Source organism: Primulina huaijiensis, chromosome 14 (genome assembly GCF_012295235.1).
Source record: "Primulina huaijiensis isolate GDHJ02 chromosome 14, ASM1229523v2, whole genome shotgun sequence".
NCBI lineage: Eukaryota > Viridiplantae > Streptophyta > Magnoliopsida > Lamiales > Gesneriaceae > Primulina > Primulina huaijiensis.
Genome location: NC_133319.1, coordinates 17,825,060 through 17,897,148, shown reverse-complemented (window position 1 = coordinate 17,897,148; position 72,089 = coordinate 17,825,060). Strand labels below are relative to the sequence as shown.

The 72,089-nt window shown below is 35.4% G+C and overlaps 4 protein-coding genes, 2 long non-coding RNA genes and 1 pseudogene across 10 annotated transcripts; 2 read left to right on the top strand and 5 right to left on the bottom strand.

The window, feature by feature from the left end:
* Positions 1–1,490: 1,490 nt before the first annotated feature.
* LOC140957683 (zinc-finger homeodomain protein 4) lies at positions 1,491–2,566 on the bottom strand. The gene has a single exon (XM_073415023.1). The coding sequence runs from the start codon at positions 2,561–2,563 to the stop codon at positions 1,700–1,702; it is 864 nt and encodes a 287-aa protein (XP_073271124.1). The 5' UTR covers positions 2,564–2,566; the 3' UTR covers positions 1,491–1,699.
* A 477-nt stretch (positions 2,567–3,043) lies between these two features.
* LOC140957684 (uncharacterized) lies at positions 3,044–3,484 on the top strand. Its single transcript, XR_012171671.1, has 2 exons — positions 3,044–3,163; positions 3,403–3,484. It is a non-coding gene; the product is annotated as an uncharacterized lncRNA (long non-coding RNA).
* A 19,106-nt stretch (positions 3,485–22,590) lies between these two features.
* On the bottom strand, positions 22,591–26,681 carry LOC140957846 (uncharacterized). 2 transcript variants are annotated; one of them, XR_012171703.1, is made up of 4 exons: positions 26,376–26,681; positions 25,589–26,233; positions 23,256–23,489; positions 22,591–23,085 (listed from the first exon to the last, which is right to left on the bottom strand). It is a non-coding gene; the product is annotated as an uncharacterized lncRNA (long non-coding RNA). The 2 variants fall into 2 exon arrangements; XR_012171702.1 differs by lacking the exon at positions 22,591–23,085 and having other exon boundaries at positions 23,096–23,489.
* A 3,977-nt stretch (positions 26,682–30,658) lies between these two features.
* Positions 30,659–33,228, bottom strand: LOC140958050 (glutamate receptor 3.2-like; annotated as a pseudogene).
* A 4,693-nt stretch (positions 33,229–37,921) lies between these two features.
* LOC140957421 (glutamate receptor 3.2-like) lies at positions 37,922–42,089 on the top strand. 2 transcript variants are annotated; one of them, XM_073414655.1, is made up of 7 exons: positions 37,922–38,047; positions 38,382–38,641; positions 38,740–40,076; positions 40,161–40,438; positions 40,710–40,741; positions 40,823–41,217; positions 41,505–42,089. In XM_073414655.1, the coding sequence occupies exons 1-7, from the start codon at positions 37,944–37,946 to the stop codon at positions 41,970–41,972; spliced, it is 2,874 nt and encodes a 957-aa protein (XP_073270756.1). In that variant the 5' UTR covers positions 37,922–37,943; the 3' UTR covers positions 41,973–42,089. The 2 variants fall into 2 exon arrangements, with proteins under 2 accessions (XP_073270756.1, XP_073270757.1); XM_073414656.1 differs by lacking the exon at positions 37,922–38,047 and adding an exon at positions 38,070–38,114.
* Positions 42,090–43,819: 1,730 nt separating this feature from the next.
* LOC140956707 (glutamate receptor 3.2-like) lies at positions 43,820–48,368 on the bottom strand. 2 transcript variants are annotated; one of them, XM_073413558.1, is made up of 6 exons: positions 47,344–48,360; positions 45,871–47,207; positions 45,513–45,790; positions 45,186–45,217; positions 44,710–45,104; positions 43,820–44,410 (listed from the first exon to the last, which is right to left on the bottom strand). In XM_073413558.1, exons 1-6 carry the CDS (start codon positions 47,600–47,602, stop codon positions 43,931–43,933), a joined length of 2,781 nt encoding a protein of 926 aa, XP_073269659.1. In that variant the 5' UTR covers positions 47,603–48,360; the 3' UTR covers positions 43,820–43,930. The 2 variants fall into 2 exon arrangements, with proteins under 2 accessions (XP_073269659.1, XP_073269660.1); XM_073413559.1 differs by having other exon boundaries at positions 44,125–44,410; positions 44,760–45,104; positions 47,344–48,368.
* Positions 48,369–58,651: 10,283 nt separating this feature from the next.
* Positions 58,652–67,707, bottom strand: LOC140957463 (26S proteasome regulatory subunit 6A homolog). Of its 2 annotated transcripts, XM_073414745.1 has the most exons (10): positions 67,436–67,707; positions 67,207–67,323; positions 62,130–62,237; positions 61,506–61,697; positions 61,005–61,196; positions 59,672–59,790; positions 59,454–59,541; positions 59,159–59,278; positions 58,884–59,024; positions 58,652–58,774 (listed from the first exon to the last, which is right to left on the bottom strand). In XM_073414745.1, the coding sequence occupies exons 1-10, from the start codon at positions 67,547–67,549 to the stop codon at positions 58,697–58,699; spliced, it is 1,269 nt and encodes a 422-aa protein (XP_073270846.1). In that variant the 5' UTR covers positions 67,550–67,707; the 3' UTR covers positions 58,652–58,696. The 2 variants fall into 2 exon arrangements, with proteins under 2 accessions (XP_073270846.1, XP_073270847.1); XM_073414746.1 differs by lacking the exons at positions 67,207–67,323; positions 67,436–67,707 and adding an exon at positions 62,352–62,485.
* Positions 67,708–72,089: the final 4,382 nt, after the last annotated feature.

Here is a 72,089-nt window from a genome sequence, read left to right as displayed (position 1 = left end):
ATGACACATCATCATCTCTCTCCCACTCTACCATTAAAGCTGAGACAAAACATCACGCCTTCACACAATAAATCAATTCTTCTATAATTACAGTTGGATATATATGGTAGTAGTAGTAATAATAATAAAATATATAAATAAACATATTTCACCTTCAAAAATATTTTCCCTTTCACTTTTTTTGGGTTTGTTATAAAAATTATTATAGCTTTTAAGTAAACTGAAGTAAATTATATTAACCATATTTTTCCACCCCCAGCTTATTTGTCAGTAAAGTTCATTGTAATAATTTTCTTGTATTCTTATTTATTCATGGTCCTTGGTAGTTGTCCAACATTGGTTAAATAAAATTCCTGAGAGTTGAATGTATGGATTTGAATAATCTTTCAATCTTGAGTTAGCTTTCGGAGTTGAGTTAGGCTCAAGTTCAAATCTTAACATGGTATCAGAGCTCAGGTTCCACTGTTATGTATTGGACCACCCGTTCTGCTCATAGTTGGGTCATTTGTAAACTTTACGCTCCAGATGTTCATTCTTGGGCGTGAGGGGGTGTGTTAGTTGTCCTACATCATTTTGATAAAATACCTGGGAGTTGTATATATGGGCTTGGACAATTCTCCCCTCTTGAGCTAGCTAGCTTTTGGGGTTGAGTTAAGTTCAAGTTCCAATTTTAACATGATATCAGAGTTCAAGGTTTTACCGTTATGTGTTGGATTGACCATAGTTAGGACACCTTTTCTGTTCATTTTAGGTCATTTGTAAACTTTACGCTTCAAATTTTCATTCCTGGGCGTGATGGAGGTGTGTTAGTTGTTCCACATCGGTTAAATAAAATCCACGAGAATTACATATATGTACTTGGACAATCCTCCTCTCTTGAACTAGCTTTTAGAGTTGAGTTAGAGGCAAGTTCTAATCTTAAAAGTCCTAATCAATTTTGACATATATCTTGTAATAATAAGTGAGTTCATGCACGTTTTATTGAAAGTTAATATATTCATTTAGATTATTCTTGGATCGATATATTTGAAATGAAAATTTTTAATTTTTTTGTTTTGGTTAGATATGAATAAAATTCATGTGAATTTCAAATCAACTCAATATCAACTTAGTGAATTTCAATAATAATTATGTCATAATTTTTTATTGTATTTTCTTGTCTGTTAGTAATCTTGTTTCAGCTTTTGTATTTCAGTTATCGGGAAGCATTGACCTTCCCTTACCTACATTTTCTATAGGTAAAAAAGAAGAAGATGCTTTAACAAAAACTATCCAAATTATTAGAACTGTGTAAATATCATCCAAGATTCATCTCATCCACATATTTTTAATAACAATCAATCAAATCAAACTCAAGTTTTTTTTTCCAAAATAAAAAAAATAAAACTCATATTTAATCCACAGAGTGCCAGAAAGTATTAAATACAATCTGCAAACAAATAATATTATACATATCCAATNTATAAACTGAAAAGAGTCAGATCTGGTAATGATCAAACCATAAGTAGCCCATTAATCAACTCTAAAACATCACAGAAAAGCTAGTTTTAATTGTAGATCCCAAGATAAACGTAACAGCTAAAGAACAAAATCTCAAAAAGAGAGAACAAGAAAATGAAATAAAGCCAAAAGAAGAAGCTGCTTTCCCGGCCCCAAGATCAAAACATAAAAAGGAAAAAAATATATATTAAATTTTCAATCAATTATCAGTCTCTAAAACTTGGTTCTGAGCATTGGATTGATGATTCTTCTTCGCGAGATTATGCTTATTGTTATGCATCCAAACTTTGAGCACTCTTCTCTTCACTCCAATTTCTTGACAAAATTGCTGCACCAGAGATTCTTCTTGCTTCTGTATTTTCCACCCCACTTTCTCAGCAAAACTGTGCATTTTATCCTTCTGTTCTTGTGAGAATTTTGTCCTGAATCTCTTCTTCACCATTTGATGCACCGGTCTCGCCGCCACCGCCCCTCCGCCGCCGCCCTCCTGTTCGTCAGACTCAGAAGGGGCAGCAGCCCCCATGTTGTATGGCATGATCATGGGATGAGGCGGCCCCACGTTTCTTGAAGAGATGAGAGTCCCCGAATGGTACCCCAAAGCATGATTATGTCCCAACAGAAGCTTCCTCCCCATTCTTGAATTCAGATAGTAGTTGTTCTCACAATTAGAGAAATTATGCTGAGTGCTGTTGTTATTGTGGCCATTATCTCCCTCGGTTTCTTTTCTATGGAAGTTCCTGTGGCAGCTGCAGGCCGAGCAAATAAGGGCTTCCAAAGTCCCTTCTTCCCCGCTGGGCATGAATTCTCCACACCCGTCCGTTGCATTTCCTCCCATTGAAGCTGCATGGTTCTTTAGACATTCTTTGTACCTCACAATTTTCTTGAACGGCACTGCTGCTGCTGCAGCATGGTCATCTGGCATGATAGGCCCATTCGAAGGTGGGATTTGTTGCATGTGGGATATGGTGGGAAGATGATCATGATGATGAATTATGTGGCCATGGCCATAGGTACTGTTGAGTGGGATAGGCATTTCATGGTCTTCTTGATTTGGAAGTTCCATTTTGGTTAAACCCTTCTTTTGTTGCTTTTGAATGAAAATGTTTGTTGTTTGGAGACCAAAAGAAAAGACACCAGACAGGAGCAGATATATATATATATATATATATATGTAGAGATAATTATTAATGATTAAAGAGGGATTATGGTTATAAACAAAGTAAAATGATTAAATTTTTTGCACGAAATTGGTGGCTAACTCAAGAAAATAAAAAATATTGCCCTAGCAGCTGGGGATCTGTGTTTCTTGATTAATTATATATATGTAATTATGTGCTGCTGTCCACTCTTTATGAAGCAAAACACACTAAAAAACAACTAATTAATGAACCACACTCATGAAGTAATTTGGAAACTAACTAAGAAACTAAAAATTGGTCATTTCAAATTCCAGGTTTTTTCTGATGGACTCCAAGAAAATCAAAGAAGTGATCGATATATGGATCCAAAAACAACAAAATGCTTGCTTACAGAGAGAAGATCCAAGTCCATAATAGAGCTAATCACAACCAAGAAGAAAATCTCTCTTCCAACACATCTTCCATATTTTATCCTTGATTTTTGGAGATGTCGATGACCTCAAATTAAACTCCAACTCCCCACCGTTTTACCCACCTGAGAAAATATATAAAAAAAAAAGATCGATGTTCAAAGATCAGTAGGATAATATCGAGCACTGAAGTGCTGAAATGGGAATCATAATCACTGCAAGAAGCAGCTGGAAATCAAAGAAACACTGAATCTCAAGTAAACGGCACTCGCTAGCTAGCTTCAAAACATGGGGAAAAAAAACATTATCAGCACATAACATACATCACTTGGCCTCAGAAAAACAAAGTTAAGAAAGTAAAACAAACCCTCGTTTCATAAGGGGCTGATACACTTTCTTAGGCTAAAAAATCCAGCAATTTGGAGTAAAAAAGAAGGGAAGAGCTAGGCGTGATGAAGAGGAAAGAGGGGAGAGGGTTTTTTGAGGAGTGAATGAAGCACTAAACATGGAGCTTATACAAGTAGTTGAGGGCCTAAAAAAGGTGGAGAGGAGAAGAGAGAGAAGAAAAGATTAGGGACAAAGAAGAGGAATTTAGTTTTGGAGAGAATAAGAAAAAGGGTGGGGTAATGTATTTGCTTTGCTTGCACTACTACTGCTGAAAGCCATCGAGTTTACGCCATATGGAGACCAGTGTCAGAGAGTGGAGAAGACAATGCAAGATGGGTGAGTTTATGTGTACAGAGATCTACTCCCATTTTTATTTTATATAAAATAATCAAAGAAAACAAAAAATGGCTGTGTAATCTTTGCTAATTACTTTTTATTTTTTAGTTATATAATTTTAATTTACTTATATAATTATTGTGTTATTATAAAATAATCGAATTTTAGATAATTATCTATATATATATATATATATGATATATATATATACACTTTATAATTAAGAGAATTTCAGAATAAATTTTATTTCACGTAAATTGGTAAAGTGTAGTTAATATCTAATTACACCCTTCTCTTGAAATTTAATAATCAAAATTTAAATTTTACTATTCTAAAGCATTTATATATGTAGAGCTTATAATAATAAATGCTTTAGAGAATAGTAAAATTTAAATTCTAATTATAAAATTTCAAGAGAAGGGTGTAATTTGATATTAACAACACTTTACAAATTTACGTGAAATAAAATTTATTCTGAAATTCTCTTAAATATAAAAGATTTTTTTATCCAACTTATTTCTAAATTATTTAAAGCTCAAACTATTAACAGTAAATTTATCATATTATATCATAATAAAATCATATATATATTTTTTACATCAAAATTATCAAAGAAAAAAAAATTAAAAATGGCATGTATCATGTGACAAGTAATATTAACATAATATAATTTTTTTAAGAGCATACGTGGATAATTTATACTCCCACGTAGAAGTTGAATGATTATATATAATAATAATAATAATCATAATCATAATAATTGTATCTAAGATACGTACGAACGTCGATATTTTTTGAATTTTGATTTATTCAGTCCACACGTACAAGTTGCGAATGAAGGCAAAAATTTGTGTGAGACGGTTTCACGGATCGTATTTTATGAGACGAATATCTTATTTGGGTCATTCATGAAAAAGTATTACTTTTTATGATAAGAGTATTACTTTTTATTGTGAATATCGGTAGGGTTGACCCGTCTCACAAGAGACCTACCCGCGAATATAATGAATTGTAATTCTTATTATATGATAAATTTTTTTTCCCATAAATTTCTGTTTTTCACCCAAAAAAAATAAAATATAGGAAATTTTGCTATAAATTATAATTATAATGAATAAAATGTACCCTCGCATTCAATCGCTGGGCATTCCATCGCTGGGCATGTATATCTTCACGAGTCTCATTAAATTATGCGACTCATTATATATTTGCAATTTTAATTAATGCATAACTACCTCTATAAATACTAACATTTAAAAACTTATATTCCCATGCACCTCTTGTGATCATTATTATATTTGATAAATTAAATTAAATCTTTAATAAATATAAATATATACACTATATTCTCAAGAGACTCAAAATTTTATTGAAAATTCCAAAAGTAATAAGTATTTGGTCATCTAATAAATTAAATTTATTCTTAGTATAATATATTATTTATTTGCATATTTATTTCGATTTTTTCGAGAGAATTGATACGATATTGAACATTGCTAACATGACTTTGAATCTTGTTGACATGTCCGACATTGTGTTTGCGCTTCAAAGAAGTTCGGATTAAATGTAAAGTAATTAATTTATTACAGTAAAAGAGAATATATATTTAAGACTAATTTTAATGTTTTTTTTTTTTGAAATTTTGGATATAAATTATCATTACAATCTTAAAATTTCAAAAACGGATGGAATCTGATCAATTTTAATTTTTTGGGGTAAGAGGGAAAATGTTGAGGATTGGAAAATTTTGAAATAAAACTGTTCATAACCATATTAGTTTTGTACCAGCATGACAAATTATCGATACATGGAAAAATAAGTTATAATTTTTCCACAAGTCTTTTGGCATGGTGACACACAATTTTCCAACATGAGACAAAATCTCGAGTTCGAGAGCTTCGAATCTCCAAAAATATAAAATTTATAATTTTTTAGAAAATTTCATAACCGACCCAAATAACAAATTTTAACTCTATGATTTTGTATTCACCTCTCATGTACTTAATAAACTTGACACTTATCTATCTTACATGTTAAAACTTTTGTACTTGATAAGAAAGATAAGTGTAAAATACACTAAATACATGGGAGATGAAACCTAATTTTTAGGAAAAATTACAATTTTATTCATGTAAGTTGATTTGTTTTGAGTTTTAGTTATGTAACTTGTCAATGTTTTGTCACTTTGAATTTTTTTTGTTTTAGTCATTTTTTCCCGGAAAACCACTCAATTGACCGAATTGTTTATTTGACATCGATGCTCTCTTACATGGCTCATGCAACAAGAATAAAAACTTATATTACATCATTAAAATATAAATAAACAAAAATAAAAGAAACAACAAAATTTTTTACTCTCATTTTGAAGTACTGATGTCGTTTTGCTATATTTTTTTTCCTTTCTTGTTGATCAAATGCATTTTTATTGCGAGTATTATGAGCTTTATTCTCACCACATATGCCACGAAGAAAATAATAAATGCTAATAAAACCATATTCGATGAATTTAGTTGTTTCAGAGAAAAAAGAGCAAAATAATATATATCCAAGTTACTGTATAAAACTAAACTTTTACAAGTTATATAACTAAAACTTAAAATATGCCGATATATATGACTAAATTTTCCCCAATTTTTATGTTATTTGTTTGATTATGCTAGGACAGATTAATAACACAGCTTCTGAAAATATTTTAAAAATGAAATTAAATCAATTATTAATTCTCGCAGTTATTTATTATAATTAAAATAGTATTTATGTATTTTGACGTACACTGCTGAATTTATTTAGGTATTTATTATTTTATGCACACAAATAGTAGCTTTTAAATTGGAGTTGGTCAATTTTCCTGGTCTTACTCTTACTACTAAGGTGCTAGGAAATACCTCATAGGTAATAATGTGAAAATACAGGTGCAGTTGGTTATACTTCAGCTAATTTAAGGAGGGATTCAACAAGGTTGGACTGAAACATTCATGAGTAGGTCTCTTGTGAGACGATCTCACGAATATTTATCTGTAAGAAATCCTAACGATATTCACAATGAAAAGTAAAACTCTTAGTTTAAAAAGTAATATTTTTTCATGGATGACCCAAATAAGAGATCCGTATAATAAAATACGACCCGTGAGACCTTCTCACACAATTTTTTGCCAACATTTATTCGTTTTCTCCAAAATAAAATAAATAATAATTAAAGAAATTTATCCTGAAGNTATAATAAATAATTGTTTAAGACTAGCACCTTTTTTTAAATAAAAAATAAATTATTTTAATAAATAATAATTTAAACTTTATTTTAAATAATTTTGTTAAAAGGAAAAAAAGAGGAATGCATATAGGTGATTTATGTCTTATATATAATAATTTAGGAACATTTAAATATTTTAAAATTTACAACATTTCAAAATTGGATCCTTTTTCTAGTAGTAGCAATTATGTCAAGCCAACAAACAGTAATTAAGACATTTAATAAATTTATGTTTATTAAGCATATTTATACATTCAGAAGCAGTTTGAAAATCGAAATTGAGCAAATTCTGAAAACCACTTTGCTAGGATCAATGGCTTGTTAATAGGCTAAGAGCTATAGTTGTTAGTCAAGACGTAACTTTATTTTCTTATACTCGTGGCAGCGTATATCGTATCTACTAATGGGTGGGGTTTTTAAGCTCATGAGTTTGGGGAGGTGCATGTCTGTCAACTGGTGCAATCTCATATATTTTAGAAGTCAGTTTTATCATTCCCAACCACTTACTCTATCCACAGGAGAGATAATATTATCCGTTAAGATCTAGCTTCACACTTTTACGGCTCATTTAACCAACCAGATAAATGGCGCAACGTCAGCAGTTCGACGCACGATAATTTTCCAAGAGATCACTCGTCACAATACTACTCTCACTTATAAACTCTTAACCCAACACACTTTATATATTAATTTTTTGTTACACAATTAATTTTTTTTGGATCCGAGGATCGTATATACCGGAGAGGAAAAATCTACTTCTTTTTTAAATTCGATAAGAAAAATATTACATTAAAATACTCATAGTTAATTATATTTTTATGAACCCGACCCCATCCCAAATTTGATGAATCTGCTTAAATTCGTCTCACCAATATCTCTGATTACAATGATAATTAAAATCAAATAATTGGTTGTACCTACTAATTCACATTATTTTTTCCACCAAAATTAAGTTTAAGTAGTCAAAGCATTTAAGAACAAATATTTGATTTACGTTGTACCGTACAATATTTATTATTTATCAGAGTTTTTAATATGTAATAATTTTTTTAAACAACTTTCAACCTCCAAATACTTTTGTTGTATTTTAACATTTATTGTCGTTCGTGGTATTTTTCAATTATCGACCATTATTTTCTTTTACTTTATTAAAATCCAACTGTTAATCTTAAATTGATATCATTTTTAAGGTTTGAAATAATGTTTTAACCATATAATTGATCCACAGAATAAATATAATAATTAATAACTCAAAAAATGTGCTTAGTAGAATATCCACACACTTTTTTTTAAGGGATTATTTATTGTATGATCAAATATTTGTCATGAATTTTATAAAAAAATTATGTATGATGTAACCGTATAACTCAAATTTTTTTAAAAAAATTTGTACAACAATCCAAACATCACGTCTGACATATCTTAGAATTGACAATTATTATTCGTCAACATTTATATTATTTGTAATTACTAGATAAATAGTTGATCATTTTCATGTATTCACCCCATTTGACTCTTGATATTTTAGTTAATTCGATTGATCGATGGTCATCTATTAGAAAAAGGCAAAGTTATTTCTTTCCAGTTTTAGTATATTACGTTATCGAAATTGGGTCTTAGTTTTCAACATTCCCACCGAAAATGAACTGAAATTCTAAAAAAAATAAATATAATTAATTAAGACTAAAGTTTTTACAATATAGAATACCTAAAGCTGCAAAGAAACAAACATTAAATACCAAAATTATAATTTTCCGTTAAAAATTTTAAAACAGAAAATATTGTGAGAAAACAAGTATTAATTAAGGGTCCCTAAAAAGTAGTATCGATATTAATGAAGGGAGAGAATTTGTTAGAATCAAAGATGGCAGATAAATACAAATTTAAGATACCTAAAGTATTTTTTTATATAGGAAAAGAAAATTAAATTCCATCATATCCAAATGCTTTGTATATTCTTATTGCTTTGCATAAAGCAATCTTAGAATTATTTTGGATTTTAGTTTTTATCCAAATTACTTTATTCTTCATCCTCGATCCCCTACCTTTATTCCATAGTAAATAAATATTCCACCATCTTTTACTCTTTTTCCCATCTTTTTATTTGTATTTTTTTAATTTTTTGTCCTCACATCGATTGTACTGTATATTCCATGGCACCATCAGAGCATAATTTTGAAATTATGTATGATTTTGCATTTCTAAGAAAAGTTTTTTTCTTTTAAAAAATAAGTTTCATTATAATATATATATATATATATATATACACACATAATATTAGTATTTTTTATGTGTTCCACCTACGATGCTCACCAATGATATGTCACTCATCTATTGGATGTAATGAAAGATATCTAAATTATACATCTAATAGATGAGTGACACCTCATTGATAGACATGAAGGTAGACACGGTGGATGTACATCATAACAAAACTAATTGACATGATGCAAGCTATTGTTGAAATGATATCGTACATTTCTTACATGTCCGAAGCCAAGTGAAAGACATTTATCTATGATGCTCATGGGAGATTTAGGATCCAATTTCAGCAAATGTCACTAGTCCAGACGCAGGTTTCGAAATTATCCTGAGCCTGAAATCACGAATAAGACCGTTAGAAGGGGGACCAGGAGGGTGTCCCGGCGTAGCCCTTCCGACGCTCAATTCAAAGACTGAGAATATAAGGGGGAGCAGCTAAGATGCTGCTGAAAAATAATATAGTGAATATGAATGAGTTGAACACTTAAACCTGGTTTTTATAAGAGGATACATGGGCATGTCACGAGCCTTCTATCTTGGCTAGGGATGGGCCGAGGCCCATGATCCGGTGTGAACTGGATTTGGATGAGCTCATCCCTGAGATATCAATCCACAAGAAATATTTAATATATAAGATAATCTCCGTAATTATTTTTTGATGCATAAATTATGTTTGTTTTTTGAAATAGAGATCAACGTGTTATCTGATATGATGATGATGATGATTATTATTATTATTATTATTATCTCTATCTCTGTGAAAACCTCAAAATTAGTCAAATCAATACAAGTGAGACCAAATCAATAAAACAACCAACTCAATTAATACATGCATTTAATTCCCTCGAGGTTTATGAGTCTGAATTCTAGGTACGATTTTTTAAATAATCATAATATTTGCTAAGTTAAATACAAGGAGAATGGATGGAAAATTAAAGAAAATATAAATGAAAACTAATTCTAAGGCTTTTAAATTATATTATATATTCTAGTTTTTAAGATAATATTTGCTAAAATAAATAGTGAGGAAGACAAGTACAAAGTCAAGCGGTAGAGAGAACTGAACAGCGCTAAGAGGACGTTCTATAATAATAAGTAACAAAATTAACATTCGACAATTAGTTGTTAGGTCTACTAATATAGGACCTCAATTCGATATAGATTTATTCTAAAAAGAAAACGGGGAGATGGGTTTTCACACTCGAGTCTCGAATCCAAATATTCGTCTTAAACGAGAGAACTTGAAGTCAGATGAACTATATAAATAATAAACAATTCGATATAATACATATTCCACATTAATGAAAGTGTAAGCTTCAAATAAGCAAGCCCTGCCAGGAATTTTTGATGGTTAATAAGAACGATTGCATAATCACAACTATCAAATAATCTTTTGAAAATCCAGAAAGAAACAGCGATGAGAGTTTCGTACACCACATAGTCGAGATTAACAAACGTTTGGGCTGTACTTCGAGTATTATCGCACTTTTATCTCTTTTTCGTTCATAAAAAAACATTGAGGTGATTGTATTATATTAATGAAGCATGTGATTAAAGGTCATCCTATTGCAAGTATCCTACATCAGTTCATACGTCATGTATCGACTACTCTCTAAGCATACACAATTATTACACCCTATTTCTGGTATATGTATATAGAGATCGATTCTTGCATCACATTTAATTTGCTTTCTTGATTTGTTGTATCCCAATTGTTTCTCACACATGCAAAGCCCTGTCGAGGACCATTGGAATTGAGGGAAGAAGCCGAATGCAAATATAAATGCAACGTCCTGAAAATTTGATGGTCTACGTGAACCACATACATGTAAGTTATTAAATTTCTTTTGTATTTTATTAAATTATTTTAATGCATTAAATGCATGTTTATTTCATGAATTTGTGTTTTAATTCATGGTTTATTAAAGTTTCATGCATTATGATTTTAAGTTGTATTTCGCGCTCGAACGAGGAACGGAGACCGGGGATATTCAGGAAAAATATTTTTATTTAATAATTATTTTTAATTAATTATTATGAGGTGTTTTTTAAGTATGATTTTTGAAAATGAGTATTGGTTGGGTATTTTTATCCGTCGGGTTATATTTTTAGTCGGTACGCAAATTTTATCGATTCGGAGGACTTTTTGAGGGCTCGGACAAGATTTTCAAAAACGTACCTAAACGAAATATTTTTTTGGAACTGTTTTTTGGCTTAATGAGATTAATTTATCCATAATGGACCTAAAATTCTACTTAATCTCATTAATTTTAATTAAGGGCCAATTATACTAATTATATTATACATAAACCTACTTTCAAAACCCTAAACACCCCACCCTTCAACATGGCCGTCCCTCCCCAACCTTCAGCAGCACACTTTCAAAAAAATACAGCAGCTTTTCTCTCAAGTTCCTCAAGCTTCTTTCAAGAAAATCTTCCCCGCATTTCCGGTGCACGTTCTACGCGAGTATCTTCAAGTTTTCGAGCGTAAATACGCAAAGACACACATGTATCTTCTTTTTCTCGTCATTCATGCCAATATTATGCTGAAGTTTATGTATGAGCACGAAAATCTTGTGATCTACCTTGAGTTCGCATTTTTATACAAGTTTTTGACATGAATATGCATCCTTGTGTTGTATTCTCACGCTTTCATGAATTTGTGCAAGGAGCTGCCAAGTTTTTGATGCTAAGGGGCTGTACACGATGGTAAGGTGGTGTCATGAGGCTGGAGGCGAGGGTTAGTCATGTAAGTTGAGGGCCGAGGGGTGTATGGTCGAAGGCGTGGCTCGTTTCAGGTGTAGATCGGGTGATGGGCTGAGCCGGCGGTGCAAGGGCTGAACCAAGCCATGGACCAGACTCTGGTGGGTCTGAGACATGGCCTAGGAGGGCTCGACCACGGTTGGAACCAGCCCTGAAGCCAGTCAATCGTGAGGAGGGGAGATCGGTCGCAAGTTGTGCGCTTGAGTTGAACTTCGGGTGTGCGTGTGTTGGGGCGTGCATGGGGCTGAGTCCTTGAGATGGTTCTGTAACGCCCCGAAAATTTAAAGGTCAACGCGAACCACATGCATTTGAATTATTAAATTCTCTTGTATTTTAATTAAATATTTTAATTGCATGAATTAATTATGTTGTGCATAATTACATGTTTAAAATATATTTTCTACATGGTTACATTAAAATATATTTTTAAAAAGGTTATTCGAGTTGCGATCGAGGAACGGAGACCGAGGGCTGAAAAATTGAAAATGTTTTTATTAAATAATTATTTTTAATTATTTAAAATATGAGTGTTGCTTTTTATTATTTTTGAAAATATGGGGTTTTGAGGTGATTTTATACGCCGGGACGTAAATTTTATCGGTGTTGGTTTTTCAAATAAAATATGAACTTTTTAGCAATCCGGCTAATAAATTCACAAATTTATTTTTACCAAAACTTTGTTAATATTTTATTAAATCCTAATTAAATCTAATGGGCTTAATTTAAAGGCTTAATAGGCCTAAGACCTAGTTAGTAATTTAATTAGTGTATTTAATACATAAAACACCTAAAACCTACCCCATGCAACACACAACTCACGGCCACAATAAAATTCAGAAAAGAAAACTCTCCCAACCACACACACAAACCTCACGGCACACACACTCACTTTTTGGTAGAGAAATTCGAAGGTGCCAAGGAGAATCAAGCCAAGGTTTCGTCCCGTTCTTCGTCGCCAACGTTATTTCGTGCGTATTAAACGCAAAGGCACGCCATACATCTCTTTTTCTCATCCATCATATCATATTATGGTTTGAATTATTGGATGCATGAAGAACATGATTTATTTTTCAGAATTTTCGTAATATTGCATGTATGCATGAAGAAACATGGCTTTTGATTCAAATAAATTGCATATTGTTTGGTTAAGGGGCTGCCATGACCTAAGGTAAGATCAAGAGAGGCTTTTCAATGCATTAGAGTCACACACACATGCCTAAATCACCACTAAAGCCGAAGGAGTGAAGCCATGCACAATTCGTTTCTTAACTTGTTGTCATGTGTTTTAAGGCGATCGGGTTCAGGGTTTAGGGGGTTGGTTCGGCCTTGGCTTGGGCTAGGGCTCGGCCAGGGGCTGTCATGGGTCAGAGTGAGAGTCCTAGCCAAGCTAGGACTTGATTTATGGGCTGGGGAAGGAGTCCTAGCCATGCTAGGACTCCCACCCGTGAATCGTGTTGCATGTGCGCGCGAGAGGGCAGACGTCCAGGGGCTTAGGGGCTCGGCTCGTGGGTCGCGGGCTGGCTAGGGTGTCTCACTAGGGTCCTTAGAGGGTGTACAGTAGGTGGGTTCAGCGGTTGGGTGCGTGGGGAAGAGTCCTAGAAGCAAAACAAGAGTCCTAGTCTAGGTGCAACTCTCGGCCAGCTTAGGGGTAAGGAGAAGAGGGCTCGTTTTTGTTGTTTGGGTTGGTTCCTTAGTGGTTTAAGGGTCCAGTAGGTTAATTTAGGATGTTGGTCAAGTTTTGGTTCAAAATGGTTCGGGGGTAACTCGTGAAAATCGAAAGTTGGCTCGGGGTCGAAGTTTAGGGGTCAATTAGGGTTTTTAAATAAAAAAAATTGGAAAACGGCTCACGGGGGTCGAGTCATAGTCCATAAGGGCTAAAATAATATAAAAATACTAAATTTAGAATTTAGGAATTTTATATTAAAGTTTGGGATTTTTCGGGATTAAAACACCGTCAAAACAATTAATTGATGATAAATGACAAAGTCTAATATTTAGGCTAAATAAAATTATGAAAAAATTAATTTAGGCTTAAATAATTATTTGAGACATGTTAGAGTCAATGAATTCAAGAAAAAAGTCAAATTCGAGGAATTTTATGTCTAGGGGTAAAACGATCTTTTTACACCTAGAAATTAGTAAAGGTCATGGCAGTGTCCCAAATGCTATTTTTATGATATTATGATTATTTTTAAATATTTATGAGATGTTCATGATTAAATTATGATTTTTAAATGTCTAAGAGATTTTTATGATTTAAAGAAGAAATTTAAAAGACATGTTGCATGCTTGGTTTCAAAAACAAAATGTTATGTTATGCATGATTTTTTTATAAAGTGATGAGAATATAAATTTTGAAGGAAGTGAAGTAATTGTGACTAATTCGATAATGTTGGAGACGTCATGAGAGTTATGGTCCCAGTGGGAGCCCGACGATCGTATTTTCATCATTTCGAATATGTGGTAACAATTTTGTGGTAACGGTAAGAATGGGAATATCGTGAGGAGAAAAGGCCCCAGAGGGAACCCATTTATGGGAAAAGGCCCCCGAGGGAACCCCGACGATCATATTTCTATTCGATCATGATAGGCTAAGGGCCCAGTTGACCGGTGAGAGTGTTGCTGGTGTCCCCCGCCGCCCAGTACTGTGGTTATATGTAGATGGATCCATCGATCATGTCATGTGAGGAAAGTCACAATTAACGATCTGAATTCAACAAAAAGGGAAAGGAAAAGGAAAAAGGATAATGTTTATGATCATGTTAAAGGTTTTATGTCATGTTGAGAAAAAATGAAAAATTAAAGTTTATATTTGCATGTCATGAAATGTTATTTTTACGTAAAAGTATTTTCGTTGTTGCATGTGGTTTTATATATATTATTTGCTATAAAGATTATGGTGTGTTGAGTCTTTAGACTCACTAGGTGCGATGGATGCAGCTGAGGTTGAGGGAGGTCTTGACGGATGATTTGACTGGACTGAAGGCGCACACAACCCGAGGACCAGCGCTTCTACTTTTCCGCATTTACGATTTATGAATCATGATTTACGTTAAAGATTTTAAGACTATTTACTTATGTTTTTGAGAGATTTTTGAGAGGTCTAGTATGAGCTACACTTTTCAAACTTATTGCTTTTTAGGTTGGTAAAACATGAGACGATTTCATTTTGTGACTATTTCACTTGATTTTTAAAATGCTAGTTGATTGATGTTTTATTTTAAAGGGTAAAATGTTTTATTAAAATATTTTCATGGAGTTTAAGTGAGTGGTCGAAAAAAAAAATTTCTAGTACTTTTAAAGCAATAAAAAGGGCAGACGTTTAGTTCGGTCCATGAGGGTCCTAGGGTAGTCTAGGAGGGGCTGGTTCGTGTCTGGTCCGAGCTGGTTAGGTGTAGGTTTGATGTTTTGGTTCGAATTTCGCGGCTAGGTTGAGCAGAAATTTCCAGCAGCCGTTGGGCTTGTTTTCGTGGGTCATAAGTGGCCTGGAAAGGGTGGTTTAGAGGCTGGTGGTGTAGGATAAGGTTATGGTTTAAGTTGGGAAAAATTTGGTTAAGGTTTGGGTTGATTCGGGTTAAAACCGGGACCCCGGTCCAAGTTTTAAAATGAGTCGATTAAGTTTTGATACCGGCTCGATTTTACGTCTAAAAAATATTCTTATATATGTTTTGAGGTGTTTTGAGGAGTTTGGTAAGCTTCGGGTCGAAATTTTGAGGTCCAGAGGTAAAATGGTCATTTTGGGTTTCCATGAGAAAAATGGTCATTTTGCACCCAGGTCGAGTTTTTAGTATTTGCAGCGCCTTGATCACAAATTTATCATGTTTCTAAATGTTATGTATCACGTGCATGACTTTTTGTGAAATTATGAAAAATACGTTGAATGCTTAATTTTAAGGAAATTACGAATATGCATGATTTTGATAAGTGATGAAAATGACGATGTTTTTTAAGGATGAGAGTTGGTTGCGACTGACGATATATGTATATGATGAGTTGAGGCCAAGGCTCAGTGGACGGGTAATGCTGTCGCTGATGTCCTCACTGTCGGGTACCACGATTATATTAGATGGATCCATCGAATAAAGCTGATACGAAAGTCACAACTAATGAACTGAATTCAATAAAATAAATGTATATGTATATGATGAGACATGTTTTGACACGTTATGCTATTATACGACATGTTTACGTTTATACTTTTAAGTTCATGAAATATATTTTATTACGGTATTTTTCATTGCTGTGTGTTATGTATATGTACTCGTTATAATGTTACATGTGTGTTGAGTCTTTAGACTCACTAGGTGTGAATGATGCAGGTGAGCATGTTGATCAGGAGACTGGAGGTGATGATGACTGAATGGGCGGAGCTGGTGGCGTACGTTAACCCGAGGACCTTGTATTCTTCGGCAAGAATATGATTTTATGGGAAAACATTTAATCAGCTTTTTAAATGGTTGATGATTTTATTTTGTTGAGGGTTTTGACAGATTTTAATATGCTTGACGTTTTATATTTTTAAACGGTAATTGTTTAGGTTGGTTGTTTTTTTTCATAATTTTAACTGTAGTTATTTTATTCAGCAGTGAGTTGATTTTACAAAATGCATGTTTCGAATTTTATGTATTTATGTAGGCATGGTTTCGGCCATTGCATTTTAAAAAAAATGTTCAGTAGAATTTTAAAATGAGCAGACGTTTCAATAAAACTACTAATACAAATTAAGTCAATTAGCAAAAATTCAATCAAGGAAAAATAAACAGATTTTATCATTTTAACCAGATTATATATATTACTACAAGAATACTAAATAGTATTTATTTGAAGACCAAGATTGATATTAGTTATTAATGTTATGTAAGTGGGGTCCACGTTGAATAAAAAATTCAGGAAATTGGAATCCCACATCGGGAATTCTTTCAATGTCGGCTTAGAAATTTGTTATAAATTAAGCCTTCCTTGTTTGTTTTTAGTATCCCAAAATTAAAAGCTTTTCAGCTTTGATAAAAAGATAGTGCATAGAAAAAAAGAGTGTATTTTTTTCTTGAGTGCGGGAATTCTCTTTGTGTGAGTTAGAGAAATTATTTTCTCGATATACTCGGGTTGGGAGTGAGAAATATTGAGTGTATTGATGTATACACTTATTGTAATGTTTCTTCCAGTTATAAAAGTTGCAGTGCTCCGTGGACGTAGCCTATCTTGGGTGAACCACGTAAATCTTTGTGTTCTTGTTGAGTATTTTATTCCGCATTTTTGGGTACTATTATCATCGTGATTGGCATCGATTCGGTGTAATTCTCCAACAACTGATATCAGAGCCTTGTTATGAAAATTCTTAAGAATTTTGAGTATGCTCTGTGGTTACAGCTTTGTCTGATCTTCCACATCAGAAAATATTTTTTAGATTTTTTGCTAAGGCTAGAGAAGTGATGGCCGGAGATGATGGATCGGGACCTGGTATCAACAAGTTCGACGGTACAGATTTTACGTTCTGGCGACTACAAATTATTGATTATTTGTATAGCAAGAAGTTGCATCATCCTCTATCTGGAAAGAAGCTGGAAAAGATGGAGGATGATGACTGGAAGCTTCTCGACCGACAAGTGTTAGGTGTAATACAATTGACCATAACGAAGAACATGGCACATAACGTGGCGGAGGCAAAAACAACGGAGGAGATGATGTCCATTTTGTCGGACATGTACGAAAAGCCATCGACAAATAATAAAGTACATTTCATGAACAAGTTATTTAACCTGAAGATGAGAGAAGATGCATCTGTGGCTAAACACATCAATGAATTCAACACGATTGTTTCACAGCTGACATCGGTTGAAATTAAATTTGATAATGAGATTCGGACACTTATTCTTTTGGCGTCTTTACCAGACAATTGGGAACCGATGCGGGCAGCGGTTAGCAACTTTGTTGGAAAAAAAAAGTTACAATTCAATGATGTCAGAGATCAAATTCTTGCTGAAGAAGTTCGCAGGATGGATAAAGGTGAAGAAACATCATCGAGATCTGCTCTAAATATCGAGAACAGAGGAAGGGGCAGGAGTGGAGAAAAAAGTTCTAACCGATGGCGCGGTAGGTCCAAGTCAAGAAATGAAAAAGACCAACACATTTGAAAAGAATGTGAAGTGCTGGAGCTGTGGTGAGACTGGTCACTTGAAAAAGAATTGTAAAACAACAAAGAACAACGCTAATGTTGTTACCGAGGAGGTACATGATGCTCTATTATTATCCATGGAAAGCCCGGTTGATTCTTGGGTTATGGACTCGGGAGCTTCATTTCATACCACTGGTAATCGTGATGTATTCGATAATTACATTGCGGGAGATTACGGAAAAGTTTTCCTGGCTGATGGAAAACCTTTGGAAATAATTGGTATGGGTGATATCTGGATGAAGATGACAAATGGATCTGTCTGGAAATCAACAAAGTAAGGCATGTACCAAAGTTGACACACAATCTGATTTCAGTGGGACAGCTTGACGACGAAGGTCATAGGGTGACCTTTGGTGATGGTTCTTGGAAAGTGAAAAAGGGAGCCATGATTATTGCTCGAGGAAAGAAAACTGGAACACTTTATATGAATTCCAGTTTGAGAAATAAATTAGCAGATGTGGATGCTGGAGCTAATTCAAGTATATGGCATAGTAGGCTTGGGGATACGAGTGAGAAGGGAATGAAAATGCTTGTTTCAAACGAAAAGCTACCGGAATTAAATATCGTTGAACACAAGCTGTGTGAAGCTGTCTTTTTTGAAAAGCAGAAAAATGTGAGCTTTTCAAAAGAGGTTAGAGAACCGAAATCGGCGGATTTGGAGCTGTTACATACTGATGTATGTGGACTATCTCCTGTGACATCCCTTGGAGATCACTCCAGATATTATGGCACTACTGTTGACGATTCGAGCAGGAAATTTTGGGTTTATTTTGTGAAAAATAAATTGGATGTTTATGAGACATTTAAACAGTGGGAGTTAGCCATGGAAGATGTGATGGATTCACTGTCATCCAATCACATGTGGGAGTTGTCAAAACTTCCTGAAGGTAAAAAAATTTTACATAGCAAGTGAGAGTACCGGTTAGAACATGACGGTAGCAAGCGATACAAATACTTGTTGTAAAAGGTGAAAAGGAAGTCATTGGTTACACTGATATTTTCTCTCTGGTGGTAAAATTAACTACTATCAGGACTGTACTTGGATTGATGGTAAAAGAAGATTTACATCTGGAACAGTTAGATGTAAAGACGACGTTTTTTCATGGTAAGCTAGATGAAGAAATGAATCAATCACAGGGATTTGAAGTACGAAGGAAAGAGAAAATGGTGTGCAAACTTCAAAAGAGCTTCTATGGTCTCAAACATGCTCCAAGACAGTGGTACAAGAAGTTTGATGGTGTAATGAATAATGATGAATTTCTGAGGTATCAGGCTGATCACTGTTGATATGTGAAGCTTGAAGGTTATTATATCATACAATTGATATATGTAGATGATATGTTGATAGCAGGAGCTTGTGTGGAGGAGATTGATAAACTTGAGAAAGAGTTATCAAAGGATTTGTTTTGAAGGATTTGGGTGCTGCAAAACAAATCCTTGGAATGGGGATCCTTAGAGATCGGGTGAATGGAGTCTTGAAACTTGAGAAGATTCCTGGAAGCAAGAATCCAGCTGATATGCTCACGAAGGCTGTTATCATTGAAAAACTGAAGATGTGTTTGACTTCAGTTGGTCTTCTGGACTAACAAAGGAGGTATGAGCTGCTGCACTGACGGTGTGAAGACATGATTGAAATCAAGTCTTCAAGTGGGAGAATTGTTAGGCAAGTGGGGCCCACACTGAATAAAGAATTCAGGAAATTAGAATCCCACATCGGGAATTCTTTCAATGCCGACTTAGAAATTTGTTATAAATTAAGCCTTCCTTGTTTGTTTTTAGTATCCCAAAATCAAAAGCTTTTCAGCTTTGATAAAAAGAGAGTGCATAAAAAAAAAGAGTGTATTTTTTTCTTGAGTGCGGGAATTCTCTTTGTGTGAGTTAGAGAAATTATTTTATCGGTATACTCGGGTTGGGAGTGAGAAATATTGAGTGTATTGTTGTATACACTTGTTGTAATATTTCTTCCAGTTATAAAAGTTGCAGTGCTCCGTGGACGTAGCCTATCTTGGGTGAACCACGTAAATCTTTTTGTTCTTGTTGATGATTTTATTCCACATTTTTGGTACTATTATCATCGTGACATCGCTTCGGTGTAATTTTCCAACAATTGAAGTGGTTTTTCTTTAGCTATTTTAGAGATTCTGAATTTAGAGGGACCATGCAATAGTATCCAATATGATGAAAAATAAAGTCGTTAACCTCAGAAAAGAAGGATTCAAACAGAACATGATTCCCCATGCTATTTATTTATAATTTTTTAAACAAATTATTTTGTTGTCTCATTCATTATTATTTTAATTTTTTTTATTGAAAATTGAACGTGAAAAATAATCAATATGCAAAAAAAAAAAAAAAAAAGAGAAAATATCAACTTAGATATTTAATTACATAATTCTTGAGTCAACCTAAATAGTTTATCCACTTCATTTAAATTGATTAGTCGATCCTAAAATTGATATCAAAGACGAAACTACATTTTGATTATAACATATTGCGAGAAGTGAAATAATCGAGAAGGATATTATTGGGAAGAAATAATTGTCCCCGCGAGAAAATCGATTGATGCACGCCTCTTAGGTTTCTATGTTGGTTAAAAGATTTAAGTTGTATCGTCACTAAAATTTATAAATTTTGATAAAACTATAATCGTTTGATCTTATGTACACGTTATCACAAATATTATATCGGAATAAACATTGTATGTATAAAATAGTGTGTGCAGTATGAATTCATATACATTAATCCATATCTTAATTTTAAAAAAAGAAACTATATTTTTTTTAAAAATCAAGCCGTACATATTAGAAAGAAACAAAATAAAGTTCCAAATGTCAGATTATTATAAATAATTAATCTTTACTCCTTGAAAATAGGATTGAAAATTAAAAACAATGGAGATATCGTATATAATATGCATGATGACAATGAGACGAGGTGGAGGTGGGTACGAGTTTATCATCCCCATCTCTGCCTCTATACCCGCTCCGATTCTTGTCCGCGGGGGAACAAATCCCCATTCCAGCCCTAATCTCGTTTCAAAAATATTATGAGTCAGAACGGGGGCGAGTTCGTGGATTCTTCGAACCAAAACTTATTATTATCTAATAATAATAATAATAATAATATTTTCAGGGCGGGTTCGGGGATGGAGATAATATCATCATACCCGTTTCGAACTATTTTGGAGATTTAAATAAATCATCGAACCCGAAAAAATTGGGGATCACCTGTCCCCGTTTCAAGTTTCTCCCGCAGGGCCCCGAACCCGTGAGAATTGTCATCCATAATGATATGTAATACTTGTGAGGTCTAGTTATTTTAATTATTAATAATTATCATGCAAAATGAAATTAATTTATATAACAGTGGAAAAGGATTTAAAAATAATTTAAAATGGAGAGGGCCCTATAAAATTTCGACATGAACTCTCTGTAAATAAGACATACCAGAAATTTAAAATACCTGTAAAATAAAAATGAGTCAAGGACGACACTGCTGAATTTATAAACAGTCACATGTTAGTGTCGGCCAAACACAATCCAACAATCCACAAAATGTAGTTCAAATAAGCCGACAAAGCTTTAAAACAACATAAATTATCTCCAAACAAGAAATAACAATTCAAATAAGCATACAGATGGATGAGACATCTCTCTGGAAATAACGTCTAGTATTATTTTTAATCTTTTTCAATCTATGTTAGTATCTAGACTAACTGGAAGAATACTGCTTGAGCAGAACTACTCGGGATGCCTACTCGGGTGCCCAATAGCAGCCACAGAAGCCCCCAGTAAACAATTTAGGTTAAGATTCTGGTATGAAACAGTTAAACAACAACAATAATCATAAATTATGCATAAACATATATAAAGATGAGATATGAAATTCATGAACATGACTCAATAATCACGAGGTAAATGGAGCCAATAAACTATTAAATATCAACAAGAACACTGCTCGAGCACCAACACATGAGAGTTACATCATCATCCAGATAAATCGCCTTTCTAAGTATGCACGGTATACCATGCTGTACTGAAATCGTATATACAATTTCAGTTGTATCAATACAACTAGATATCGTAATCCCAACGTTCACCCCGAGGGCTCCACTTACAAACAAGATTGTTCAATCGTATATACAGTTTCAGTTGTATCAATATTGGCCTATCAGTCACACCATAATACCGAGATATAAAACAAGTGCCGAATAATAGTGAACAATAACTGATAACAAAAAATAATATGGCTCAATATGTATGTCATAATATTATGTCCTATACTAAATGACATAAACATGTCAAATAAATAAACATATAAATCATCGAGGCATTTAACAACTCATATAACCCGCAGAATTATATTAACAATAATAACAACACATAAATATATTTAAAACATAATTTATTCAATACCGTCATGCGTTATCGAACTGTAACATACCTGTACCAACGAACAACGATCGACAAACAATCTTTAATCTCTTCGCCCTAAAAATAATTATAATAAGCCGAATAATTCTACATTTCACCAATAACCGCTAAATAATCCCACTAATTCCGAAAATCACAAAATTTGAATTTATTTTGCTAAAAATCTAACCTAAAAATTTAAATTACTAAACTTCGTCTCAATATTCTAAAAAATTCACCAGTTCGTATTTTATTTCTAATAATTTTCTTAAACATGTTTATTTTTCCAACTTTCCGAACCGAACGATTTATTTAATTAATTATCGCTCCAAATCATCCCAAAACTCCAATAATCAACATATTAACCATAATTCCCCAAATAACGAACATTTAGTCTGATACAAAAAGCTCGGGTCAAAGATTTATATCTCACATGCGTCCAACGCTTGGACCTACAACATAACCCGATATATGCGTCAATATAACATTATTTAATCGACAAAAACGAACTAAATATAACACAATTTAATTGACGAAAATGAATTATATTAGAGCAGGTAATTTCTCAATTTTCGGCAACTTTGTTATCGAACGAAGGGCTGGGATTAATCGAGCTCAATACCTCAAAACTGAAATGATGATAGGTCACTAGTGGTCTCGCGGTGGTCTCACTAGTGGAACTTGTCGGAACCCGTTGAAAAAGTACCTGGAATGCTCACACACGACTGGAAAAATCGCTGGAACAAGGGGAAACGAAGAGGGCTTAAATCCCTACTCCAAAAACATCACAAACAACCAAGAACCAAACCAAAAAGTCACCTAAAATGCCAAGGAATTTGGGGAAGAACTGTTGGATCTCGGTTTTCTCGTGCCCAAACGCAGCGGAAGTTTTAAAATTTTTATTTTATTTTGACAATCAAAATATATTTGTTTTAGGCACTCGTATGGTTTTACGATCAAAACATTCATAGAGCGTTTAGAATTTATAACTTTGGTGAATTAATCACACGGCTCCAACTATTCCGGAGTTAGCGGATATAGCTCTTGATGAATTCTCTACGAACGTTCTTCAAAAACTCCTTTGTTTATTCTTCTAATCAGGTTCACGACTAGATGATTTGTTCCTCTTCTAATTTGCACTAGAAAATTAGAAGAAGTTTTTCGAAGAAGATCAAAATTTGATAGGCGGCTCAACCCCAAAATTCCTTCAAGGTGGACAAAATATTTGAGAGGAGAATGGAAGGGAATTTTCGAAAAATATGATACTAGTATGGAGGCTAGGGTTTAAGTCTCCTACTTAAATAAAGCCTCCATCACCTAATTACCATAAAATAATATATGGGCCTCTTAATTAACATTAATGAGCTTGATTAATTAATTAGACTAATCCAACTAGTTTAATTAATTAATCTAAGTCCATTAAGAACTTTAATTATTTAGTATGTTGGACTTATACTCCTACAAGCCCATTAAACATAATTCCCACTATATTTAATTTAAATTTAATAAATTCAACTTTTGAGTTTAATAAATTAAATTCATTATAAATTCAACTTTTGAATTTATTATTTAAATTATAAATTCAACTCCTTTGAATTTTATTACCTCCAAAATTTAATATTTAATAAACTCAACTTTTGAGTTTAATAAATTAAATTCTCAAATTTTATAGATTCAACCATTTGAATTTATTCTCTCCATATTTCATAAATTCAACTTCTTGAATTTACTATCTCATAAATTCAACTCCTTGAACTTATTTTCTCAAAATTTAATTATCATAAATTCAACTCCTTGAATTTACTATAATAATATATAAATTTAACTCAGTGAATTTATTCTCTCAACGGGAACAAACGACCCAGTGCTTGTGTGACCCTCAATTATTCAGGGATACAGCTAGCCGTGGGTTCACAACTCCTTGTGATTCAGAATAACATTTATTCTTATTTGGGCTTACCCTAGTTAGCCCCATTTTTTTCATCAACACCTTGATCAAGAATGTCAGAACTCATTTCTGATTGCACCCATCGGATCATGGTAAGAGCGTCTAGTAGCATCGCCCCATGATCCCCTAGGTATCACTGATAGTGTCTGCAAGAACCAGGCGATTATGATTAACGTACAGTACGGTCCCTTCATCTCATATATCCCGATCGAATCTGTAACCATTGGTTCATCGAGGGTTGTATATTAATTCGATAACTATGTGACATATATAATAGTGACATCGCGTGTACTATTTGGAAAACTCCTTCTCCAACGTACATCTCATACTCTGGCCAGAGATTCCATGCACTATTATTACTTCAGATCACATAGAATATCCACACCCATAAGTGAGCGGTGAATCCCTGACTATAATGCACTGGCTCCTATATGTGTCGCAACTGTACCCAACCTCGTCACCTGATGACTCTCATGGAGCCGGTAAACGAGTCAAAGCACAGCCCTAGCATATAGAGCCTCAGTGTTGTCCCGGGTCATAAGGACTAATGGTGTACAATCATAACCACAGACTTATCCTCCCGATGAATGATAACCACTTGGAAATTCCGAGGGAGGGTTGTTCGATATAATCATCATATGACTATCCATCTGTATGTTTGGACATCTCCACGCCCTTACCAAGAAACGCAGTACACAACATCACAGATGCTAGTCTCGAGCTCAAGCGACCTTTATCCCTGTTTTAGGCTGCTGAATCGACTAGGAAAGAATTTAGAATATGCAGTGTTTACAAATGAGTTTCAACATCGAATTACGATTCATTTGTATTAAAGCATAATCAAGGACTTCATCTATGCTGCTTGCATGGGTATACAGATAAAGTATAACGAAACCATTAAAAAGTAAAATATATTAAAATAAAGATTGTTTATTACACTTGAGTCAATAAATTCTCCAGCCAACAGTTGGTTTACAGGACATCTACTCTAACAAGAACAGGACCACAACAACTTCGATCTGCACTGTTCTTGCTCGATCCAAGGTGGGGAAAATGTTGCTGGCTCGCCACTGCTTACACTGGTGGCAGGAGGTGGCGCACGATGGATGGACGTAGGTGGAGCAGATGTGGATCGACGGAGCATCAAGGTAGGTGAGAAAGAGTTGGTTTGTTGTTTTATTTCTTTCTATAAACTGAAGGTAGATAAATATGTATATGTATGTGTTGTGCGTTGCTTATTAAAAATAATAACTCATACTCTTTTGATCCATGGCAACCTCTACCTCCGCAGCGTGTAATTTACCCCTCCGATTTTCCGTTGACGATCCAACGAGCCCTTATTTCTTACATCACTCAGATAATTCGGGGCTCATCCTTGTCTCGCAACTACTCGCTGGTGATAATTTTGAATCATGGAATTGGGCAATGAAGAGAGCACTTTCTGTCATGAATAAAATTGGATTTATAGATGGACCAAATCTGAAAGCCATCGTAATTTGTAGGAACATTTCATATTCGCAATCTTGATTTTGATGTTAACAAAACTTGTTATTTTGTTTCTAACATATCTACTAGAGTGTAGAAAGCTGAAACTGATCGGGTCACAAATTGATCAGTTCCCGAAGCCTAAACTGAAGCTGTCAAGACGCCAACTGATTGCCAAAACTGAACCAGTTCAACCGATTGTTCAACTGATAGGTAATTCAGCAGAAGATCTTTAGAAGACCGGTCAACTGATGAAGTGCTCAACTGATAAAGAAATCAGCTGAACAAAGCAACTGATACAGTGAAAACAGTCCGAACTGATTTCAATAGACCAGTTCAGAGAAACAATTCTACTGACCAGTTCAGAGCATCAGTTGTAACTAATCCGTTCGCACATCACGATAGAATTATCAATGGAATATAGCTAAGCGCGAATATAAAAGGTTCATGCTATAAGCTACCCACAGACAAAGGTACAATAACGGACGTTGCAGCAAAGCTGAAAAGAGAAAAGATTTCAGAACAGTTGTCAGAGTGACAAGACATGTCCTAAGGAAGCACATGCGAATGCAACATACATTATTATTGAATCTTCATATACGGTCAGCGGAGCGCCTATAATATCAGGTACCTTGTCAACACTTAACAGATTAAAAGTGAGTATTAAGATGACTTTTGATTAAATTGAGGATGAAAATCAAATGGGTTTTGCTATCATTTCCCTTAATATTTGTTCCAATAATATTTTTCTAAATTTACAGCTATTATAAAATAATATTTATTTGTTTGTTTGTTTGTTTTTTTTTTTTTTTGTCACGAGGGCTCCTTAAATCAGTGCGGAACAACGAAATCATATTTATCGAACAATAGTTAGATAAAAATTAATCATTATAACCAGCTAAACTGAATTTTCTTTCACAATATCATAATATATTTAACTATTTGCAATTTTTTCTCATTCCAACACTTCATTTTTCCAAATCTTATATTGAAAAATCGAAAAATCTTTTATAATATAGGTTTGAAATAAAATATAAATGGGATCTAACGGTTTTGAAGTTTCCACCACGTACATTTAGCTCTTGTTTTATATTATATTTGATGATGTCCAGGTAGATTGGGTGAGTCGGGTGGGAAATATACCAGAGTGGGCAATCTACCAGATAGAGATGTGTACTTTCTCCGTGAATGCTGGTAGCCGGGAAAAAGGATTCCGGGCTGAGCGATCTGTGCACTTGAAAAGCAAAGAATGTCAGTGGGGCAACAGAATAGTTCCGATGTAGCCATTCTGACGCTTAAGTCAGTCGAGTATTAACGCAAAGGAAACAAGATTGTTATCTCTAGAGTATTTAGTGGGTGCTTGAGATAAATGTTGAGTGAATGTTCTTGATGATCGAGCAAACCTGAATATTTATATGAGAAAAGGTAATGATGACCTTGTTTTCAGTGCCCAACTAATTCTCATAATCAAATGGCTGCTCATGCCCTGCCAAATTGATACTGTCAATACTGACAACCCATACTATCTCTAGCTTTGTTACATCACCCTCAACGTGCATAGACTGACACATTAATGATTTCGAGGTATAGTGATCTATACTTGTGGGCCCAGGATCGAGGTCTACACGAGATGCTCGAATAGTGGTCATGATGTGAGGACACAGACAGCCTCCCTGACCCATTATCCTAGTCTTTTTGTACCACCCGAGCTAAGCTGGGGCCCGGATTTTTCTGGCCTAGAAAACTCCATTAGTTGCTGCATACCCAGAGATGATTTACATAAGATCACTATTTTTACCCGGGCTGGTCTTCTTCCCAGAAGCCCTGGGCTCCTGATCACTCTATCTGAGTCCGAGGATGACTCAGGCTCTTTTCGGGGTATCACTACACCCTATTTTTATAATCGGACTAGAGTTCAACTCGCTGTCACGAATGGTCAGATTGTACTTGGGCGGGGAATCAATTATTTTTGAATTTTAGGCCTGTTAGGGCTGATGAAAACATGATGACGTAAACCCTAACCGTTGAAAAAATAAAAACCTCGTTGCTTCGTATTCATGACCCGACTTTTAGTCTTCTTGGGTGACTTGGTTCAATTTCCAAGGTGTATGTTGTCCATTCATTTACTTAGAGATCAACGACCATGATCAATCTTTTCCTACTTATAAATACTAACCGCTTTACCTCATTTCACACATTTGCATTCTCGTGTTCTTGTTTTCCTGCTCCTTCGATTCAAGTGTTTTTTGCTTCTCTGCGACGAATATGAGTCCTCAATTCCGACCGCTTTCTCCTCCTTTTCACTCTCGTGAATTTTATTTTCTTTATCATGTCGAACTCTACCTCCTCCATTTTGAGTGCTAGTTCTCGGGGCTTCTCGGACCTAGAGTCTGCCACGTTGGACTCCGACTCTACCATTTTTGTGTCTCCTGCTATCTCTGCCTCTCTCTACTCTAAGAAACCAGTTCTCGCCCTTCTTTCCAAAAAATCCAGAAACTCAAAACTGTACACCAGGCTGCCAGGCCTTTTATTGCCCAGAAGAAAGGTCAGGGCAAAGCTCGTGCTCCTCCCAAAACAAAATCAGAGGCCTCGAGCACCCCATGGTATTCTATTATGGTCAGTATTCTTTGCCCGAGGGCCGACGAGGACCTTCAAGTTCTTGGATCTATCCATCTTCTTGCTCCATCCTCATTCAAGCTGACATGCCAACGGAGGGGTTCTATAATTTTTTCGGGATAAAGTCCGTAGTGGTCTCCAATTTCCCATCCCTTATTTTTATATTGAGGTGAACCACTTTCTCGGAGTCTCTCTAAACCAATTTCATCCCAATTCTTTTCGCATAATGGCCTTCGCCTATGTGCTCTTTAAAATGAACAATCTATTGATCACCCCTTTATCTTTCACTACTATTTTGTTTGTTGGTTTAATGAGAGTGCGTTTTTTCTAACCGCTCGAGTTAACAAAAGCTTCTTTGATGATATTCTTTCTTCTCTGAAGGGAAGGGATAGAAAGGGCATTTTTTCTTTATTAGTCTTCCCTCCCCTACCAAATGTCCAATCGATTTTCTACCCAGCCTTCCTTCTTAGCCCGAGCTCCGCCGGTCATATAATTTTGAGGAGCCTTATACTCGGAGCTAGGAGCACGTGGTGGGGCAGAAATTTTCCTTTTTTGTGCTAACTTCCGAGGAAAATCTGGTTGCCTATGGGTTGCTTTCCCGGGCTATTTAAGAACCCTTGATTCACCAAAAAACACGACCAATAACCAAAGATTAGCTTGTAACAACTTGAGTTGGTGAAGTAACACAAAGATGATCTTTGATGATCTGATATGAATTCTAAAGCGTGTGCTTGATGAGAACTTTAAAGTTAGAAAGGTTTGAGAGTTCAAAGATCTTTGAATGTTGATCGTTATGTGCAGAGTTTCGGTTCTTCTTCATTCTTGAATCTGGATATTTATAGGTGAAAAGCCTCAAAGGTCGGAAATGGCTTTTTAACGATCACCTGTATCATATATTAAAATAAAAGTGAAAAACAAAAAAGAACAGAAATCCATAATTCGTCCTCAATACGTGTTGTTGGGTTGTAGGATCGAGCGTTTGTCGCTTTACCAAAAGCTATAGATCGAGCGTTTGCCGCTTTACGAAAAGCTATAGCTTGTGGTAAAGCAGTAAGCACTTGGTCTTACAATTGGTATAAGAGCCAAGGTCATGGTTTCGATTCCCATTGATTGCAACGAGTGCAATTATTGAGAGGGAGATTGTTGGGTGCAATAGTTGTCCCTGCTTGGTAAAGCGATCGAACCGTGTTGCTTGAGCCGCTGTACGATTTAAAAGATTTGAATTGCACTATTACTACCAGCTATAGCTTTTGATAAAGCCGTAAGCACTCGGTCCTACACGTGTCATGTCTTGAGTCTGAGCCGATAAAATCGGTGTTGTCACCAAATAAAATTTAAAATAAACAAGCTTTAGTAGTACAAAATTTCTAAAACCAGTATTTAATTCCATAAAAACGATAAAGTGCTATCTTTACATTCCAAAATGGTTAGATACAACCGCAAAAAACAAAAGAAAAATATATTACCGAATAAAGTAACAACATAATTCTTTCATTAGTATCAGTACAAAATTTGCAACATCAAATATCTACACTCCCAAAAATGCAGTTCTCTTCTATTTTATTCTCGTTCACCATCTCATTTTTTGTTCTTAAGGGGGAAGAGAGGTGAGTGAGTAAGTGATATNATATGAAATGGATTTTGATAGAAATAAAATAATTTTGAATACCAGTTATTGGAAATTCACTAATCAATAACAATCCATTGAAATAACTACGTTTATCATTATTAAACTGATATCAATCTCCTATATATTACTCATTAAAAGGATTATGTCGTTAATAAGTGTAAATAATAATTAATAGTGTTCAAAATAAGTATCTCCACCATTCGGCTCATAATTACTCAATTTTAAAAAATCAGTGATCGATAGTCATATTTTTAGAAAAATCATACTTTTAAAATATGCATCTTACAAAAGACACGGATAATATTGACAACCGTGCAACTCTAATCTTTTTTTATGATATACAAGCGTGAAGATAATGGACAAATGTTGACGCGTAAAATTTAGAGATACTTACAAATCCCCAGTGAACTCTTGTCCCACTATTTGGAACTTGCAGTAGTTTGCGAGGAATAGGTCCATGTACGGACGTTCATACACGACAGCAGAAACTCTTCCGTTGGTTAAGTCATCCGCACATTCCTCCTGTGTTTCGAGAGAAATGATCCTCGATTTAGCGATGTTGAGTTCCTTGATCAAATAATCTTGTACAAAAGATCCTCTTTGGACTCCTATATATGCGGTCATTACTGTCTATCAAGGACTTGATTCCTTCGATGGATGGGGCTAAATGTTGCACGGTTAGCATAGAAGTCAAGCTAGCAGTGTAGCTGGAGGTGATGATTAAAACGACGAAGGGCCAGATGATTAGAACCATTCGACCGAGTGCGCCTGTGATATTTTCTCCTGAAATATTAACGATGAGTAATGTGGGGGATATTATGGCCGTGCTTAGTGGATTTTTTTGAAGGTTACTTACTCTGAGCAAAGAACATAGTTGAGAAGCCAAACCTGAGAGGAAATAAGAGGAAGGCTGAGTGAAGTCCACGATTCTTGTACGGTTTGTTACAGCAGCAATGTCACCAACAGCTGCATCAAAGACCTGTAAAGAGCTAAATATGTTACAGAACAAATACAAGTTGTGATGGAATTGTAATTTCGGCTATTTATGCTAGTTTACACCAGTTGTGATCGAATCTCTACGAGCTCAGCATAGATTGAATCCTTATTGCTGTCTCCGAACGGGATGAATTCACGAGGCACTTTATAGGGAAGTAAGTCTACGGCAGCAAAGAAAACATCTATGGAAATTAAACCCACGAATCTCATTGGTCTCGTTGTCTTTAGACACAAATGCTTTGTAACTTGTAACTCGATTTGGTATTCCGATTCTTAATGGCCTACCGTTGTACGGGAATGCCCACCCACGCAGCTTTACTTCAGTTCCTCCAGGCCACATAACGCTGTGTAATTGTTGGTTAGCTCTCGAATGATAAGCTTATTTATTGTAAAGTTTTTCGCCGGAGTAATTACACCAATAGCCTATATGTTTGTAACCCGTTCCATTTATATTGAGGATATCAAAAGCTGGACACGTATCAAGGACTTATCTGCCTGGAATGCTAATTTGGCCAGTTAGACCAGTCATGTTTGTTTGTAATATGTTGGCAACAAGTTGGTCCCCTCCATCCAGTGTGCTTAAGGCACTAATATTCAGGCTCCCTTCCCCAACTGCTCAAAGTTGGGTTATACGAGAAGGAAATGTTACCACGACGTCTAAGAAATTATCCCACCGCATTAGTGATAATCAAGACAGTATCATAAAGCGTACAAGCCATACGGATTCAACCCTATGGAAACACTGCTTGCGTTTTTCCATCGAGACAAGAAAGCCCTTCGATCAATTTAACAGATCCTCCAGTAACAGGTTTGGAATCTGACACCGTAGAGAGCCAAGCTGTAGCGATCCATTTCCCATCATTTTTAGTCCATGAGCCACATTAAAAACATTTAGGCCAATATCAGAAAAAACATGCACAACAATTACTCGGGATTCCATCAGAGAAACCTTAAATAACTCGTTCCTGATTTCTTCTTGAGTAGTTAAATTGTAAGGAGAAAGCACCGCCTTGTATGTGACTCTATAACGCCTCTCAGACAGCTTATCGCCTAGAACGACCATAGATCCCCAGCTCTGATCATCATCCGTGTAAATAACTACTTCTTTGCAACCGAAATAAACAACCATATCAGCTATTGCTGTCATTTGGTATAGGTCATTCGGTGCCGTTTGAATGAAGTACGGGTATTGAAGAGAGGAAAGGGTTGGATCCAGGGCCGTGAATGAAAACATTGGGACACTGAGTTCTTTTGAAAGATGTGATAAAATATGAGCCATTCCAGAGGTTTGAGGCCCAATAACCGCAACGATATCAGTTGCCATATCCTGCAATCCTGTCTTTGTCGAAGGAATTACTCAATCTTAATTCATTTATCCTATTCTTCAATATTGAGAACAGGAATCAAATGCAAGAAAATGGGCATGAAGAAGTATCTCGAATGATGCCTAGAAAACCACTGAAATTCGAATCATATGTTTCGAGAACTATCTTCCTCCCTCCAAGAATTCTTGGATCAGAATTCACATCATTAACAGCAGCTTTCATTAATACTTCCATATGTTAAAATAGCCCCAATCCTCACTTTACCTTGTCTTGAATTCTGTTGTGCAAATCCCATAACAAAATGAAGAGATAACAGAGGCACCACCAACCTCGGCAAATTAAAATTCATCCTGCAATATTGAGATCGAAACCAATATTATAATCATGAACAGAAAAACCCATTAACAATATGCCAATCCCACACTGGGTTCTGTTATGAGACCAACATATTGCTATAAACCTAAGAATTGGTCTGTAGTCGCGGTGGGACGGCCTAAATGGTCATGTTTCGGAGCAGATTCGGTGGCTACTAATACAAAGTTTCATGTTGTAAATGGTGAAGTACTATAAGGATACATTTTGAACGGATATCACGGATTTTTCACATGGTGGAACGGTTTTCCAAAATCTTCCATAACTTTTTCATTATATACTTTTCCAAAGTTTTTTATTTTTGTTTTAAAAAAATACCCAAACCGTGAAATATCATTAGAACTGGAACAGCAGCCTACGCAATGCGATGCGGCCAGAAACTAGCAATCCTGAACTCATGAACCAGGCCAAATTTTGCATCCTAACATGGAAAAAAGCGGAAAAGAAAGCCTATCTCATATTAAAACAGCAAAAAGCATTAACAGAATGCATGGGTAGAACACCTCAAAATTTTGAGTAGGCCGAAATGATAAAATTTACTCCAAGAATCTTCAAACCGCCATTATCGTCTTTCAGAAAGCTTCGTTCTTTAATTTGAACAACAGGGAACTTAGCTAAATAAATTGTAAATGACATATCAAATATTCTTTAATTAAAGAGATTGCTTTTACCGTTAAAATTTGTGAATAAATCCCCGCCCGTTGATACAGGATTCCTTTCTTGATGTTTGAATCCAAAGAGCGTTAACTGTGACTTGGTTGTCTGTGCATAACGTGTACAAGATGTGAATTAATGGATTGAAAATGAAGCAGCCATTCACAGAACGTTAATGTGAAAAATGAGTTGCATGTTCTTTAAAAAATTGAATCTTATCCTTTTTAAGTTGGACTAATTGAATTTCCATCCTCTAGTTAGTTAAAAATAGGTCCTGGTCCAATAACTTGATTTTTTTTTTACGCTTTTAGACATTTTTTTAATCAAAATATTGATATTACGTCAAATATGTCAGATATTTGATTACATATCTACAAGATTTGATATCATGATTCATGTACGTGAAAGAGAAAAAATGTCAAATTGTGAAAAAAAAGAAAAAGTGCAAGTTATTATATGAAGACCTAATTTTGATTAATTAAATTATCAAAATTCAATTTAAGCTAACTTATAGAACCTATTTTTGTTATTTTACCTAGTATAGTATTTTTTTCTTCTATTATCAAGAAAGTTATTTATTTGTCTTACTAAAAATAATGCACGTGCAACATATATCGGAGTAATTAGAATTCAAAACAAAATTAGTTAACTCAACAAAAGATAATGACAATAATATTATAAATTTTGACAGTTCATATTAATTACTCATATGTAATTAATTTGGATAAAAAAATATTTGTTTAATTTTTTAAAATAGATTTGGACTACTCAATTTTTTTTCTCATATATATTTTTATCATATTGTTTTCTTTTTTTATTTGTCATATTATTTGAATAAATTCATATATTTTACTATATTTTTCAATTATTTTTGAAACATCNTAAATACATACTTTTCCACCATTTAAAAAATAAACAACCTATCTATTATTTAAAATCCAAAAGAACGCAATTCAAAACATAAATTCGTAAATTTCACCAAAACTAAAACTAGTATTTTTCAAAATAAAGCATAAACTCTTTAAATCCTCTCAAAATCCCTCCAAAGCATAAAAGTCACAAACTCTTTAACGTAAACTTAAATCATAAACATAATTTTGCGGAAAACTAGCGACGGTCCTCGGGGTTGTGTACACCTTCAGTCAAGCTAGTTCAACCATCAAGTCCTCCATCAATATCATGCTCACCTACATCGATCACACCTAGTGAGTCTATTGACTCAGCAAACCTTAACCATGATAGCAAGTAATACATATACATCTACATGCCAATGAAAATACTTTTAATAAAATAGCTTTTCATATATATTCATAAACTTAAACATTTTTCCTTTCATCATATACTTTTCTTATATACATTAAACATAAGAATATGACCGTTTGGAAACGTTGTGTACAGATTCTGACATCGCAACAGTCAAATTCACGTTTTTGGTCATTTTCTGAAATTGAAATGTTATCAGATCGAGCTGTTCAAACTGTGTTGATCTGATGGTCGGATCTAGTCTAATATGAGCTTGAGCTATTGGATTGATCTGAGCTGTTCCAAGTGAGCCGTTGCCAAGCTAGTGTACGCTGAGTTGTTGGCTTCGCTTTGTTAAAGCTTTTGAGATAACAACTTCATACTTGAGTAAATATGTTAGAAACACAACAAAAAATTTTGTTATAATCAAAATCAAAATTACTTGTATTTCTCAACTCAACATTAATAATAAAACATTTTTAAAAAAAATAAAAAAGAGTGGATAGAATGATTTGGTCTCTGTAGATCAGAGATCAAGATCATCTTAGCTTTTAAAAATAAAAAATTAAGAAAAATGAAATCATTTTAGCCTCTTAATTATGCGTGTTTAACTATTTTTGTGTGTTATTTTTTATTTATGTGTATTAATTTTTTTATTATGTTTTTAAAATTATGTGTAAACTTAAAAATTAATATTTCAATCTCATTTTTACATCATCATCTCAATTTCGTATAACTATAAAATAAAATTATCAATATCAACTTATAATAAAATTATCAACTTTTCAAATCAACATCGTCCTACCATTCAAAAAGAAATGTGTGGCTGCAATAGATAGTAGAGATACAAAGGGGGGAGTATATTTTTTTTACAACTTAAAAGTTGGATAAGACGTCTGTGACTTCGGGGAAAGGTTCGTTTGTTTCATTCAAACACGTGAGGATTTTTTTTTATAAATATTTTTATTAAAAATATTATTGAAATTGAAAACTAAAAATAAAATTTAAAATTTTCTGATTTTTAATAAGTTTTTTAGAAGATTTTCTAACACATATTTAATTATATATATATATATATATATATAAGAGTGTTCCTTGATTGACAATGAATGTATACATATTAAAAGTTTTTTTTATGTTAAATAATATTTTTGTGAAAATTTATTATATTATGGTTATATTAAAAACTTTTAAAAAATCTATAATTATTTTATTGTATGGATGATATGATCATTTAAACATTTTAAAGTATGGATAAAAATAAAAAAATATTTATTTTGATATGATAATTATAAATGATATAAAAATTCACTGAAATAGATTTTATGATATGTTTTATCAAAATAAAAATGGATTATTTTTGTTAATTGAGAAAAGAGGTATTTTTTATTTTTGTATAAAATATAGAATTGATTCTTAACTTAAATATTTTAAATTATAAAATATTCCAAACATCAGGTTTTCAATTTTCATGACTAAAGAATTGGTGCCATAGTTAGGAACATGCATGGTTGCTCGACAACAAAAATTGGTTCTGTCGATAGAGAATTCGAAACTTGACGTCGTCTAAAATTTTTATATAATTAAAAAATTTGAGTTGCATCGTAATTTTATGATTTAATCTCTCCTCCTTATATTTTGTCATTTATTCTCGTTATACAGCACACAAACAACGTAGTTTGATGTTTTGTTCGATCAAAATTTTTATAAACTAAACTTATGTGATTTTGAAAAGTCGTTAATACGATTATCAAGATATTTATGTATGATATCGTCTTATAAGAAACTTGATTCTCAATGAACGTATATCTATGTTAAAATTAATTTTTATTTGTTTCTTTCAATTCTATTTATTAATTACATGTGAGATCTCCTTTAATATCCATGTGGAAATACCAAATACCCACAGCACAAACAAAGATTAGATACAAAAAATTAATCAAATAAATTGAATGTCATTTCCACTTGTCACAACTGATTTCTAATTGAAGCAACTAAGGAGGCAGTGTCTCTAAAATGGATTTTGATAGAGTTTGGCATTGAACAAGAGAGTTTATTTGTGCACTGTGATAATCAAAGTATAATACACCTTACAAAACATCAGGTTTATCATGAAAGGTGTAAACATATTGATGTCAAATTATATTTTGTGAGAGATGTTACTTCAGGAGGAAATGTAAAGGTGGAGAAGATCTATAGTCTCATGACAATACGACGGACATGCCGACAAAGGCTTTGCTACAAGCTGAGTTTAAGCATTGCTTGAACTTGGTTGGTGTGGTGGTAATGAACTAGCCTGACAGTGGATGGAGGACAACCAGCTCTTTAGGGACAAGGTGGAAATTGTTGAGATAAGTGTTTCTAATAGAAACTTCGCCTGGATCGGAATTTAGCAGAAGAAGTAGTATCAAGAAGTGAATGGGAAGTTGCAACCGTTGAAGCCTGCATTGACTTGTTTCAATATTCTGTCAAGTGGAAAGAAATGAATGACCTGGTTGAATGGTCATCAGGTGTAGGTATATATACACACTCAAGTGGAGAAGGAAGACATCACATCATCTCATTTAGATATAGAAGAACACTTCGAGAGAAGAAAAAACATGAGAGCATGAATGCTGGAGAAAAACTTGTACAAAGAAGTTACTCTATTACTTGAGTTTTTTTTTTTTTTGGTGTAACGATTGTGTATTTGTAATCTCTTGTGATCATTAATAAAGAATGGCTATTTATTCTCCCGTGGATGTAGGTCATTTTATGACCGAAACACATAATGTTTTGGTGTTCTTATTATCCTTCTTGTTTCTGATTGAATGTTCTGAGTTTCAAGTTCAAAACTTGTATGGTTTTTCTGTTCAGATTGTTTGCTGGTGCACTGGTGGTTTGGATTCAATTGCTGCATGGAATTTCCAAGCATCGAGTGCATGAAACCGTACGAGAGATGAGTGGACTGTGAGTGGAAGTCCAATTCTTTTTTTCCTGAATCGAACATTCTACTAGGTGAGAGATTAAATATTGATTTCTATCATACTTGGAGTATATTAAATGTCAAATTTGTCATTTTTCTACTATTCAGCAAGTGGGCTCAAGCTATTCCACCTGCTGTTGCAACTTTTGTTGCGTTCTTTCCATGATATGAATATGATACGGTATGATGATATTATATTATATTATATTGTACTACATTAATGTGCCAGCTTTTCTTTTCCTTGGGAGGTAGAGCTAATGTCCAGATTCTGTTAATACTTTTCGCTAATTTAATTTGTGATAGGCTTTTTCCGCTTTCTGTCGTGTCATGATGCCAAATTTCGCGTTTCTTCCATGTTAAAAAGGGTTAATTTGGGTTGCTTGATGCTTTGAAACTTAATTTATTCTTTTATAATTATAATTATAACTACATGTAGCTTGGAAGCAGAATTTAGAGTGGGATTTGCGTTTCTTGAGGTGGGATTTAATTTCTGTTCTTGATCTTTGATAAAGCAGGATGAATTTGAATTTGCTGCGGGTGATGGTGCCTTTGTCTTTTCTTTTCACTGTGGTACTATCAGAAATGAATTCAAGACCAGATATTGTGAGGATTGGGGCTATTTTCACATTTGGTAGTATCAATGGGAGAGTGGCAAAGATTGCGATGCAAGCTGCTGTTGAAGATGTGAACTCTGATCCAAGAATTCTTGGAGGGAGGAAGCTAGTTCTCGAAACACATGATTCGAATTACAGTGGCTTTCTAGGCTTCATTGGAGGTACTCCATACCCATTTTCTTCCATAAGGTTTAAGTTCTTTTTCTCCCTCAGTTGGTGTGGAAGGATTAAATTTGAGTAATTTCTTGGACAAACACAGGCTTGCAGTTTATGGAGACAGATACCGTGGCAATTATTGGACCTCAATCCTCTGGAATGGCTCATATTTTATCAAACCTTGCAAATGAACTCCATGTCCCAATGCTGTCATTCACGGCCCTGGATCCAAGCCTTTCCTCTCTGCAATTCCCCTACTTCGTTCAAACGGCGCCGAATGACCTTTACCAAATGACAGCAATAGCTGATATGGTTAGCTATTTCGGTTACACAGAGGTGGTAGCTATTTACACAGATGATGAGCAGAGCCGGGGAACTATAATAGCTTTGGGGGATAAGCTGGCCGAGAGGCGTTGTAAGATCTCATACAAAGCAATACTTTCTCCTGAAGCGTTAGCTACTCCACAAGAAATCATGAACGAGTTAGTTAAGGTTTCTCTAACGGAATCCAGAGTAATTGTTGTGCACGCATTCGCTGTAGTTGGCCTTAAGGTTTTTGATTTGGCTCATAGACTAAAAATGGAGAATGGATATGTTTGGATCGCTACAGCTTGGCTCTCTACGGTGTTAGATTCCTTACCGGTTTCAGGAGGAGCTGCCAAATCAATTCAAGGGGCTCTCACTATTCGCCCCCACACGCCAGACACTACAAGAAAAAAGACTTTCGTGTCTCGATGGAAGAAATTAAGCAATGGTTCGATAGGGTTGAATCCTTATGGTTTATATGCTTACGATACAGTCTTGATGATTGCTAATGCAGTGAGAGAATTTCTTGATCGTGGTGAGGTCATTTCCTTCTCAAATGACTCGATTATGAGCGGTTGGGGAGAAGGGGTCCTGAATATTGGTGCCTTAAGCAGATTTGATGGAGGGAAACAACTTCTTGCCAACATACTACTGACAAACATGACTGGCCTAACTGGCCAAATTGCTTTCCAGCCTGATAAATCCATGATACGTCCAGCTTTTGATATCCTCAATGTAAATGGACAGGGTTACAAGCAAATAGGCTATTGGTCTAATTACTCCGGCCTTTCTATAGTCCCTCCAGAGATTCTTTACAATAAAGCACCTAACCGTTCGAGTGCAAACCAAAAATTACACAGCGTTACATGGCCTGGAAGAACGACAGTCAAGCCACCTGGGTGGGTATTTCAACACAATGGAAGACCGTTAAGAATCGGAATACCAGATCGAGTCAGTTACAAAGCATTTGTCTCTGAGGATGAAAAGACCAACGAGATCCATGGATATTGCATAGATGTTTTTCTTGCTGCCATAGAGTTACTTCCTTATGCAGTGCCTCATGAATTCATCCTGTTCGGAGATAAACATAAGAATCCAAGCTACTCAGAGCTCGTAAATTCGATCACTACTGGTGTAAGCATAAACAGCTTAAATTAAAAGCAATTAATGCTTGAAAGGAACATGTCTTTGTTCTTTAGCATATTTGACTCTGTGCAGGTCTTTGATGCAGCTGTTGGTGATATTGCTATTGTGACGAACCGTACAAAGATTGTGGACTTTACTCAGCCTTACATTGAATCAGGGCTTGTTGTGGTTGTACCAGTAAGAAAGCAGAGCTCAAGTGCTTGGGCTTTCTTGCGGCCATTCACAACGCCAATGTGGGTGGTCACAGGGGCTTTTTTCATAATGGTTGGAGTAGTAGTTTGGATTTTGGAACACAGAATGAATAAAGACTTCCGTGGTCCACCCAAGAAACAACTCATCACCATTTTATGGTCAGTTCATTTAACAATCACTCTATCCTTGTCTTGAAGTTACATAAAACACACCCAAGCCAGAACTTCGTGTTGGGAGTCAAAAAAATCAAGTAGAACTATTCTGGAGTGACAAGCTCTTAATTTTAAAATCCAGATTTTTTAGTTTAAGAACATTGTTATTTCCTAAGGCAGAAGGGTGGTCATAGGAATTGGGAGGTAGTTTCCTGCATGTGCACTTCCAAGTTTCTTGGGTTCAAAATTTCATACTTCCTCTTTTTTCCTCCTTCAGGTTTGGCTTCTCAACTATGTTCTTTGCACACAGTAAGTAACCTTCAGTAAATCCAATGAACATGGCCAGAATATTGCTCATTATACTAATGTAGGACGTTGTTTATATTTCAGGAGAAAATACTTTGAGCGCACTTGGTCGAATGGTTCTAGTCATCTGGCTTTTTGTCGTTTTGATAATCACCTCTAGCTACACGGCTAGCTTGACTTCTTTTCTAACTGTGCAACAGTTAGCCCCGTCAATCAGAGGAATCGATTCTTTGATCGCAAGTAATTACCATATAGGATTCCAAGTTGGATCTTTTGCAGAAGATTATTTATATGAGGAACTCAGCATTGCTAAATCGAGGCTCGTTCCTCTGGGATCACCAGAAGAATATGCAGATGCCTTAAGGAACGGAAGAGTTTCTGCGATCGTGGATGAACGTCCATACATGGAATTATTCCTCTCAAACCACTGCAAGTTCCAAGTCGTGGGACAAGAGTTCACGAAAAGTGGGTGGGGATTTGTGAGTATCATGAAATTCGACAACAAAAAATCTGTCAGGGAGTATGGTTCTTTTGCCACTGTCGTCCGACATGGCTGCATATGTGAAACATTAGTCAGAACATAGCCATCAATTCAGAGTTATACAGCTTAAAAAATTTGAGTAACATGATAACTCTTGATTGTAGCTTTGGAACAACTGAGGGAATTCGGTTCTATACAACTTCCTACGTGAAAGAAACTTTTCATAGCTTTTCATCATTGTTCCATTTTATGGGGATATTAATCAACTTTCCTTTACTTTCTCAGGCATTTCCAAGAGACTCCCCTTTAGCCATGGACATGTCCACCGCGATCTTGACGTTATCAGAAAATGGCGAACTTGAAAAAATACATGACAAATGGCTGAAAACACGAGCTTGCGGCCAGGGAAACCAAACAGTATCAGACAAACTGCAGCTAAATAGCTTCTGGGGACTTTTCCTTATATGTGGAACTGCATGCTTTTTTGCTCTCATAATCTATTTCTGCAAGATGCTAAGAAAGTTTAACCGATATTTTGCTCGCGCATCAGAACCTTCGACACAGAATGATGGTTCACGAATCCAAAGATTCTTATCCTTTGTCGATGAAAAGGAAGAGGTGTTGAAGAACAAGTTGAAAAGGAAGCACTCGGAAGCAACATCTAGTGGTGATTCCCAAGAACTTCGATCTACTAATGAAATTAAATCTGACATTTTAGCTGAGAGGCTTAATGGCAATACTTATTTTCACTAAGGTTGAATTTCTGATGAAATAAGATCATCAAGAATTTCTCCAGAAGTCTTAAACAGTAAATGTAAACTAGATTTCTTTATTTTAAATTGATTATTCTAGAGATTATTTTGAAATTTATGAGAAGCTAAAGTTGAGAGTATTTAGAAATAGATGTTTAAAGTTAATATAAACTAAATTTTGGCTGTTTGAAATATAATTGCTTTCAAACTAAATTTTTAATGAAATGAAAATCGTATTCTTAAACTATAGAAAATTGATATCTTTTAATTATTTAAAATTAGATATCACATCATAAATAATGTATTTATTTATATAATTATTATTATATTATGAATATTGTATTAAAATTAATTTATTTTTTATAATATGAATACTTGAAAAATAAAATTATTAAAAATGAAAAAATTTGTATAAAAATAATTCTAGAAAGGAAAATTATATAAAAATGTAAAATATTATTTAAAAAATAAATATAATAATTATTTTAAAGATTCTTTGTCTTTCCAGCAATTAAACCTGAGGAATATGTAATGACCACTTATTTTTTAGTTTTTTATTATTGTGATATATATTTCTATATATTTTATATCTATCTATCTACACTAATTATAAATATACTACTTTGAATCTTGAATTCTCTTTGTGTGCCATTATCTAATATAATTAATAAATCGTTTTTTTCCCTCATGATTTTCTAAGAATTTTATATGCTCTAATTAAGCCATATTGGATCTTAAATTGATGAAAAATCGCGATGAATTTGTTGGTTCTGGAAAATTAAGAGAAATGACTACAACTTTAATGTTTACCACTTTGTCTAGAAATCGAATGAATCAAGAGTTATAATAAAAAGAAGTGACCAAATAGACTTGGACAAGCCAAACTTTGTAAAACCAGACTTGGACCAGCTCGAGTCAAACCAGCCCAATCAACAATAAAACCAACTCAATCTCAAAAAATGGCCAAAGACGTGAATATGACCGTTTCGATGTCATAAATCGTACAAAATTTTTCCAAACGGTCATGTTCTTGTTTCAAACGTTCATATCTTTCTTGAAAACCATAATTACAATATTTGAAGATCAAGCAAGATCTTGTGATGGGTTCAAAGCATGAGCAGATTATAAGAGAATAAGAAAATAAAATGAGAGCAAGCCCAAGAAAGTGAGGATTGTTGAACAAAAAGAGAGATGAACTTTCAAAGACATGTTATCTACACCAAATCAAGTTTGTATAACTCTTTTATGTTTAGGTATTGAAGAATACATCATTTGAAGAGAGCTCACTCGTACAAAAGAGAAATGTGATTCATAGAATAGTTGAGTGTGAGTCTTTCCATATAGATATTATAGAATATGCTTGTATTTGGTTGTGTGACTTGGTGTCCGAGCCATAGTGGATGTTAGGTGTTTCGATTAAGCAAGGGATAAGTCATAAGTCGAAGTGATTTTGTACAAGGGGTTGTATAAATCAAAGTCTTTTGGTGAAATCTTTTCAGTAACGGAAGAAGGGGAGATGTATAAAAATTTTGCCTTCAAAATTCTATAAACAAATTTATGTTTCTTTATTTTATCACATTTAATTATTGTTATTGCTTTGGTAGTCATTTATGAATCATTTTATGTGTTTTTTCAAATATTAAAATGTTGTATACAAAGTATTTGATACAATGTTTCAACCAAACAGTTTTTATTATTTCAACATTCATTATATTCAAATAATTTACAATATTTTTTAATATATTTTAGATGATTATGGTGAGTTTCTTCATCTCGACTTAGAACCAAACTCAATATAATTTTCTTGTTTTCGGTTGATTTTTGAAAATTTCAAGAACGAGCTATTGTAATTCTTTTAGAAGCAAATATTTTAAAATGTTTACTCAACATCTCTTCTAAACATATTATGATCCTCTATATATGTTATAAAATACATTATGTATGATAAAAACAGTTGGCTTAAGAATATTGAAAATAAGTATTGCCATTAGGCCTCTGGACTAAAATTTCAGATTTAGTTCCACTTGAAGATCCATGTTCTTCAGAATCACCTCTGGATATAGTCGACGAGTGATTCCTTTTCAACCTTCTCTTCAAATCTTCTTCCTTTTCATCGGCAAACGACAAGAATCTTTGGATTCGTGAGGACCGTGAATTGTTCGGTGTGATTGGTTCTGATTCGTGAGCAAAATATCTGTTGAACTTTCTTATGATCTTGCATAAATAGATTATAAGAGCAAGAGAGCATGCCGTTCCACATATAATGAAAAGTCCCCAAAAGCTATCTAACTGAAATCTGTTTGATCCTGAAGTATTTGCCTGGCTGCAACCTCGTACTTTCAGCCATTTGTCCCGTATTTTTTTAAGCTCACCATTTTCTGACAACGTTAAGATCGCAGTTGACATGTCCAGCGCTAAAGGGGAGTCTCTTGGAAATGCCTGAAAAAGTAGAGCAAAGTTAACAAACATCCAATAAAATGGAACAATGATGACAAGCTATGAAAACTTTTGATTTCTCTTTTGCAAAAAAATTCATAATCTCTTTTTTTAAGAATTTGCAATCACTACATAAAGCTGCAATTAATAGTAATCTTGCTTCTGAAATCTTTTAAGCCATATAAATGTTTGAATACTACGTTTTTTACGGATGTATAATATATGCAGCCACATCGGACAATAGCGGTAACAAAACTATACTCCTTAACAGATTTTGCATCGTAAAATTTTGAGATACTCACGAATCCCCAACCACTTTTAGTGAACTCATGTCCCACAGCTTGGAACTCACAGTAGCTTGAGAGGAATAGTTCCATGTAAGGACGTTCATCTACGACTGCAGTAACTCTTCTGTTCCTTAAGGCATCCACATATTCTTCTGGTGATCCAAGAGGAACGAGCCTCGATTTCGCTATGCTGAGTTCCTCATTTAAATAATCTTCTGCAAAAGATCCAACTTGGAATCCTATACGGTCATTGCTTGTTATCAATGACTCGATTCCTCTGATCGATGGGGCCATATGTTGCACGGTCAGTATAGAGGTCAAGCTAGCAGTGTAGCTGGAGGTGATGATTAAAACGGCAAAAAGCCAGATGATTAGAACCATCCGACCAAGTGTGCTCATAGTATTTTCTCCTGAAATATAAACAAGGTTGTACAATAGTATAATGGGTGATACTATGGCCATGTTCATTAGATTTACTGAAGGTTACTTACTGTGAGCAAAGAACATAGTTGAGAAGCCAAACCTGAAAGAGGACAAAAGAGGAAGGATTAGATTTTGAACAATTGAGAGAACATAGTTAAAAATCTAGAAATTACACACAGAGAGGAAACTAAATGAACTAGATCAGTCGATGAACTCTACGAGGACAAATGGAAACAGAAATTTTTCAGTATGGCTCAAACACCACCTTTTTAAGAAATTAAAATGTTTTTACAGTGTGTAGATTTTATTTAAAAACTGTGATCCCCAACACCACAGTTCGGACTTGCTTATGTAACATCAAGACAAGGATAGAGCCAAAGCTAAAATGAACTGACCATAAAATTGTGATGAGCTGTTTCCTAGGAGGACCACGGAATTCGTCATTTATTCTGTGTTCCAAAATCCAAACTACAACTGCAACCATGATGAAAAACACCCCCGTGACCGCCCACATTGGTGCAGTAAATGGCCGCAAGAAAGCCCAAGCACTTGAGCTCTGCTTTCTTACTGGTACCACCACAAGAAGCCCTGACTCAATGTAAGGTTGAGTAAAATCCACAATTTTTGTGCGGTTGGTTACGATAGTAATGTCACCAACAGCTGCATCAAAGACCTGCCACAGCCAAAAATGTTAACGCATATACAAGTTCCTTTCAAGCAGTAATTGCATGCAATTTTCGCTTTTACGCTTACACCAGTTGTGATCAAATTAACGAGCTCTGAGTAGCTTGGATTCTTATGTCTATCTCCGAACAGGATGAATTCATGAGATAGCGCATAGGGAAGTAACTCTGCAGCGGCAAGAAAAACATCAATGCAATATCCATGGATCTCGTTGGTTTTTTCATCCTTAGAAACAAATTCCTTGTAACCGACTCGATCCGGTATTCCGATTCTCAACGGTCTTCCGTTGTGCGGAAGTACCCATCCATGTGGCTTGACCATCGTTCCTCCAGGCCACACAACACCTTCTAACTGTTGGCTCGCGCTTGAACGATTAGGTGGTTTGTTGTAAAGAATCTCTGGAGGCACTGTAGAAAGACCGGAGTAATTAGACCAATAGCCTATTTGCTTGTAACCCTCTCCTATTACATTGAGTAATTCAAAAGCTGGGCGTATTATTGATTTATCAGGCTGGAATGCAATTTGGCCAGTTAGACCAGTCATGTTTGTTTGTAATATGTTGACAAGAAGTTGCTTTCCTCCATCAAATGTGCTCAAGGCACCAATATTTAGGCTCCCTCCCAAACTGCTCAAAATTGGGTCATTTGAGAAGGAAATGATGCCACCACCTTCAAGAAATTCTCCCACTGCTTTGGCAATCATCAAGACAGTATCGTAAGCGTATAGGCCGTATGGATTCAGCCCTACTGAACCATTGCTTAATTTCTTCCATCGAGACAAGAAAGCCCTTTTTCTTGTAGAGTCTGGTGTGTGGGGACGAAGCGTGAGAACCCCTTGAATTGATTTGGCAGATTCTCTGGTTACGGGTAAAGAATCCAACACCGTAGAGAGCCAAGCTGTAGCGATCCAAACATATCCATTCTCCATCATTCTTAGTGTATGAGCCATATCAAAAACGATATTGCCAACCGCAGCAAAAGCATGCACAACAATTACCCGGGATTCCATCAGAGAAATCTTAACTAACTCGTTCCTGATTTCTTGTGGAGTAGCTAACGCTTCAGGAGAAAGCACTGCCTTGTAAGTGATTCTACAAAGCCTCTCACCCAGCTTATTGGCTAGAGCAACCATAGATCCCCGGCTCTGATCATCATCTGTGTAAATAACCACTACTTCTTTATAACCGAAATAACTAACCATATCAGCTATTGCTGTCATTTGGTAAAGGTCGTTCGGTGCCGTTTGAATGAAGTACGGGTACTGGAGAGAGGAAAGGGTTGGCTCCAAGGCCGTAAATGACAACATTGGGACATGGAGTGCATTTGCAAGGTGTGATAAAATATGAACCATTCCAGAGGTTTGAGGCCCAATAACTGCTACGATATCCTTTGCCATATATTGCAATCCTATGTTTGTCAAAGGAATTACTCTAATTTAATTCATGTATCCTATTCTCCAATACTAACATAGAAACAAAACATAAACCATATTCGAGAAGAACAAGAATCATTCGCCAAAAAATGCAAGAAAAGTACAAAGTACCTCCAATGATGCTTCGAAAACCACTGAAATTTGCATCGGAGGTTCTGAGAACTAGCTTTCTCCCTCCAAGAATTCTTGGATCAGAATTCACATCTTCAACAGCAGCCTCCATAGCAATCCTTGCCACTCTCCCATTAATACTACCAAATGTGAAAATAGCCCCAAATGTAACATTGCCTAGACTTGAATTCTGTTGTGATAATCCCAAAACAAAAAGAAGAGATAAAGGCACCACCACCCTCAGCAAATTCAAATCCATCCTGCTATACTATGATCAAAACCAATACGGTAATCATGAACAGAAAATCCCACTCTAAATTTTGTTACCAGACTACATATAGTTAAAGAATCAATATGCCACCTAAAATAGATTCTCAGAATTCCAAAGATTCATAGCAACAAGCAAACAAGAAAGCCCTTTTGAACACAGGATACAGGCGAAATTCGGCTTCTTTACATGACCAAAAGCGGAAAACAAGGTCTAACATAGCAAAAAGTAATAACAGAACCAAAATCATTTGCTAAACCGAAACTGTATATATATTACATCAGGGGACCAACACCACCACAAAAGTTGCGACCATAAGTGGAATAGCTTGAGCCCACTAGCTGAAGCGTACGCGTAATTTACTCCAAAATCGATAGGATCAAATCCAAATAAGTAAGAATACTCTAGTAAGGGAAAAGGACAACTGGGATAGTTGGGCTTCCACTTAAATTCACTCTCAAGCGAATTCTTGCACTTTCTGCTTCCAAATCCCATCCCACCATTATCATCGTTCCAAAAGCTTCATGGCTTTTTGTACCAGCCGTTTTCAGTTTACACGACAGCCGGGTTGTCCACCAGGCAATAATACAACGTTATTCGCAAATTACTGTATTAAATCAACCCGTGAATTTCATAAAAAAATCATTTTTTTTAATCAAAATTGCTAAATTATAATTTGATTAAATTAAAATTTCCAAGAATTTATGTACCATGTATAATTTAAATTTCTAACATTCTTATCATATTTATTTAAAAATGGCTAAAAAAATGTAATACAACTCATTGAATTTTGTTATTTTATGAGTCGGCTTAGTTTATTATCGTTTTCTTTGACGAAATACGAATAAATGACTGGTTGCAATAAATAGAAAGAAATAAAAAGTGGATTCTGCAGATTACATGCATGGGACTTGGGATAAGACGTTTGTGACTTTGGGGAAAGGTTCATTTGGAGTATGCTTGAAAAAGATGTTTTCATTCAAATATGTCCATTGTGAATTAAGGTTGACACTTAGAATGTATCACAACTAGTTCGAGAAAGAGAATTGTCCAATCTCATATATAAAACTCTCAGATATTTTATCCAATCGATGTGGGACAACTAATATATCCCTCAAGTCCATGAATGGACATCTGGAACGTCAAATTTACAAATGACCGAACTTTGAGTAAAGCATGTGACCCAATTATGGCTACTCCGACACAAAACGATAGAACATGTGTTCTGATACCAACTTAAAATTGAGACTTGAACCTAATTTTTTGGATATTTAACAGTTCAAACACATAATTTGATCAACGACAATAGTTGCTTATCTCTCAGTATTTGCAACAGTTTTTAGATTATGATGATCTAACAAATACTAGTTTATAATATCGAATGTATAACATTGTGACTCAGTATTTTACCTATAGTTTTGGTTGATTATGACAAAACAACTCAAACATTTTAAATTAGAAAACAACATTTTCTTCATGTTTTGAATGTCTACATAGATGGGGGACCCATTAAAATTACTAGTTGGTACAATTATAAGTAATGAAATTCTCAACAATCAACAAATTTTTTTAGAATAATCAAAATGTGATATCTGAATTATTGTATGATTTAAATGTTTTGAGTTGTACTATTTTTATTTCGTGTCATTTAAATCTGTTGATAAAATGCGAAAGTTTCACCTTATGTTAATATTTTATTAAATCATAGAGAAATTTCAAAGATGAATTCATAAAAATAAATAAATTTGTTTGTTGTTTTTATTTTTGAAAAATTGTAAAGATATTCTTGACATCTACTCATTTTATACAAAAATCTCAAATTTAAAACAAAATTTCAAAATTAAAATTCATTTGTAACAATCCATCATCCCACTCAAACAAAAACATCACTAATTGGGTCTCGGGTTGAGTGGAGGGTATGTTAGTCCTGTCGATGCCTCGGCTTGGGTGGGGGACCTTTTTTGATAAATTAATACAAATTCAAAATTTTAATCAATAAACAATAATTTCGTACAAATAATCAAACATATGTTTTGTGTACATGTAAAAATATGAACGTAAAAACTTGTGTGAGACGGTTTCACGGGTCGTATTCTGTGAGACAGATCTTTTATTTGGGTCATCCATGAAAAAAATATTATTTTTTATGCTAAAAGTATTATTTTTTATTGTAAATATCAGTAGGATTGACCCGTCTTACAGATAAAAATTTGTGAGACCGTCTCACAAGAGACTTACTCAAATATGAAATACAAATTTGTTTTTTGGAAAGAAGTATTTTTAATAATTCTTATATAATTATCTTCAATAATAATAATAATAATAATAATAAATACACCAAANGTGAGACCGTCTCACAAGAGACTTACTCAAATATGAAATACAAATTTGTTTTTTGGAAAGAAGTATTTTTAATAATTCTTATATAATTATCTTTAATAATAATAATAATAATAATATATACACCAAATGTGTTTAAAGATAAAAATTGCATCTTGGCACAATTAAAANAAAATATAGGTAATATTTTCAAAAAAAAAAGTTCGTGGGTCAACCCACGACCCAACCCGAAACCCGCCTAACATGGTAGTAACCCGAATCCACCCAACCCGAACCCGAAAAACCCCAACCCGAACCTGATTTTTTTCGTGTTGGGTCGTGTCGGGTTGACGGGTCGTGTCGCATTTTGACACCCCTAACAAAATGTTTTTAAAGATAAAAATTGCATCTTGGCACAATTAAAATTTTGGTAGTTGAACAAAATTGTATGAAATAAATGTCATACCAAATAATTAATGATAAGTTAAAATACATTCAAATTTATTTCAGATAACACAAATTAAAAAATATTAAACATGAATAGTGATAGAAATTTTGATATATTACTCTCACTTAATAATCCACCTCCTCTGATTTTCAATATCGTGGAACTAACTCAACTTATCTCATCCACCGTAGAGAAGGTATTTTTACTCAAATACATGAGAATAATCCATTTCCACCACCTTCCCCATATCTAAATGTTCATACTGAAGAGATGATAACACTGTGAGAGGAGATGGAACGACTAAGAGAGACTCGGCTGCACCTTTTTCAGCGAAAGTCTTGGAAGTCTCGGTTCCCCAGCAATTTGTATTTCCCAATATAACAGAATATAATGGAAAGTGAGACCCAAAAGAGCACATCTCTCGATTTGAGAATGCTGCTATGTTAAACCAGTGCGTAGATCTAATCAAATGGCGGGTCTTTCTCATCACCCTAGCCGGAGCAGCACGACATTGGTTTAACCCGATTGAGCCAAGAAGATCAGATAGTTCCAATACTTTAGCATAATCTTCCTACATAGATTCGTTAGCATCAAGAGACAACATCTAACCACGCTAATCTTTTTGGTATGAGACAACAAGAGCAAGAAAGTTTGTGCACTTATATTCATAGGTTCAACACTAGGGTGGTGGAAGTTCTTTCTTCAATATAAGAATTTTCATTTAAGTTTTAAATCTGGGAGATCTTTTCAAATCATTGGGGAAAAAAGCACCCATGATTTTCGAGGGCTTGCTAGCGAAAATATAAAAGTATATTAACATAGAGGATGCACATACAGCTTGAGTGGAATAACCCAAGCGCGAGTACAAAGGAAAGCTCTTTCAGATAATCTTGCAACTCGGCTAGCCCGAGCTAATCCAACGGAGTTGCTTGGATAATTTTCCACATATACTTCGTTGAAAGTGAACAAGTTTAAGGCCCTAGAATTTGTGAGCAAATACATCTCATTTAGAGATCTCGGGGAAGTTATAAAGGACCTCGGTTCCTCCTTCTGACAGGTACTGCAATTTTCATAAAGATTGCAGTCATATTACTGATGAGTGCATGCACCTAGCTCAAGAACGGTCAAGGAAACTGGAGGACACCCGAGCCACGAAGACGGGGTCCCCCGGGTGCCTGCCTGAACAATCCTAGGGATGCCCCCTAGATCGGCCTCTACACTTTGAAGTTATTAACATGGTCTCTATAGGACCTATTGATGGGGACAAACAGAGCAAGGAATGAAGTAGTCGAAGGATGGATAATGAATAAACCAGTGGTAGGAGTATCCGAAGCCAGCAATATCATTCAGACCTGGCGATTCGACCCGCACAATGATGCATTGATTATTCGAGCTATGATAGCTTATTATTAAATAGCTAAGATATTTGTGGATTCTAAAAGCTCGATTAATATGTAATTCAAAAAGGTTATGGGTCATATGGAAATTTTGGGTGAGTACAATATGAAGCCTGCTGTCACGACTTTTTTTGGATTCACAGGACATGTTGTTAATCCCATTGGAGTGATCAATTTACCTCTCTCTCGTGGAGGGAGATACTAGCAAGACACGAATTGCAAGCTTTATAATTGTGGAGGCTCGTTTTACTTATAATGTAATACTTGAAAGACCTGCCATGAATAATTTCATGGCAGTAGCCTCGATCCTTCATCAGAAAATCAAATTCCATGTTGGAAAGGCAGTAAGAAAAGTTAGGGTTATGTCGAGGAATTCGGAGTAGAGCAAAAGATAGCTAAAATTGAGCACTCGAGCCAGCTCATGTAGTGAGAGCATGCTCACTTGAACGTTATTGGGGAGGCAGTCCAATTCACTATTGAAGAAGACTGCAAGAAAGTTTTCATATCTTCCCCATATAGCACCGTCAGGGTCGTCAAAACCCTACTCGAGCCATTAACGGTCAGCTGCTAAGTGTTTGAAGAAAAATAAGAACTTTTTTGTGTGTCTTTCCTCTAATCTCACAGGTCTTCCACAAGAAGTTATCGAGCAAGGGTTTAATGTATTGAGTGATTGTCGACTTTGGTTTAGAAGAAGAGACACTTTGGGTGGTCAGAAAAAGATACAGTTATACTTGAGTAAGTAGATGAACTGTTGAAAGCCAGATACATTCAAGGGGTGCAATTCACGAGGTGGTTATCTAATGTTGTTCTTGTACCCAAGTTTTCGGGCTTTGCATGGATTTTTGGGACCTCGACCGAGCTTGGTCCCAAGGTTTGTTACCCGCTTTTCCGAATTGGTCAGTTGGTTGACTCTCATGTCGGACACGAGCACTTATGTTTTCTGGATTCTTACCAAGGGTACCACACAATATTTTTGGTCGATCGGCCAACAGAGTTTCCTATTCTTCAAGATTCTTCGAAAAGCCTCAAATTTTGAATGGGATATAGAAAGTGAACAGCCTTTCAAGAGTTAAAATCCTATCTGGATGGATTTCCCATCGTCAATAAGCCTACTCGGGGTGAAGAGTTATTTTTCTACCTAGCAGTCACTGCCTGAGTCGCCAACTCGGTCTTAGCCAGAAAATAAGGCTCGGTTTATCAGCCCGTTTATTTTGTCAGTGATGACCTGAAGGGGGCGAAGCACAACTACACTACACAATAAAAGTTGGCTCTAGCTTTGGTCATCATAGCTCGAAAGTCGAGGCCATATTTCTTTTCCCATCCCATCATGATACTCACTATCGTCACTTTGGGAATAATTATATCCCATCCAGATTCTTCCAAGAAACTCGTAAAATGGGTGACCAAGCTCAGGGAATATGTTACTAAGTTTGAACCCCGAGCTGCCAATAAAGCCCAGGCATTGGCTGATTTTTTGGAAGAAATAATTCAGGTAAATGAAGATGAGTGGTGAAAAATTTTTGTTGACGACTTTTCTTGCAAGGCTAGTAGTAGGTCGGTATCTACATGATGTCAACCTAGGGAGAAAAAATAAGTTTAACCATAAAATTGCAATTTCTACATCCAATGATGAAGAAGAATAAGAGGCCTTTCTACTAGGGCTAAAGGCCGCTCAACGTATGGGAGTTTTTTGATTCATTCTCTACTCGGACTCAATGACCTAGCTCGGGATGCTTTCACCGAGCTCATTATAAAACATATCTCCCCAGACAGAAAATGGAAAACCAGATCAGTTAGCAAAAATGGCCATCTCCCTTGTCCGACTTCTCTGCTAGAATTACTAGGCAAGAATTAGTTTCTCAAATTGAACACACTAAAGAGTGGTTGACGAAATAAAAGAAGGGGATTGAAGGTATGATCTCCACCAATATTTGCACCGATGAATTCTTCCAACTGAGCAGAAAATAAAGATGGAAACTAAGAGAAGGGATTTGCGTTTTGTTTTCTTGGACAAAGTACTATGCAAGAGATCCTTTTTCACACCACTTTTGAAGTGTGTAGGAGGTTAAGAAGTAGAGTATTTCCTACAAGAAATTCATGAAGGTTGTTGTGTAATCACTTGGCAAGACGACTCTAGATCGGAAAGCCTTGTCAGATGGATTTTTTTGGCCCACCATGAAAAAGGGTATGATGGTTATAGTAGAGAAGTGTCAGAGTTACCAATAACATGTTAATATGCAGTTGAACCAGAACGAGCTCATGTAGGTTTTCATCTCATCTTGCCTTTTTTACCTATGGGGTTTGAATATTGTTGGACCCTTTTATATGGATACGAGTCAAAGAAAATTTTTACTTGTGATTGTGGATTACTTCTTCAAGTGGGTGGAAGTCGAGCCAAGAGAGAAAAATGTGTTGACCTTCCTTTGGAAAAATATTGTTTGTCGTTCTGGTATACCCAAAAATTTATCTAGGATAATGGAAGGAAGTTTTGTGGATCGAAAGTATAGGCTTGAGGTAGGGAAATGAAAATTGAACAGTTATGAAGTCACTAATAGATCAATTATACAAATAATGAAAGTTAGGCTCGGGTCGGCCAAGGGAAAATTTCATCACCGAGAAAACTGGTACAAGAGAAAATCCTTACAGTATTGTGTATGTCCTAGATGTCGTCCTACCAATAGAAATTGGCCCAGACAGTATGGCTCGGACAACGATATTTTGCGAGCCATGGATTTAAATTTGTTGCGAGAAAGGAGAAAATGAGCATCTGTGTGGCTCGCTTCTTATAGGAAAAGAATGGCTCAGGTTTACAATAAAAAAGTTCGAAATCGATCATTTGAATTAGGAGACTTATTAATGAAGAAGATCCAATGGCAAGGAGAAAGAGGAAAGTGGAATCCTAAATATGAAGGCCCATTCAAGATTGTGGAGAAAACGAGTAGAGCTACATAATACTTGGATGATGCGGAAGGAACGAAGACTAAACGACCTTGGAATGCTTGCTACCTCAAGAAATACTACTCTTAGGGAAGCTTGTCTAGCTGTACTATCTGTTTTACTATTTTTAATTTGTATGCATTTTTACCGTTCGGCTCAAAATTAGTCTTCTTTTGTTTACTATTTGTTTTGGTTTATTAGTAATCTTTATTATTTTGACTAAATTTCGACTGGATGGTCATTTTTATTCAAAATTCCTTCCGAACATCAGAATTGATAAAGTTAAATGGTAAATGTAAACCCAAAACTTTGTTGATCATCTCACAAGAACACCCTCAAGCGGAAAAATTTGTAAGCACAACCAGCTCGACACCTAATAAGCCCAACGTATCTCGGAAATTACAAAACCTCGACCAGCTCGGCACATTATTAAGCCCAACACAGCTTGAAAATTATAAAATTCTGACGAGCTCGTCACATTACTTACCCAACATAGCTTGTAAATTACAAAATTCGACAAGATCGACACCAAGATCGACAGAGCTTGAAAATTGCAAAATCTCGAACATCTTGCCACTTTATAATTCCAATAAAGCTTGAAAATTACAAAAGGCTGACCAGCTCAGCACCTTATAAGCTCAACACATATTGGAAATTAAAAAAAGGACTAGCTCGACACCTTATAATCCCAACATAGCTTGACAATTACAAAATCCCAACCAATTCGGCACATTATTAAGTCCAACACAGCTTGGAAATTACAAAAGTCCGACCAACTCGGAACCTTTTTAAGCCCAATATAGCTCCGAAAATACAAAATCTCGACCATCTTGACACATTATGAGGACCACCAAATCTTGGCAATTAAAAATTCCAACCAGCTTGACATCTTATAAGCCCAACACAGCTTGGAAATTACAAATTTCCGACAACCTCGGCACATTATTAAGCCCAAAACAGCTTGACAATTACAAAATCCCAACAAGGTCGATACCTTATAAGTCCAATAAAGCTTGGCGATTACAAAGCTCGACATGCTCAGCACCTTATAAGCCCGACTAGCTCGACAATCAATAGGCCCATTTCGACACATAAAATAGATGTTACATCTCACTCGGATAAATACCCTGCTTGGGTTATTAATTCAACACTAGGTAAGTTTAGGAAGCCATACTACTCGAGTCATTATCTTGCTCGAGTATACTCTGCTCGGATTAAGGTTACAACACTTGCGAAGTTTTTGACATTTTTTTATTAATCAAGTAGATATTCGGATCGATTAATATTTTACTGGGATAAGAAACCTACACAAATGCAAGGTTCGGTGAAATTTTAAAAACATTATTTGCACGGGTAAAGAAAATGTTTGAGTACGAAGAACAATACATTTAATTAAACAAAAAAGATACAATATTTAAACTTTCATTAGCTCAGGTTCGAAGCGTTTTATTCTCTTATGGACAGTTGGTTGAAATATGACATATTTCTCTACATGTCCAGCAATTACAATCTTTAAAACTTTCATTAGCTCAGGTTTGAGCTCTTCTGAAAGTTTTCTTTGTTGGTGTACGTCACGTGCTTCGAGTTAAGTTCGATGCATGTGATGACATATTAATTCTTGATGGCCCACTTATTTACTCATATTTGTAAGATTTGACTTTTTGTCTAGACCATACTGTTTTTGGTTTCTAAGAAATACTTCGCCTTCTTCCACTTTTGACATAAGGATGAGATCTAAACCTCTTCTTTTTCTGCCTCTGTGGCTTACTTCCAATGATTGTTGGAAGATCATTTTCTTTACAAAATAAAGTAGTCTGTTTATTAATTCTTTTTAATCGTTTATAATTCTTTTGTAATGTTGTCATATGACACCATTATGCCAATTTTACTTTAAGAATAGAGGTCATTTGTGTCAAAGTATCTGGATTGCCAGAGAAATATTCTCTAATTAGCATTTCTATCCAGGGACTTAGAATTTTGGAGAAGAAAAGTTGTATTGCTATATTTTATTCGACCCCTGAATTCTATCTATATTTATTGAATAACATAATATATTTATCCATTAAACAGATTTCATGTAATTCAAGATTATAAAATCCCATCAGGCTCATTTCTAAAATTTTAATGAACCATTCTTTATTGAAATTAAGTGTTCATGTTATGATTCTCATAGTCAATATCCATTCATCTATGAGATATTCTCTGTTTTTGAAATACAATACATCAAGGTTAAAAATAATACCATAAGGATGTATTGGTTCCAAAACGGACTTTCCGTAGAGAGTTTGTTGCAAAAAAATTTGATTTCTCATTGACCTTGTTCCCCTCGAGTGTGCTTCTCCACCTACATGACAATCTATTTGGGGTCTCTCATATTTGTATTATGAGATCCCACATTTTTCCTTGCTTGTTTATGGGAATATGACCAAGTTATTGAGGGAGGTTCACCCTCTGTTTTATGCAACTTCAGATCTACGACCTTAAGATTCGCAAAAGACCCGCAAGGTCTTGAAGATCTTCTAGACCAATCATTTCTATAGTTGTCATCTGCTTAATTTCTTTTCTGAGATAATTTTAAGCAGACTGATAATTTTTTCTTCGTCGGTTATTGGTTTTGGCATTACATTGGTCTTGCATCTTTACTGTAATAAGGATTTGATACCAAAGGATGGTGGTAATATTCCTTTTGAGATCATTTTATAAGAACTTGGTTATTGTTCTAGAGTTCGGATTCTTGTTTGAATATTCTTTATTGTTCCAAGAATTTCTTCTTGTTTTTCAAGGATTTCCTCAATTTTATGTGCACATAGTATAGCTGATTATCATAGTTTTGTATCATCTTTTGAATTTCTCTAAGATCTCTAGAGAGTTTAGAGGAGAATATTTCTAAGAACCTATTACACTGAATCATAATTTTACCTTAGGATTATGATGTGTTCATATTTGCTATTAATGTCTAATCTTAGTTAGCTCTTTTTTTTAAATTTTCAAAATATTAGAATAAGTCTCGTAAATATTTAATCTCGAACATTTGTTCAAATCCATAATTTTTGAGAAAAATTTCATCCTCAAACATTTAATTACATATTAATAATAACATTGTATGTTTGAAATAATTTTATCTCGACTCTGATCAAATTTCTGGCCCAATTATAAAATCAAAGATATTTTTTTCATTTTGTTAAAATGGGAGAATTTCAACTAAATTTTTATATAGGAAAATCCTAAAGTGAAACTTGAGTTGAAGATTTTTCTATAGTTTACCCTTTAATTAATTTTGAGGTACCAGATTATTTTGGGGGCTTGAGGGCAATATTATTGGATTTTAAAAAATAAATTAAATTAAATTAATAGTTTTAATATTAATTAAAATATCTATACTAAAAAATACAAAATATTAGTGCATCAGTTTCATCAACTAAAATATAACCAGATATACACAACATTATTTTAATACCATAATCCTTAGCTTAGCCTCACTCGTTCACCTTAGTTTGTCAAAACATGCTATAACTGAAATTTAACATCCATTACTCCTATCGCAAAACAAATTATTATAAGATAAATAATAAGTAAATTCAAGAGGAGCCGAACAATATGATCGAATCTACAATTCTGAATATGATGTCATATAAATCCAGATCGAGAAGCCGTAAAAATTCATGCCACAACCACCTAGCTTTAAAGGGCTGTGGTGAACAATATGATCGAATCTATTCGCATTCAACCAACTTTAAGAAGAATAAACCACAAATGAAACAAGCAAATATTCATTAATAGACTCATACATCATCCTGGAGCACAGTGAACAAAAACAATCACATTCTCACCGCTGTGTGATAACAAAGAGCCAGTTAGTGACGACATGAGACAACTTCATAATTCATGCCTCGGACCGGGGAGTAATTCGATGTTGGAACGGTGTTTCCTTTCCCAAGGCAATCTTGCACCAAAAAAAGCTTGACACCAGACCTTGTTTAAAGTCTAGGCATAGTAATTTAGGCTGGCTTTCTTTTTGGCTTGAACTTGGATTATACCTTCATTAAAATCTTCATGGTTCACCTGGAAAATACATGAAACACATTAATAAATCGAAAAGTATAAAATGTTAGTTTATCTTAAACCAATTTTGCACAGAAACACTTAGCCAAATAAAATCAAATATTATTACCTCAGTGGCATCACGACGAAGGGCCAACATGCCCGCTTCCACACAAACAGCTTTGAGTTGTGCCCCATTGAAGTCATCAGTTGAGCGAGCAAGCTCCTCAAAATTGACATCTGGATGAACATTCATCTTTCTTGAGTGAATCTATGACAAGATAATAACCTTAAGTTAGAATTTCTGTTCATATTGGAAAAGAAGAATTCGAATATACATGCCCACCCAATACTAGCAAGACACACTCAAACTCGAAAAAAAAGTTACCAAGTCGGATGATAAACCTGCAAAATGCGAGCCCTAGCTTCCTCGGTAGGATGGGGTAATTCAATTTTTCGATCCAACCGACCAGACCGCATTAAGGCAGGATCTAAGATATCAGCTCGATTTGTTGCTGCAATCACCTGAATAATAAAAAGTGTTGCACGCCAAAATAAGTAACATAGACAAAAATCATAATGCAGTCAACAAATTCAATGTAAGCTTCAGACTAATTTTATGAATCTTCATTATCACAAAGTAAATGAAGGAAAGCAAAGTAAAATGAAAGTGAGGAAATGGAAGTGGTAAAGTAGAAACCTTTATCCTCTCGTCACTGCTAAAACCATCAAGCTGATTGAGCAATTCTAACATAGTCCTCTGCACTTCTCTATCCCCACTAACTTCACTGCAGAAGATCACATAATTTGTGAGTGTAACCAACACTGCATCATAGCCCTCAAGAACCTTAAAACCCAAATAGTTAGGAGTGCAGAAGAGAAGATCATGGAACATTTACTGGGAAAGTATGTGCTTACCTATCAAAACGCTTTGTACCAATTGCATCAATCTCATCAATAAAAATGATACAAGGAGACTTTTCTTTAGCAAGTTGAAAAGCATCACGAACAAGTTTTGCTCCATCCCCAATGAACATCTAAATGCACAAAAATCTTTTTTATAGAGCATGCGAAATAAAAGAAAAAAATATTGCAGCAAGCAACAGTTGGAGCACATCAGAGACTCGATGCATCACAGATCAATATCGTTGCACATTGCAAGTGTGAAACATGCTACCTCAAAGAAATGGGATTCCAATCAGATTTATGCTACCTCAAGCATGAATTGGAAACTAACTGATTGATTTAAGAAAACAAGTCAGCATCAAAATGAATAAAAAAACCCTACTAGATCCAAACAGCAACTAGCCATTTCAACCAGCATACATACCGCCACAGGCAACAGCTCTACTCAGTGTTGATCCAAAACTTTCTCAGCTCCTTATCCATCTCTTAGGACCCATTTTTTCTAGCTACACACTCGCGCTTACTACTGATCCTCACCTCTTCTCTTCACAACAGCAGGGAAGCCTTTAAGGCATGTGGGCTATAGATATGACAAAGATTTAACTGAAAATTCTAATGGGTAGAGAAAATACACAAATCGAGAAGGCCGGAGAGTAAGCTGAACACGTCAACCAACCTAAAATACAGTGTGCATGGAATTGGTTTGTCGTTAGGTTCAATATGAATCGACTAGGGAAACAAAATTTGAATCTCTGGGTAACTGATATGAAAGTATGAACCCCCACCCACTAAAACATGAATCATTTCCAATTCTAACACCCAGCGAACAACACTACTCCCACTCAGAAAGAGTCATCAAATGTCTAAAGCATAAGGCTGCGATAGAATAGGTAGAGCACTCCCCACCAAAGTGTCTTTTGAATCACCACAACGCCACGAGACCCGAACAAACTATTATTTTGAGATTAGACTGAAAATATTTAAAGCACAAACTGCTTAAGTTAAAACAGCTTAGTAAGATCTTGATTAGACATAGTAAGTACATTCAAGTATAATATTCATTTGTACATACAACAAGCCATGATCTGGTGCTCTCTTCAGTATTTAAGAGAACAAACTAATAGACGATGACAAACCATGATCTGGTGCTCCTTTCAGTATTGAAGAGAAGAAAACATTACACCACAATTATGGCAAATGTAATATGTAATATACAACAACAACCAATGCAGTAATATTTATTTAAGAGTAAAAATAGCATTTTTAAAAAATTAGATTATACAAATTGCCTGCTAAAGAAAATATACCATCAGATCATTTATAAGAAAGCATGAAAATGCCCAACCTGCACAAGCTGCGGACCTGCCAGCTTCAGAAAAGTAGCATTAGTTTGGGCGGCACATGCACGGGCCATAAGAGTTTTCCCTGTCCCAGGGGGACCATATAAAAGGACTCCTTTCGGTGGACGAATTCCCAATTTTTGAAATCTCTCTTGGTGTGTCATGGGCAATACAATTGCCTCAACCAATTCTTGAATCTGCAGCAACATAAAAAATCAAATAGTATTAGTAAAACATCTTCATCTCAAATCATAAAAAGTAACTTTCATTTGTCAGTATCAATTAATGCTATTAAATTTTGCTTTATCAAGCAAGTTGGTGGTCTCTTGAAATAAAGCATCTGCCAAGACCTCCAAAGACAACATAGGTTAAGTCCAGCCTTATAAGCAATTAAACATTATTTACAAATAATTGAATAGTTAACTACAAAATAATCAGTGAGAACAAAATATGCCTGAAAAAAAGAATTTGTTTCTTATTAACCGACCCTAGGGGGATAAGCTTGCCTGTTTCTCCAAGCCACCGATATCATTATAGTCTTCAGTCGGTTTTTCATCAACCTCCATAGCTTTCACTCGAGAATCATACTCAGATGGCAAAGTGTCCAAGATGAGATAACTGTCTTTGTTTACTCCAACCAGATCACCAGGCTTCAACTTATCAGGATCAACCAGGCCTACTACGGGCAGAAAAATTGTCTGCATTTCATGAACTAAACAATTAATACACTTTTCAAAAGAGTGGACACATTCATGGGCTCCATATGGAGTAGAAATCTAGATTAGAGGGTTTAAGAAAAAGGAAAAATCTAAAGAATTATTTCATTTCGATATTTCCATGCGTGTATAAAGTAAAATTTTATTAGAACATTTTTTAAAAACGAATTTTGACGGACAAGAACCTCTACACGGAAAGATTTCGAAAGACAAAAAATACATATCAAAAGCCTCATGTCAATTTTTTCTTAGAAAAATAATAAAAGTAATAAAAAGGAAATGCACTGGATTGAAACCATTGAAAGTAAAAAATTCACACAAAATCCCCCATAGGCCATAACCACACATGCACAAGAACAAGAAGAGATTGAAAGAAAATGAGAGTTAGAGATGCATAGGAGTATTCTATTTAACCTGGCGTGTAGATGTTTTTAGCACAACACATTTTCCCTTCCTTTGTGAGTCAAGATCTATATTTGCACCATCTTCTTCAGCCTCTTCCTCTGGGTTCATCTCCAAAATCTAACGAAAACACATCACTGAGTCAGAACCCATTAACTCCACAGCAAAAAGCCGATTTGTAACATAAGTGAAATTGCATTGAACACTCGGAAATAGAAAATGCACATATTGGACCTAAAGACACAGCCATTGAGAGCAAAGCACGAAATCAACATAGCCACTGAAAGGTCATAAAGCTTGTCCATAAGAACTTTTTAAACCTTATAAGGTCAGTTCACATTCTCATCTCCCAAAAATCTGTTTCATGTAGCATCCATGGTAACAAATCCTAAAAATACTATAAAACTCCGACACTGATTAGAAGATTTATGATACGGGGAAGTGCAGGAAGAAACCAACAAAGGCCAACACGTATGAAAGGAGCACCGGGACAATTGGTGGTTTTTATTAGCCATAAATAATACTATAATGTTAAAACTCAATTTGTATGCCAGCAAATAAATGTGTAAAGGGTAGAAGAAACAAAATACGATTTTACTTGTAAATCGATTAGAGCAGCAAACTTTGTACCTGAGTATAAATAGTCAAAACAAAAACTGAAGGAATAAGAATCCCATAATTTTAGCTCTACCCTCTGTTCTTCTAATCTTCTCTGTGAATTCTCTTTCCTTAATGTGCTAACTGCCAGTGATCGAATCTATTGAAGCGGTGCTCTAACATTGGTGCTCTCGTCTTCAATGGCGGAAGGAACTAGGTTTGCTCGATTGGAGGAAAATCTAGCGAAGCTCGCTGCACTTCAGGAATCGCAGGTGATTCTTGTTGAAAAACAGAATTTGAGTCTCGATTCATTGACGACTTCGGTGAAGGAGCTTACTGTTGGATTACAGGCACTTGATGGTAAGGTTGAGCAGCAATGGAGACGACATCCTTCGATGTCGATGCAGACTCCACAACCACCTCCTGTTTCGCCTCAATCTCGATTTGACATTGCTCGTGAGTTTCAGCCATTCTCCAAGTCGATGTGTGTGGATATTCCGCAGTTTTCTGGAGATAATCCATCAGCTCGGGTTGCACGAATCCAGAGGTACTTTGATTATTATCAAACGCCCGAACCTCAGCGCTTAATTGTTTCTTCTTTTCATTACGATGGGGATGCCTTGGACGGGTTTGACGGGATGAGTAGAAATGGGTTGATTCATGGATGGTCTGAATTTTCAGTTGCGATCACCAAACGTTTTGGTCCGTCCGAGTATGAGGATCATTTTGGAAAGCTTAGCAAGCTCACGCAAACTGGAACTTTGGCTACCTATCAACATCAATTCGAACAACTTGCAAATAATATTCTAGAGTGCCAAAACATGTATTGATTAGTTGTTTTATCTCTGGGTTACGTGGTGATATTTGGAGGGAAACCCAGGTTTATAGGCTGCAATCATTAATTCAAGCTATGGGGTTGGCCAAGTAGCGAGACCATTTTGCAGGTAGATGCATCACAAACGCACGCAAGTATTGCTCCAAACATCGGTTAAGGACCTCCATCTGCCCATCCGTTTGTGGGTGATAAGCACTATACATAGCCAAAGAAGTGCCACGGAACTTGAAAAACTCAGACTAAACTTGCTCAAGAAGACGGGGTCTCTGTCTGAAACAATGCTCTTTGGAAAAACATGTTGTTTCACCACAATCTCAACAAACAAGGAGGCCACTGTCGAGGCTGTAAAACCAGACTTAAGGGTGCCAAAATGCGCACACTTGGAAAGCCTATCGACCACCACCAAAATCACAATAAATCCATTGGAATAAGGAAGCCCCATAATGAAATCCATAGAAATATCGTCCTACACATTCCTTGGGACCGGTAAAGGCTGTAATAACCCACAAGATTTTTGTGTGCTAAGTCTGGTCTGCTGACACACAGAACATGCTGCCACGTATTTCCGAATATCGTTTTTCATCTTCACCCAGTAAAATTCCGGAACAATACGAGCCAGCATCTTGCGCACCCCTCCATGACCCACAACCGGTGTGTTATGGAACTCGAACAATACTTTGGGGATAATGGGTGAAGAAGAGCTGCGACAAATCATATGGCCTTTATAAACCAACCCATCCCGGATGTAGAATGGAGTATGTAACGAGGTGGACGGGGTGGAAAGAAGGTTATGGTAATAAGGGTCAGAGACCACTTCTGCTTTAAGTTGTTCGATAAACTGGAAAGTAGGCATGGAGAAAGCAAAAAGTTGATCATTGCTAGAAGGAAAAGAAAGGTCGGGCTCAAACTTTCGAGATAAAGCGTCCGCCACAATATTAGATTTTCCAGAATGATAGGCAACATCAAAATCATACCCCAAGAGTTTAATGAGATATTTTTGTTGCTCGGGAATGTGAATAACTTGGTTTAATATTTCTTTGAGGCTACGGTAATCCGTTAAAATAGAAAAATGATGACCCAATAGATATTGGCGCCATTTAAGAACAGCCTGGGTAACGGTGAACAATTCCCGGACATAAGTGGATGCATTAAGCAAGTGGGAAGGGAATTTTTTTACTGAAATAAGCAATAGGGTGGTCCTGCTGCAACAGCTCCGATGCCCATGCTAGACCCGTCTGTTTGAATTTGAAAGGGTAAGGAAAAATTTGACAAGGCTAAGACAGGGGCATGAACGAGAGCTTGTTTGAGCTGATTAAAAGAATCTTGGGCTGCTAGGGACCAAGAGGAGTTATCTTTTTTTAGAAGCTCGGTGAGTGGATAAGCAACAGTGGCATAGCCCCGAAAAATTTTTTTATAGAACCCCGAAAGCCCTAAGAACTCCCTCAAAACCTTCAAATCCTTAGGTACTGACCAAGAAAGCACAACCACCACTTTTGCGGGATTCAGTTGAACACCTTGAGCATAAACGATATGCCCAAGGTAACAATAGAGGTTTGAGCAAATGAACATTTGGATTGTTTCAAAAAACAAGAATTATCCAGCAGGCATTGTAAGACAGTTGTAAGATGAATACGAAGATCGGGAAAAGATTGACTATAAACTAAAATATCGTCAAAGAATACAATCACAAATTTACGAAGAAATTGTTTGAAAAGTGGCGTGGGCTTTAGTGAAGGCGAACGGCATAACAAGAAATTCAAAACGGCCATCATGGTTCGTCATTCAATTGAATGGTTGTCTTTGGGCTGTACCCTCGACACTCCATTGACTCCCCATTGCCAATCAAGCCGAAATATGAGATGAAGCAACAATAGGAATCTTCAAAAACTTGACAAGATGTTCTTGAATGAAATTGTGTGCACTCCCCACATCAACTAGTGTACCGGCAGCCCCGAGATCTTGCCTTTAAGCGGTAAGGTCCTAGGGCAAACTTGACCAGCCATGGCGTGAAGACTAATTTCAAGTAGTTCACGCTCATGGACCATCGAAGGTTGATTAAAAGATATTTCTTTACACCACCTTCTTCTATGGTTTCCTCTTCCTCCATCACAAACAGAAACAATTGCCCTTTGCACAAACCAACAAAAAATTTCTCATCAGAGTATAACACAGCCTCTTTTCTCGTCGAGAAAGCATCTCTGCTGTTGTAAGTTTTTTTATAGCATAAAGTTTTTTTGGTCCTAGTGGATTGGGAAGTAACAGTGGAAGGGCAGCCGGTGTTGACAAGAAACGAGGAACAACAGTTGGTGCCTTATCACCCCATATAGAAAAATACAAAGTGGAATCAGAAAACTTGTCATCATAAAACTTGGCCAACCCCATAATCTATACCATCGTATGTTCCTGGGTCTTCTTCTATTGAGGCTGCGGATGCGCTGTTACAGGATAGAGATGAATTACTCTCCATTTTACGTGACAATCTATGAAGGTCTCGAGGAAGAATGAAATTTCATGCTGATAAACATCGCTCGGATAAGGTTATAGAGGTGGGACAATGGTGTTATGTAAGGCTACAGCCCCATAAGCAATCCTCTCGGCAACCAGAAATTTACTAATTTGAGCAAGTGTTTTTATGGCCCCTTCAAAATCATCAAGCAAGTGGGTGTGGTTACCTACAAGTTGGAATTACTGAAGGAGATAAAAATACATCCTTTTTTCACATTTCCGTTCTTAAGTTTTGCCCGAATCCAGAGATAGTCCCCTCTGTGCCACTGCCTGTTACTATAGCGGATAATCAACCCCTACTGACTCCATTGCCTGTTTTAGATCATCACAAAGTTTGTCTTCAGAATTCTTGGTCCTCGCAGGTATTAGTGCAGTGGTCGAGTCTGCCTCTGGAAGAAACATGGTGGCAGGACTTAGTTTCTTTTCGCCAACTATATCAGGATTTCCACCTTGAGGACAAGGTGAGTTTTGGAGGGGAAGGCAATGATATGATACGGGGAAGTACAGGAAGAAACCAACAAAGGCCAACACGTATGAAAGGAGCACCGAAACAATTGGTGGATTTTATTACCCATAAATAATACTAGAATGTTAAGACTCAATTTGTATGCAAGCAAATAAATGTGAAAGGGTAGAAGAAACAAAATTTGATTTTACTTGTAAATCAATTAGAGTGGCAAATTTTGTACCTGAGTATAAATAGTGAAACAAAAAAGAAGGAATAAGAATCCCATAATTTTAGCTCTACCCTCTGTTCTTCTTCCAATCTTCTCTGTGAATTCTCTTTCCTTAATGTGTTAACTGCCGGTGATCGAAGTTATTGAAGCGGTGCTCTAACAAAGATATAAGATATACCATGAGAAGCCACTATAACCTCTAGTTTTGACGCAAAAACTGGACGGCCGGACTTAATATATTGGCCGTTGCACTTCATCAACTCTTCTCGTTTCCTTGTAAACTATTCCTCCACTTTCCTAATCAAAACTTAAAGTCCCAACCCACTATAAAACCTGTGTTGCCTCTATTCCTTTCAAATTGTACTCCTCCCCGGGCCAAAAAGACAAAATTGTAAAAACTTAGTTTAAAAACACTTCACAAAAAGTAAAAAAGGACCCAAAATCAAGAAGGTGAATCCTACTTGAAGATACGCACCTCGACAATGTTTCCAACTAGGTAAGGAAGTTGCTTGTTGAGTTTAATTTTTTCTTGATTCTCTTTTATCTTCTCCCTGAACGAATCCAACTCTAGATTCGTTCTCTGCGACTCTTGCTGTAAAAAACAGAAATAAAATTCATATAACATCCCAATACATATGGATCCACTTCAATTATTGAATAAATAATCCGAAAAAAGCCACAAAAATGGAGGACAAGAAAGAAACCTTGAGGACTCGCGTCTCATTGTCGAGAAGGCGCGATGCCCGGATGATATCTTCAGTAATCATGGAGGAAAGATGGTCGTCCACGAAATTGTCTTCCGCCATCGGCGTCGCCATTTCCAATCAACTGTTCAGCTTCTTTGTGTGGGAATTTTGGGTAAAGTCGACTGGGTGCCTTGTGGAAGGGGGAAAGGGAACACTGGATCCGTAGTCGCAGGCCCTGACCTGATACGAATTCCGACTTTTTGTTTTTGCTTTGGAAGTCTATAGAGCCAAATTCTCTTATATTTGTTAATCTCTCTCAAAAAAGTTAGATCAAATGCTGTAAATTTTTTTTTTCCTTGATAATATTTGATTGACTGATAATATACTATTGAAAATAAATAAAAATATGGTTATGCCTGGCTTTGGTCTCAAATGTATGCTTAAATTTGGGTCGAGTTTTTACATTTGGGTCTACTCAAATAGTCATATTTTGTCGAGTTTTCGTATTTGGATCGAGTTTTTGTCATTGGGTCAAATGTTTTTTTTATTCCGCCAACCATCCTGATGCCCTCGTTTTCAGCGCCATGATCAGGTACTTCTCCAAATGCGGTGCTAAGAGCATCTCCAACCCATCTCTATTTTGGAGGAAATCTCCAAAATAGAGTATGGGTTGGTGCTCCAACCCAACTCCAAATGCAATCTCCATTTTGGAGATTGCAATAATGATCCTCCATTTTTGGAGGATCACTATTCATATGGAGATTCCACCATATTACTGAAATGTCATAATAACAATTGCAAAATAGTCCTTTTGTATTTTTATGTATTTGTTTTGCTCCATTTTATATTATTATATTTCAAATGCAGAATTTTGGTTCAAAGACTGATGTTTGTGTGTACTCAATATTGATCAAAGTCGCTGAGAAAAATGGCAGTGGTTTCCACTCCAAATTTGTTAAAATGGCTGTTGAGTGTTGATGATAATAAGCATATACACAATGTGTTTGGTGAAAGTGTATGGGAATTATGGGCCAATTGGGGAAACAAGAGAGGTGTTTGATGAAATAAATGATAGAAGTACAACTAATTGGAATGTCATGATTTCAGGGTACTGGAATTGGGGGAGCGAATGCGAGGCAAAAAGTTTGTCTGATGTGAAGCCTAATTTAATTTACCGAACCAACATCTAGTCAAATTTATCAGTGATCAACTGGACACGATAGCGTTCTATATTGATTAAAGATATCATTTTCCTTTTGTAAAATAGTTAATCCTAAAATCTAACAACCGAGATAGCTGCAATTGATAGATCGAGTTTAGTTAATTTATTTAGATTAAATATGTTATGATAGCACAACACACATAATCTATCGTTACACACATATCAATCGTTCATGACAATTACGAGTTACTGAATTCATGGATAATAGTAGAAAATTATATATCAAATTAAATTTTCAGATTAATCAACATAAACTTTCAAAGAATTAAATATAAATCAACAAATACTTGAAAAGAACAAGAATATTAAATTAAGTACAAAAACCTCATGGTGGTAACATTGAAATGATAGAAATATCTCTTGGATCTGAAATAATGAGAAATATGATAACAAAAATACAAACTATTATGAGCCTATCAAAATCTCTCGGACCTAAACCATGCTTGTCCTCAAGCATAAAATAGTTGAATTAATTATCTCACTTCTTTATCCTCTTTCTCATTCCTTTGCTTGTCTGTAAACTTTTTCATGCATCAAACAATTTGATTATTGAGCATCTAACATACCAACATTATGAACGGTCACTTCCATCAGAATGTATAGAAAAATGCATGGGGTCCAAACATTCCTGATAAGATTCGCTCGTTTCACTCATAAGTATCTGGATATGTATCAAAGAAACTATCATGTCAAAACACTGAAGATTTAACTTGCAAATATATCACATCCTTTCACCAAATGAATGGATTAAAATATACAAACAATGGCTATAAATGGGTTGTAGCGTGGCTAGAAGTAAGATAGGAAAAAGTTAACAACGAGTTTATGGAACTGAAGAAATTATACACACTTTTCACAAAAACAATTGCATCCAAGTAACAACAGCTTCTTCAATCTCATTAAAGCATCAAAGAATACAGTAATACCATTTTTTATTTTCTCGAACTTTTTTGTTTTTTTTCAATGCATAAGATGTTTTTAAGACAATGACTTCGAGCTTGAATCACTCAATCTCAGCAATTTGCACTTTCTTGTCTCAAAGAGACGCTAAATGCGAAAAGTTTATATGATTCTCCAATTCAAGGTCCAAAAAGAGGAATAACCAACAAAAAAGATTTATCATGGCTTGTAATGTGGCTATTTTCCAAGGAAAATGCTCAGGTTCGAAAAGCGCTTGATTTTTAGTCGTCAGGTTGACCCTCAGAAACATTCATTAAAGAGCGACTGACGTCCAAAGTATGTGTCATATGATACCACATATGGGTCTTGGATCCATGTGCCCTCAAGTTTGGCTTGTTGAGGTTATCTATGAGAAAGTTCTCCATTTCTGCTCTCACTGTAAGTTGCTGGGATATTCTCTTGATTTTTGTTCTAGAAATGTTAAGCATTCTAGAACGAGACGGCGTGAGCCTCAGCGTCAGGCTGCTCATGCTCCTCCGTCTTCTGATTAGCAGCCCCAGGTTCTACTTCAAGATGTCCTTTTTGTTCCTGTCTCACATAGCATTTCGTCATAGGGTGCTACATTTGATCTGGCCCAGTCCAGCGGTCTTGATTCTGAGCATCCAGAGCAGGCTCCAAAGCGTCCCCGACGTCGGCCTGTTTTGAGGAAAGATCCGACTCGGCCTATTTCTACGAAGAATTATTTTGAGATACTGCAGGATTTACCTACTGATTTTGGTCCTGGTGAGTCTTCGGGTGTAGTGAAACCCCATCCTCAGAGGTTTGAGACTCTTCTTAGTAAGCTTGCGGCGGAACAAAATGTTGGGATGAGTGGCCTGTCTCCAGTAGCTTTGGCTCCAGTTCTTTCGTATCAGGCCACGGATATGGTTGTGGTAGAGGCTACTTCTGTTGCAGCTTTTCCAGCACCTGTGGTTTTTCCGGTTCCGGTGGTTGAGCTGGCTCATGCTGTTCAGGCTTCTGTGGAGGATCATCTTGTTTCTCTTACATTGCCTTCATTTGAGTTTGGTTCGGAGAGTGTGGACAATGAGGAGTGTGTGGTGCCTTCTTATACCACTGTCTGTTTTCATTACCTCTCCCTTGACGTACGCGCTCTCAGCAACGACGATATTACCGGCTTAAGGCGATTCAGTCGAGTTCGCCCTATGGGCGACCTCCTGATCTTTCTTTTCCGCCTTTTGGGCGTTAAGTGTGAGCGTTCACTGCAGGTTTCTCCTTGCCCACCCTTTTGTCTTATTTTGTTTGATGTATTCCGGGGTTCTCGCTGTTTTTGGATTTCTGTTTTGCTGTATTTCGGGTTGCTCTGTTGTAGTATGTCGTTATTTATGTTATGATTGTATAGCCTTTTCTGCGGAAGTATTGGCCTAGTCCCCCTCCCAGCTAGGTTTTTTTTGTACTGCTCTTTTGTGTATATACTGGTAGGGGTCTGCCTAACACCTCCCCACTTCCGGCGGTGTTTTTTTTAAAAAAAAAAAGTTTGGCTTGAAGTATACAATGTAAACCCGTCTCCTCAACAAAACGTGACTTTAAATAATAAGCATGAGATAAGAGTATCAGTGTTGGCTATTGAAGAGTAAAATCTATTAAGATCTGCGACAGAGAAAGACAAGGATCCGGTAGATGTGTATATGATAATCCTATCGATGAGCTCAAATCGATGGTCTCAAGAGCTTGTTCATCTCTCAAATTTATTTGGTGGTTCATTTTCGTTTGTTATTTCTTCCAAATCTTCTTCAAACTGAGGCTCAATCGACTTATAATTAATTCAATACTATCTCCCTCATTTTTTTGATGCTCAAAAGGTCAGTCTGTAAAATCACGGTGGCTAATTTCTGGGTAGTATTGGTAGCTCCAACTCTACAGCAAAAGATCCCAATACTGATGGTATTCAAAGTCGGCCATATCATCTAGAAAATATATCACATTGTCTTCATGTCGGCTAAGCAGTGGACTACCAGTTGTCAGTGTCCCATTAAATACCCTTCTTCGTGTAACTGCATCCAAACCTTTAAGCAAAAGTTGAATAAGAACATAGTTAGAAAAATCACGATTCCTGAATGTTGTTGCTAATTATTGAAGCTCCCCCATGCTGCATAGAATGGCTCTCCGTTTTGCTGGGCAAAATTTGTTAATACTTATCGATGAAACATCTCAAAGTATTTCACAACAAAAAATTTTAAAACTCTTCTTTTCTTGATGAATCACCTGTACGAAAAGAATGAGATATAAAAAATAATAACAAAACAAAAAAACTAACATTGCATCGTTCCCTGGCAACGGCGCCAAAATTTGGTGTGTTATTGTTGAGCCACCAAACTTAAATCATACTCTCTAAATAAAATGAGTATGATGGTGAGTATGGTCGAATTCATAGGGAACAATAGATTTATTTATTTCGAGGAAATACAATAAAAAAGAGGATATTTTCGGATAAGAGCTAATTAAAATATTAAAACTAAAATTAATGAATTGAAATAGAATTAAATAACCAAA

Bases quoted from the DNA above. Each gene is read 5' to 3' on its own strand.
- LOC140957683 (XM_073415023.1), bottom strand. From the start codon at position 2,563: ATGGAACTTCCAAATCAAGAAGACCATGAAATGCCTATCCCACTCAAC.
- LOC140957421 (XM_073414655.1), top strand. From the start codon at position 37,944: ATGTCAAATTTGTCATTTTTCTACTATTCAGCAAGTGGGCTCAAGCTA. The intron at 40,742-40,822 runs GTAAGTAACCTT...TTTATATTTCAG, and splicing joins AACTATGTTCTTTGCACACA to GAGAAAATACTTTGAGCGCA. The intron at 41,218-41,504 runs GTGAGTATCATG...TTACTTTCTCAG, and splicing joins CGAAAAGTGGGTGGGGATTT to GCATTTCCAAGAGACTCCCC.
- LOC140956707 (XM_073413558.1), bottom strand. From the start codon at position 47,602: ATGGATTTGAATTTGCTGAGGGTGGTGGTGCCTTTATCTCTTCTTTTT. The intron at 47,208-47,343 runs GTACTTTGTACT...TGACAAACATAG, and splicing joins TTTTCGAAGCATCATTGGAG to GATTGCAATATATGGCAAAG. The intron at 45,218-45,512 runs GTCAGTTCATTT...GTCCTCTTTCAG, and splicing joins CAGCTCATCACAATTTTATG to GTTTGGCTTCTCAACTATGT.
- LOC140957463 (XM_073414745.1), bottom strand. From the start codon at position 67,549: ATGGCGACGCCGATGGCGGAAGACAATTTCGTGGACGACCATCTTTCC. The intron at 62,238-67,206 runs GTGCGTATCTTC...TGTTTTCGTTAG, and splicing joins TAGTTGGAAACATTGTCGAG to ATTTTGGAGATGAACCCAGA. The intron at 59,542-59,671 runs GTAAGCACATAC...GATCTTCTGCAG, and splicing joins GGTACAAAGCGTTTTGATAG to TGAAGTTAGTGGGGATAGAG.